Below are 72,089 nucleotides of genomic sequence, written 5' to 3'. Positions count from 1 at the left end.
GTGGTCGGACCATTGTATAATTGCCATATACATTACTCTTACAATTTCCACGTGGGAGAGAAAATATTGGAAATGTAATCAAAGCCCTTAGGATGACAACTTGTTTTTAACCAGGACAGAAGAATTTATAACAGATTTTTTTTACGACATACAGCACATCCCCTTATTGTATGGGACACTTTTTAAATGTGCCTTGCAATTCAATACTCTAAAACAAAAGCAATTTAGGTCAAAGGAGTTTATATTAAGAAAGGAAATAGAGGGACTAACAGTACAGATGGCAATAAACTGTACCATAGATGCACAGAGTAATTTAGAGAAAAACTTTAAAAAAAATGTGTAATTTATTCAAGAAAGATCAAGTGTAATATAAAAATTGTACACAAACTGGATGGAATAAGGGGGAAAATGCACCAAATTATTTTTTAAATCGTCAACATAGAAATGCTACAAAAAATATTTTGTTACAAATGACGAAGTACCCATGACTCACCAAACAATATTTTGAAAGAGTAAGCAAAGTTCTTTAAGTACATGTTTTTGTTTGTCTCCTCCATCTCCCATAACCGAAGTTAATTGTATGGATATTACGTCATCAAAAAGAAAGCACTCTTCATATAATTCATTAAAATGCATTTATTTGTATGGCATGTTCAATGAAAACCAGGATTAAAACCTCATGTGTTTCGGCTGCATGTCCTTCTTAAGGGAGTACAAAGATATATGATAGTACAATGTCCTCTTTTGAACAGCTTTTTCAAATCCACCCTGATTTCAAGAGGGAGTGGTTACATGATTCATTGGACAACACCTAGTATGCAATAGTATACACATTAAAAAGTGAAATGGATGTTATCAAAATGCAAATCAAGTCTAGAAGCATCAGAACCCCTAGAAAAGTAGTTCTAACCTTGAACATGACTGGGCAATGTGGTAAGAATAGGAGAGCCGTCTATTTTATAGTACACTAGATCACAGCAAACATGGACCACAAAAGTCTTAACATCGATAAGGGCAATAGAGAAATATGTCCACTAGATGACAGCAAAGGGACCTCTCCTGACCCTACAGGAAATGTGAGAAATCCATATCTTCATTTAAACCAGGGTACTTAGTGGCCTGTAGTTTGTAAATCCCAAAACGTTCCCTTTTGTTTTGCTGTTTAAGACGGTCCCCTTTTCAAATTAAGGCCAGAACATGATTTAAAAAAAAAAGAGTAGCTGCTGCTTCGGCAACAGTTAATGGGGATCCTAATAAAATACCAATAGCTTGTAAGGTTGTCATGGTGTAAGGACTTGTGTACCTTGGCATGGGGTAGTCTTCGTTGCCTACCCGTATGACGTACTTGTAATTCCACTAAGCGGTCAGGGCGTTTCTTTGTCCGTTCAATGTAGAATACCTTGCACTGTGGACATTTCAATCTGTAGATGATGTGAGTGGTTTTACAGTTAATGAAATGCTTCACTTGATACTCCGTTTTAGAAGCTGTGTCAACAAAATACTACTTCTGTGCAATATTTCTGCAATGGTTGCATTTTTAAAAGACCCCTGGGTTTGTGGTCTAGCTTAGTCTTTAGTGGTCTAGCTTAGTCTTAGTCACCAGGAAGATAGCTGTGGACAAATTTGTAATTTAGGGTAGGACATCTCTTAAAGCTTATGACTGGTGGCTCTGGGAAGACTTTTCGTTAGCGTTTCACTTTCCCCAATTATTTTAATGTTCTCTGCTCCAGTGCTCTATTGTGTAACAAAGTACACTCTCTCTGGTGCATCACAAGGCTCTCCCCTTCGCAACAAGTTCTCTAAAGTCGTCCGGCCCTTATACCTGCATCGTTCAGGACCTACCTGCTGTAACCCCAGTTCAAGAAGTGATTCTCCAAATCAGATGATTTGACACTGTAGTCTGTTTCCTGATCGCAGAATTTGTAGACTCTTTGGGATTGGCCATATGGAATGTTCTCTTTTAGCCTTTTAGGGGGAAGCTGTCTGCCCTCAGAATGTTATTCCCATCTGTAGGCTTCCTAAAGATTGATGTACAAACAAACTTTGTCATTTGTACTGATGTCAAGATCCCAAAAAATGAAGGTTATCCTTGCTGTACTCCATAGTTAGTTGTATGTAAGGGTTAATGCTATTAAGGTATTGGTGGAAGGAAATAAGTTCATCTTCTGAGCCGGACCAGAACAGGCTAACATCATCAATATAGCGTCCCCACCATATAATCAGGTCAAAGAACTGGTTTTTAGAAGGATCCAAAATGAAGTCATTTTCCCATTTTTACCTAAGTACAAACCAGTTTAGGAAGGGCTGTAACAAGCTCCCTTTGCACATCCTTTGACATGTTTAAAGATATGTCCTGGAAGACCTGTCCTGAAAAATGTATTCAGTCAGTGAGACAATGAATTCTGTGGGAGGCGTCTCAGGCCAGGTACTCAAGAAATTAACTCAATTATAGGGATGTGCATGCGTAATCGAGTACAGAATGGAAGTCAAAAATTAATCTTTAACCAGAGATCACGTTTTTAGCCAACACATGCGCACTCCCGCCGATTCGTGCTCATTCATAGTTTTCATGGTGTGAGTTGTTTATGAATTTCCCGCTGTATATCAAAAGTACCACCAGTAGTTAATGTAGGCTACCATTAATCATTGCCGTTTCCCCAGTAACCTAGACTGTTTGGTTATGGTCATTTCTGTATTAATACTGCGTACCGTTCTCATTCTCATAGTGTTTGGAGAACTCACAGTGATAATGTTCTGGTTTATTTAATTACATGTACCAGTTTTGTTTGTCTTCATTGTCTTTCGTTTGGAGCACGTCTGGTTTCTTTCTCGTAGCTATTGCTTGAGTGCGCACAGATGTATTCTACCTCGAACAGAGTATATAAATCCCCATTTTGAAAATGCAGACCATCAAAAAAGCTGTGTTTTTAAAAATCTTTTCACCTGCGTTTTGTATAGAAAATCGACGTTTGTTTTGCTTGACCAGGGGCGTGCAACTATAGTTTTGGTTTACAGAAAATGCATTACTGCAGCGCATTCATCATAAAGTAACTTAATGTTCATCAGATGACAACATAAGTCCAACGCTATTTGGTTAGCAGCCACACCAGAAAAGCAAGCCCTAGAAAACGATGCATGGCCATCATATTTCTGTTTTATCTTAAAAAGCTACATTTCCTAATCTGTTTTATCGGAGAAATGAGACTACACTGGGAAAAGTACCGGAAAAAAAGTAGCTACACATCAGAGCGCTTTCTGCTGATCGAATGAATGCCAGTTCGTGAATTCTCATCGGTGTTGTGAAGTGCAATTACTGCAGACAACATTTGTCTGATGCCGGGTGGAAATTACAACTAGCTACATGATAAATCATATGCTCATCAAGCGCAAATAACAATGTTTGGAGCGGGAGAAGCAGCAGTAGCAACCTCGCGTCACATATTTTGCCTCTTCAAAGCGCAACTGTGACCCCGCAGAGCAGAGCAGGTAACGGTTAGTCATGGTTTCAATTAATGATTCTCAAATGGCACTTGTTTTTTTGACAGACTAATGTATGTATGTGTGTGTCTATGGGGAAATTAGACCACCTTTAAGGGTTGATAAATTAGGCATTGTTGCACGCTGTAGGCGTATAGATAAATGCACATATATTTTTTTCCCAGTGTGGGCCTTGTGTTCTATCTATCTATCTATCTCATTGAAGTATTGAAAAAGATGAGGCAGTCAAACTGTCAAAAAATGTAAAATGCCCATCCCAAACTGAATTGCATAGCTACTGTAAAATATGCTACATTTAAAGGCAGACTCGGCTAAATGATGCCACAAGCAGCACTGCAGATATTGCAATGAGCAAGATGCAAGACTTTGCGCTCACACTGTCACACACAGTATCTGCGCAGGCATGTGCACTGGTATGCTTCACACTGTTCCAGCATGGTAGCCACTGGACCAAAACAGTGGAGAAGTTTAGCCTTGCACGTCAAGGATTTTGGTTATAACAGAAATCGACCCACTATGTTGTTTACTTTGTGCATCTAGCCTACGTCATACCTTTAAACTCAGAATATGCTATTCTGTAATTTGAACGTTTTTCATTCCATAATGTTTCTTAATTCCTGCCTAAAGATATGTTAGACTGTTTAAAATGTAGACACCGTGCGCGTCATTCTTGGATTATTCTAGTATAGGCCTACCTCAATGTATGTACCTAATGTGTGTTAGGCAGTGTGTTAACTTAATTTCAACTATTAAACTCAATAAATAAATCATTTTGAAGACCCTGGTCCTTCCCCCACCAGCAGCCAACTAGCAGTGCAGCCACCAGTCACAGGGGACCCCTCAAGTATGTATAGTGACAGACAGCTGTAGGGTACTTTGCGTTATAAAATAAGCAACAACCGCTCAGACCAATTCCAGCATTTAATTAAAATCTATTATACAGTGCCTTCAGAAAGTATTCATACTCCTTTTCTTATTCCACATTTTGTCACAGCCTAAATGGAGCATTTTTTCTCACCCATACATACACAATGCTCCATAATGACAAAGTGAAAACATGTTTTTAGAAATGTTTAAACATTTATAGAAAATGAAATACAGAAATCTCATTTACATAATTATTCACACCCCTGAGTCAATACATATTATAAATCACCTGTGGCAGCGATTACTGCTCAAAACTGTAACAGGAATATTCACTGACTTCTTGCTAAGAAACTCCAGTGTGGATTTGGCCTTGTGGTTTAGGTTATAGTCCTGCTGAAAGGTGAATTCATCTCCCAGTGTCTGGTGGAAAGCAGACTGAACCAGGTTTTCCTCTAGAAATTTGCCTGTGCTTAGCTCCATTCTGTTTCTTTTTTATCTTGAAAAACTCCCCAGTCCGTAACGACACATAACATGATGCAGCCACCACTATGGTTGAAAATATGGAGAATGGTACTCGGTAATGTGTTATGCTTCGGGCATTTCCAATACAACTCTTTGTTTTCAGGACAAAAAGTGAATTGCATTGCCACATTTTTTGCAGTATTACTTTAGTGCCTTGTTGCAAACATGATACATGTTTTAGAATATTTTTATTCTGTACAGGCTTCCTTTTTTCACTGTGTCAATTGAGTTAGTATTGTGGAGTAACTACAATGTTCATCCATCCTCAGTTTTCTGCTATCAGAGCCATTAAACTATGTAACTGTTTTAGTCACCATTGGCCTAATGGTAAAATCCCTGAGCAGTTTCCTTTCTCTCTGGCAACTGAGTTAGTAAGGACGCCTGTATATTTGTAGTAGACAGAAAGTATGTCCATGCAACGTATTGTTACTTAATCACATTTTTACTCCTGAATTTATGTAGGCTTGTCATAACAAAGGGGTTGAATCCTTATTGACTCCAGACAGTTTCATTTTTAATTCATTTGTAAAAAAATAAATACAAATAAATTAAATGGAAAAACATACCCCATAATGTCAAAGTGGAGTTATTGTGTGTAGGCCAGTGACAAAATCTCAATTGTATAAATTTTAAATTCAGGCTGTAACGCAACAAAATGTGGAAAAAGTCCAGGGGTGTGAATACTTTCTAAAGGCACTGTATATCAATGTTGCTATGTTTTAGTGTTAAATCATGTTTGAAAGTGTTAAAGCTGCAATGTGTTTGTTTTTGGGAGAATTCACATAGCAATGTCAATTGTAGATCTGTCATTCTCATTGAAAGCAAGTCTAAGAATCAGTAAATCTGTTCTGTGTGTGTTATTTCTATGCTTCCCATTTTTATTTTGTTTTTCAGTCTTACTTTCGGTTTTGTGCACCAGCTACAAACATCTGAAAATACAATATTTTGGGTTATGGAAAATATATTTCACAGCGGTGTAGGTGGTACAACAAATCTCTACAGTACACTTCTTAGCAATTTTAGCAACCAGGAAATGGTGGAGCAATTTCTGCATAGGCATTTAAATAATATTTGTAAGTGTTACATGTTTTATTGTGTTACATCATGTTTTTTGGTAGGCTAGATACCATGTTAAAGAATTCCTAATTATCTTTCCTTCCAACGTTGTCACTTGTTCACTTCACTGATTTTGAAAGGAAATGATTTGTATAAAACATATGGTGTGAACTCCCACTAGCCCATGCTTCCACCAATCCAATGCTGTTCGTTTTTAGTTATTTTTTATCACTTTGTTGCATTTGTGATGTATGTGGTACATTTTCACAGTTCTAAACACGTTTCAAAAGGCCATTTACAATTAATTACATAAAAAAATATTTTCCAGTAATTTGTAAATAATACCTTTAACTAGAATTTAATCAAATTGCTCAAAACTTAACTAAACAAATTGTATAGTGTGAAGTTTAAGTACAGTTTGACAACTGTATAAATTGACATTCATTTAATTTATGTTGGAAGGTAAAACCAAATAATTGATGGATATGGCTGTAAATACCACTGTCCTTCTGCCAGTGTACTTCTATACAGTAGGGCAAAGTGGGTCACTGTGCTACCAACTGAAATGATGGTGTAGTGTACAATGTACTGCTGAAATACTTGGGTGTTAAATTACAGTTTATTCCACTCATTATCTGAATGTTGTTGATTTTTAGATGTGGCTGCTGTTACAGTAAAGTCACATAGACAAGTGGATCTTGAGCAATGTTGCATGGGGCAGAAATTGCACCAGGCTACACAATACCTTTTTACTGTAGGTTTCTACTACATGCCACAATACCCCATATCTGATGGTTTCTTCTATTTATGTACTGCAGTAGGATACTGAAACTGTAAGACTGACTTTCTCAACATGCTGCAAAAGTTGGATAACGTGCAGCAGTAGTTCTTGTGTTTAGGTTTTTCGTCACTGGTTATTTGAACAAACCACCATTTAATATTTTTTTTTTTTAAATCATTTATTTCACCTTTATTTAACCAGGTAGGCCAGTTGAGAACAAGTTCTCATTTACAACTGCAACCTGGCCAAGATAAAGCAAAGCAGTGCGACAAAAACAACACAGAGTTACACATGGGATAAACAAACGTACATTCAATAACACAATAGAAAAATCTGTACACATTATGTGCAAATGAAGTAAGGAGGTAAGGCAATAAATAGGCCAATAGTGGCGAAGTAATTACAATTTAGCAATTAACACTGGAGTGATAGATGTGCAGATGAGGATGTGCAAGTAGAAATACTGGGGTACAAAAGAGCAGAAAAATAAAAACAAATATGGGGATGAGGTAGGTAGTTGGTTGGATGGGCTATTTACAGATGGGCTGTGTACAGCTGCAGCAATCAGTAAGCTGCTCTGACAGCTGATGCTTAAAGTTAGTGAAGGAGATGTAAGTCTCCAACTTCAGTGATTTTTGCAATTTGTTCCAGTCATTGGCAGCAGAGAACTGGAAGGAAAGGCAGCCAAAGGAGGTGTTGGCTTTGGGGATGACCAGTGAAATATACCTGCTGGAGCGTGTGCATAGTGATTTAGCAGGTGTTACAATCTTTCACATTTTGGAAGGGGACATTCGGCCTGTATCTTGAGATAGTGGAGCTCCTCTTTCCAGAAACTCTTAAGCTCTCCTAACATGTATGAACTAAATTGAGTGGCTAATTTGTTCAACGCCAATGAATGATCAATCAAAGGTTCTTAACATAAAACATTGTTAAAAATATCACTTCCATTTGAAAAATTTGCCAAAGGGATTAAAAAATATATACTAGACATTTATGGAAAGTAGTGAACAATTACACACTTCAGGAGAAAGTCGTTATTATTAGGATGCACCCAATCAATCAGCGATTTAGACTAAAGTAATCAAATGTTTGGTCTAATGATATTCTATGTACAATACTTTCTGTGGTCACCAGGTGTGGTGGCTAATTTCTGCATTACCAAATGAGGAGTTGCAAACACACCAGTCCGAGTTAAACTACATCTTTAATACTTAAGATACTTTTGCAAAAGTTCTTGACCCCCAATAATGCATTCTCTCGAATGAATCATTTAATGAGGTGCTTACAGAATGGCTCAGGGATCTTTTATAGCAACGATACAGCCCCTTCAACGTACATTGACAAACCACAGATACTTAGTAACAGTTCACAAAGGTTACATTTTGTATGACAGATATCCATAAAACACATCAGACAGTAAATTCTATGTCAACAGGATTAATGGTATAGCCCAGTATCTGGTCTCCTTAGAACCGTCCCTCCCTGGTACGGTATTGAACAGAACTATTTCATCCAATGGCATATATCAATTGTCAACTCTAGATACTCCCATCTCAAACAAACCCCCTCTTGACCCTACTCCTGGACAGGCTCACTGGAGGGAGTGAGCCTCTAGGCCATATATTATCACAGGATAAGTGTGAGATCTAAGAGAGGACATACAAGGGTCCATTTACTGCCATAATCCTCCCCACAATAAAGAAAAGGAGGGAGTGACTTGCTCATTGTGGAGACAAGTCATTGGTTCCCCATTAATCACGCCATCCCTTCACATGGTTTAAGAAATAGGTAAAGACACATTCCCATGACGACAAATCTGACCTCTCCCCTCTCTGGGCCCCAAGTGTCTGAGCCCCAGCTAAGGGAGACGTGCAACTGAAAAGACACCAGAGTCCAATGGACACTTTCTAATGACAAGTATCTCACATAAGCATATTATACTAATAAAACATCTTAATTATCTATGTTACCCAACTAATTCTGATTCGTCCACGACACAGGACAGAGCTATCCCGTCCCCCTCCATCCTGCCGGCGTCCCCTGGTCACAACTCTCCTGGTAGCTCCTTACTGCTGGGTCTGAAGAGGGTGTCTGTGAGGCTGGTCGACTGCAGGAAAACACCAGGGCAGAGTGGAACTGTGAGAGAAGGACACGAGGAGGAAGATTTGATTTCATCAAGTAAGAACAATGGGGGGGTGGATGAGACTACAATCTGCTTAATTGATTTATAAACAGTAAAACGCTCAGTTGCTAGTTAATTGTCGATTGAATTTCGTGAAAGGAGGGTGGTATACCTAATAAACTGGCCCATGAGTGTATTGATGATAAGAGAGGCAGGTATTCTTGGTTTAGAGCATTGGGCCACAAATTGAAAGCTTGCTGGTTTGGATCTCTGAGCTGACTAGGTGGAAAATCTGTCTGCCCTTGAGCAAGGTACATAACCCGAATTGCTCCTGTAAGTCGGTCTGGATAAGAGCGTCTGCTAAATAACATTTTTTTGTTTTACAGGGGACACCCCTAACCGTCGTTCTCTCAGTGGGAGGGGCTTATCATTTGGGGCACTTCAACCACATCATGTTGCTGACAAGACAGAGAAGAGTCTCTCCAGATCAGAACATCTCAAGAAACACCAGCAGAGACGTATAGGAAAGAAACCTCACCACTGCTGCTCTGAGTGTGGGAAGAGTTTCACAAGCCAGAGTGGCTTCATTATTCACACCGCAGAGAAACCGTACTGCTGCTCACAGTGTGGGAAGTGTTTCGCTGCTTCTAACACCTTCAAATCTCATCTGAGAATTCATAAAGGGGAGAGGCCTTACCCCTGCCTTGATTGTGGGAAAAGATTTTCTTATTTGGGAGCCCTAAACATACACCTGCGAACACACACAGGAGAGAAGCCTTATAGCTGTGATCAGTGTGGAAAGAGCTTCAGTCAATCTGGGACCTTAAATTCACACCAGCGAACACATACTGGAGAGAAACCGTATAGCTGTGATCGGTGTGGGAAGAGATTTGCTCAGTCAAGAGAGCTGAATAGACACCAGCGAACGCACACAGGAGAGAAGCCTTATAGCTGTGATCAGTGTGGGAAGAGCTTTGCTCTATCAAAAGCCCTGACTATACACCAGCGTATACACACTGGAGTGAAGCCTTATAGCTGTGGTCAGTGTGGGAAAAGCTTCAATCAGTCAGGCAACCTGACAACACACAAGCTAACACACACTGGAGTGAAGCCTTATAGTTGTGATCAGTGTGGGATGAGCTTTGCTCGAGCTTCCACCCTGAATAGACACCAGCTAACACACACTGGAGAGAAACCTTATAGCTGTGATCAGTGTGGGAAGAGCTTTGCTCTATCAGATAAACGAACTATACACCAGAGAACACACACTGGAGAGAAGCCTTATTGCTGTTATCAGTGTGGAAAGAGCTTTGCTGTAGCTTCCACCCTGATTAGACACTATCGAAAACACACTGGAGAGAAGCCTTATAGCTGTGATCAGTGTGGGAAAAGCTTTGCTGTAGCTTCCACCCTGAATACACACCAGCGAACACACACTGGGGAGAAGCCTTATTGCTGTGATCAGTGTGGGAAAAGCTTTGCTGTAGCTTCCAACCTGATTAGACACCACCGAACACACACTGCAGAGAAACATTAGATAGATATGCAGTACAGGTAAGCCCTGTTGATAGCTGCGAACAAGCTAATTTTGGTGTGTCAAATATCAGTGGTTGGCTACCTAGGGGCTTCTAAAAATGTACGTTAGCTAGAAAGCCACTGACTGTAACGTTAGTTGTGTGCAACGCACTTTACCTTCCTTACAGGTAAAAAGAAAACCAGCATAGGACAGCATAGTGACTGACATTTCATTATTGACAAGTCCTTTGTGAGCTAACCAGCTATATAACGTTAACTCGCCGTTCGTGTAGTCAGACTTGCTAACTTTAGCCCAGCACTAGGGCAAGAGTAGTTAGTTAGCATGTCACCACGTAAAAAGTCTGACTACACAAATGTTGAGCTAATGTTAACTAACATAGCTAGCTAGCTAAACATTAGCTAAATATCCCTGCCCTGGTGGGCTAGCTAACATGTCACCACTTGGAAAAGTGTGATTACACAAACAGTGAGCTAACATTAACTAGTTGGCTAACTAGCTCACAAAGGACTTGTGGACTCAATGTTTTTCCAATACAAACTACAAAAACGGTTTTGTTCCAGAGTGCTTCTGTTGTACATGATTAGTCAAATGACCTGTGAAGTCAGTTAGACACGTCAGCAGGGATGGAAATTAAGCTATCCCAAGGCTAGTACTTTTCAGATTGGGCTAGTAGAAAAGGTGCCAAACTAGCCCGACACAGCAGTGAAATGTTGCCTTTACAAACAACGAATGCCACAGATTTAGGTCCCAAATGTTACCCAGGCTAGTAGAAATTGCGGTCTGCTGGCCAGTGACCAAAATCCTTAAGTTCCATTCCTGCATGTCAGCCCCTTTCAGACGATCCCCCTACAACTGTTGGTCCGTCTCAGTGACCTCGTGGCTGAGGGTTTTAACTTTCCTCTTGAGAATTAGAATCAGAAGTACAGTCATATAGCTCATTGCAAGACTTCACCTCTTCAGGCAAATAGTACTCTAGACTGTCCTGATCATCTGCTCTGAATAAAAATATAAAACGCAACAATTTCAAAGATTTTACTGAGTTACAGTTCATGTAAAGAAATCAGTAATTTAAATAAATGCATTAGGCCCTAATCTATGGATTTCACATGACTGAGAATACAGATATGTGTATGTTGGTCACAGATACCTTAAAAAAAAACCTAGGGGAGTGGATGAGAAAAAGTCAGCATCTGGTGTGACCAGCATTTGCCTCATGCAGCATGACACATCTCCTTTGCATAGAGTTGATCAGGCTGTTCGTTGTGGCCGGTGGAATGTTGTCCCACTTAGGGCTGTGACATTTTGTCAGTCGGTTGTTATTATGCAGACTGCCGGTCTCAGTTATTGACCATTAACATGTGTATGTTTAGCATCTCCAGGCCTCCACACATACAAGCTGCTAATTCACACCTTTAAAACATCTACATTTTAAAAAAAGTCTAAAATCTATTTAATATACACCATCACAAAAAATCCATTATTTATTTTAGTCAGGACTAACAAAATATTATGATATGAAGAAAATGTATTTCAGAAGAACAGAATATGAGTTGGCCTGCTGTATGTTATCTAGTTATGCTCCATGCCATAGTTTATTTAACCCTTATTTTACCAGGTAAGTTGACTGAGAACATATTCTCATTTACAGCAACGATCTGGGGAATAGTTACAGGGCAGAGGGGGGATGAATGAGCCATTTGGAAGCTGGGGATGATTAGGTGACTGTGATGATATGAGGTCCAGATTGGGAATTCAGCCAGGACACCGGGGTTAAAACCTGTTGAGGACAGGTGTTCCCCTAGCCAACATCCAATGGAACAGCAGGGCGCGAAATACAAAACATCAAAAATCTAATAATTTCAATTACTCAAACATACGACTATTTTACACCATTTTAAAGATACACTTCTCCTTAATGTAATCACGTCCGATTTCAAAAAGGCTTTACAGCGAAAGCAAAACATTAGATTATGTTAGGACAGTACATAGACAAACAATAACCACACAGCCATTTTCCAAGCAAGAAGATCTGTCACAAAAACCCAAAATACAGCTAAAATGAAGCACTAACCTTTGACGATCTTCATCAGATGACACTCCTAGGACATCATGTTACACAATACATGTATGTTTTGTTCGATAAAGTTCATATTTATATCCAAAAACAGCATTTTACATTGGCGCGTGATGTTCAGAAAAATTATTCCCACCAAAACTTCCGGTGAATGAGCACATTCATTTACAAAAATACTCATAAACGTTGACAATATATAATAATAATTTAAAGAATTATAGATACACTACTCCTTGATGCAACCGCTGTGTCAGATTTTAAAATGGCTTTACGGAGAAAGCACATTGTTCAATATTCTGAGTACATAGCTCAACCATCAATGCAAGCTATACAGCTACCCGCCAAGTTCTGGCATCAACAAAACTCTGAATTAGTGTTATAAATCATTCCTTACCTTTGCTGATCTTCGGCAGAATGCACTCCAAGGACTCCTACTTCCACAAGAAATGTTATTTTTGTTCGAAATACTCCATATTTATGTCCAAATACCTCAGTTTTGTTTGTGCGTTCAGATCACTATCCAAAGGCATAATGCGCGAGCGTATTTCGAGACACGAAAAGTCAAAATGTTCCATTACTGTTCGTAGAAACATGTCAAACGTTGTTTACAATCAATATTTAGGGTATTTTTAACATAAAAATGCGATAATATTCCAACCGGACAATAGCGTATTCATTCCAGGAGAAAAAGACGGAACGGCGTGCTCGCAGGCTCGCGCATCACCAAGCTCTTTGTCCTCATGCAGTCCACTCATTGACTGAGCTACTATTCTCTGCCCAGTAACAGGAGAAGGATGAAAAAACGTTCTAAAGGCTGTTGACAGCCATTGGAAGCCTTAGAAAGTACAACGTGACCCCACAGACACTGTAGTTTCAATAGGGATTCAAAAGAAGAACTACAATTCTTAGATTTCCCACTTCCTGGTTGGATTTTTCTCAGGTTTTTGCCTGCCATATGAGTTCTGTTATACTCACAGACATCATTCAAATAGTTGTAGAAACTTCTGAGTGTTTTCTATCCAAATCTACTAATAATATGCATATTCTAGTTTCTGGGCCCGAGTATAAGGCAGTTTAATTTGGGTACGTTTTTCATCCGGCCGTGAAAATACTGCCCCCTATACCTTAACAGGTTTTAACACCCCTACTCTTACAATAAGTGCCATGGGATATTTTAGTGACCAGATAGTCAGGACACCCGTTTAACGTCCAGTCCGAAAGACAGCACCCTACACAGGGCAATGTCCCCAATCACTGCCCTGGGGTGTTGGGATATTTTTTTAAACCAGAGGAAAGAGTGCCTCCTAACTGGCCTTCCAACACCACTTTCCAGCAGCATCTGGTCTCCCATCCAGGACCAATCCTGCTTAGCTTCAGAAGCCAGCCAGCAGTGGGATGCAGGCTGGTATGCTTCCTGCAAAGGCTGTAGGCTTGTTCATTTAGCTGATAAAATATGCTTATAAGGCCCATGTCGTTATTTTATATTAAATTATTTTCATAGTAAGAAGAATATAATTGATCTTAGCTGAATAAAATAGGATATTTTTCCCATTCTGGAGCGAATATGAAGTGACTTTGTTGAATGTAAAATTGATCATTTGAAACTGGTCCTATACACTAGTTTTTGAGTTATTTGGCAACTTTAGTTGTAAATGATAAACCTTATGTTATGATTTCAAAGACATTCTATATGGGCTGCATGATGCGATTATAGCCTATTGATGATTTTGGGAAGTTACAAAAAAAAGCTTGTGCTCTGTTCTTTGCCTCAGGCTGCACAGCTGTTCTTACATCAAGTGATCAGATTTTCACCCATCAGACTATTCTCAATTTAATCTGGTCTTTACTAATGTGTAAAATTTGTTCTGATTTAGAATGGCCCTTTATCAAATGAACAGGGGCAGGGGAAAAAAGACATGCTATCCTTATGCACTTGAATAGCAAATGGTGGCAGCACACTGACCAGCTAGGCAACTTTTGTTGTTGCAGAGCATGTGCTTAATATGAGCAGCTGAGAAATAAATATAAAAACACATTTCACTCCACGCATCAACAACTGTTTGAGGAGCATGTGCTCTCTGCGCAACAGGTGATGTTCCACCCAAACTCTGAATGCCATGGGCTCTCCAAACCTATTCCTGCAGCTACCCAGTGCTTAATTTGGGAAACCAAGTGAAATCTGTTGGGGAACATCAAGAAGGAAGAAGGTGCTCAGGAAAGGAGTAAAGGAGAGAGAGGAGGAGATGGAAACACATGGGGCTGAGATATTCTGTGTAGCTAAAGGGAATGTGTCATCCTATTAATTCAATAAAAATATGAATAGAATAAAGTCCCTACTAGGCTATTTAAAAACAAATTCACTATAATTGTAGGCTAACTGTAAGCCACCCTGCACAATCAATGAACCAACAGCATCGCCTAGGGCTGTATGTTTTCTCACAGATGTTGGGGTGTAGCATAAGGTAATCAGTTCTAGTATGCATAATCTAGTATGCATAATAATACAATCCACACTCAAACTCACAAGACATCTTTAAAAAAAATGTTTTATGTATTTTAATGTTTTTCTACTGTGTGTAATATGTGGTAGGCTAAGTATTGTATAATGACACAATCATAATTTTTATTCAGTTTTTTTTGGGGGGGGGGGTTTGGCTTGGGCTCATAACTCTAATATGCATATAGATGTTTTGAAATAATCATCACCTTAAAGGTTGTCCATTTCGTTGTGCTAGGCTTTGAAACAACCTGCTGTTGAATTTCTTTCTTCAAATGTATTTTCACCGTGAAGTGAGTTTTAAAAGCATGATACTGTTTTGATGATAAGTGTTTGACATCAAATGCAATCAAAAATCACATCATAGTGGCAGGTCTCACAGGCTCTAGTTTTGTCACACCTGGACTACTGTTTAGTAGGGACCTCGGAAAATTTAAATTGGCTCAGAACAGGGCAGCATGGCTGGCCCTTAGATGTACACGGAGAGCTAACATTAATAATATGCATGTCAATCTCTCATGGCTCAAAGTGGAGGAGAGATTGACTTCATCACTACTTGTTTTGTAAGAAGTGTTGACATGCTGAATGCACAGAGGTGTCTGTTTAAACTACTTGCACACAGATCTGACACCAATGCATACCCCACTACACATGCCACCAAAGGTCTTTACGCAGTCCCCAAGTCCAGAACAGACTATGGGAGGTGCATAGTACTAGATAGAGCCTTGGCTACATGGAAATATATTCCACATTAGGTAACTGATGCAAGCAGTAGAATCAGATTTTAAAAACAGATACAAATAAACCTTATGGAACAGCAGGGACTGTGAAGAGACACACACAGGCACAGACACACATACACATTAAACATACACTCTACACACACGTACACATTGATTTTGTATTGTAGATATGTGATAGTAGAGTAGTGGCCTGAGGGAACACACTTAATGTGTTGTGAAAAGTCTTATGAAATGTCATGTAATATTCTAAATTGTATATAACTGCCTTAATGTTGCTGGACCCAAGGAAGAGTAGCTGCTGCCTTGGCAGGAACTAATGGGGATCCATAATAAACCCCAGGAAGAGTAGCTGCTGCCTTGGCAGGAACTAATGGGGATCCATAATAAACCCCAGGAAGAGTAGCTGCTGCCTTGGCAGGAACTAATGGGGATCCATAATAAATAATAAATAAACCATAGAAAACCATCTAGCCGTGAGCTAATTTGAAAGACATTAAGGAATTTCTCTAATCTCATATTCAGCCTGTCACCTTTCAGCAAACCACAGCCAGTCAGAGGCTGCAAGCTATTTTAGTTGTTTATATAAATACCTTAGGATTTGTGATTTTTATTGTATTTGTCAATTTTAAAAACAATACAACCACACATGGACAAAAGGCATTTACAATCATTGACAATGTGATGCATCTAATTATTTACAGTTTAAATAGATGAATTACATATTGATTATACCACATTTGTCATTAATTTAACATACTATATATGAGGGAATACAAAGTTATTTTCTAGCAATACATTATACTCCCTAAACCGCCTCACCCACTTGAAGAGAGGTGTTGATGACAATGTACAGTAGGTGGCGGCACCTCTTAAACTCCACAGAAGAAGCCGAAAAGCATCAACAGGAAGTTCTTTGTTACCAGCTTCTATCGAGTTTTCAAACCAAAATAAATTCCACAGGATCTTTCTGATGTAAAATGTGTCTCCATGAGACGTTTGTGTCACAACTTAAATCCAGTTTTGATATTTAAAAGGACGTTTGATTGCGCTGGTCTAGCTTTTCTTTATCTGAACGCTTTGACAAAGAAAGTAACTCTAGCGTACACATTTACTTTCATGTTTTTTTATTTTAAGAAAGAATCGCTTCCGAGATGGATCGGGTAAGTTTGGTAGACTGTTATGAACAGTGTCCTTACTGTATACAATGTCTAAGTCTAGTTTTCTTGGCTCTTCCACACCCGGCGTTCCTTTTGAACAGCTAAACAAAATAAACCAGGGTGGTAATTTCAGCAAAGTAGCCTACTAGCCAATCGCACACAGATTGATGATACAAGCAATGGTTAGCAGGTAAAGTCATAACCATGATGTATATAAACCCTGGATTGCTGATGCTATGTATTGGCCATTGAGAGGCTACACCAATGATGCATGCTACATCTCACCTTTGCAACATTTTTCATATTTTATAGTTCTATTCCATTATGTTGTAGTCGCGCTGAGTATGCATTGGTTGAATCGCAATGCTAAATACAAATTTCCCTACTGTAGTGTGTTAGCTGTTATTACTTATTTATATAATAAAAAAGACTGAATACAATAAATTGAACTGGAGCTTCACATTTACTGAAACGAGTTAGTACCAGAATAACATAGAACAACACTGCGCATGACCAAGGGTGCTCCATTCTTAAAGGGGACATCAGTAATTAACAGAATATAACATTCCTTCTCTTATACAATCAGAGTTACTTTTACCAAACCACAACTGAAACATTTCCCAGAACTTGTTGTAGTTATTTTGCATCTTTTGATTTGAACTTGAACAGTTCGTTTTTGTTTGTTTATAAGTCCAGTCTGTCTGGTGGACGGTGCCTTCGTTCTGGGTAGCGCCTAGGATTGTCTGTAGGCTTGTTCCATTATAGCTTCTGCTATAACAGCACCTTCATCAACATGTTCCCTTCTTTCAGCCTGGGGTCTCTTTACTGCCCCACCATCCTCTACAGTCCCCTGTGTGTCACTCTCAGGAGCTCTCTGTGCCTGTTCTCTCTCGATTGTTGTGCTGTTTTCCGTGGAATGCGTTTAGTTAATGTGACGCCGCCACATTATGTCTGGGCTCACTTGAACCTGGTAAGTTTTGGGTCCCGTTTGTGTATGTACGGTCCCTCTTGTCCATTTCCCTCCCCTTCTGTAGTCTCGCACCATCACTTCCTGTCCTGTTTGGAGATGGCGCTCCCGGCCACCGGAGAGCATCTTGGCTTGTTTGTTCAGCACTTCATTACGCCTGTTTGGCTTCATGATGTCCAGCTGTGTGCGGAGAGGCCTCCCGAACATCAGTGCGGCTGGGCTTTCATTTGTCGTGGCATGTGAGGTGTTTCGGTAGGAGGCCAGGAACTTGGCCAGTTTTGTTTGCAAAGTCCCTTCGTCTCGTTTTGCTGCACGGAGTCCTTGCTTTAGGGTTTGCACAAAGCGTTCTGCCAGCCTATTGGTGGCAGGGTGGTACGGAGCTGAGGTTGAGTGTTTGATTCCATTTACTGACATGAATCTTGTAAACTCGTCACTTACAAATGCTTGCACGTTGTCACTTACCAGCTGCAGCGGCAATCCGAAGCGTGCAAACGTTGTTCTGAGACACTCTATCTTCTGAGCTGAGGTGGAGGAGTCAGTGCAAAACACCTCTGGCCATTTGGAATGGGCATCAACTATAACCAGAAACATGTGCTTTTCAAAGGGACCAGCGTAGTCCACATGAATTCTCTGCCATGGCTCTGTGGGCCATTCCCATGGGTGGACTGGGACAGGAGCAGGCATGTGAAGGGTTTCCAAACATCCGCTACAGTTCTTCGACATGCTTTCTATCTGTTGATCCAGACCGGGCCAACAGAAGTGGCTCCTTGCGAGCAGCTTCATTTTGACAATTCCAACATGACCTTCATGTAGTTGCTGCAAAACCTGATGTTGGCATTTATGGGGTATCATGACTCTCATTCCCCACATCAAACATCCTTGGTACATTGTAATTTCGTTTCTCCACTGGAAATACGGAGTCAGCTCCTTTCTGCCTGTAGCTGGCCATCCTGACATGGTGTAGGTGTACACTTTTGACAAGGTCACATCTTTCTTTGTCTCCTGTTTGATAACTGTGCTTGTGACCGGTAGTGCCTTGTGCTGAGCGGTATGGAAAATGTCCACTGCATCCACACTCCTTTGTCTTTCTCTTGTACACGGCAGTCTGGAAAATCCATCTGCATTTGTGTGGAGGGACGACGGCTTAAAATCAATGTCATACATATGACTAGCAAGGAGCAAGGCGTATCACTGTAACCTGGCTGCTGTCATTGCCGGAATACCTTTCTTTGGACTGAAAATGGAAAGCAACGGCTGGTGATCCGTAACCAGTGTGAAACGCTTGCCATATTGGTATGCGTGGAATTTCTTGACGCCCCACACTAGTGCCAGTGCTTCTTTGTCGATTTGTGAGTAGTTTTTCTCTGCATCATTCAATGTTCGTGACGCAAATGCAACTGGCCTCTCTGACCCATCTTTCAGTGTGTGTGAAAGGACGGCCCCTAAGCCATAAGGGGATGCATCACAAACTAACTTCACTGGCAGTTCAGGGTCATAATGCATCAGGACCTGTTCAGATGTGATGAGCCGTTTTGCCTCATGAAACGCATTTTCACACTGTTCTGTCCACCGCCATATCCTATTCTTTTCCAGGGGCTGATTTAGAGGCTGGAGTACTGCTGAAAGGTTTGGGAGTAATCTTCTGTAGTAATTGATCAGTCTCGTAAAAGATCTCACTTCTGTGATATTTTGTGGTCGTGGTGCCTGTACCACTGCCCCGATTTTGTCCTGTGTTTTGTACAATCCATTGTGGTCGATTTCATGTCCACAGAAGACAATCTTGTCTTTGAAGGACTCACACTTCTGTAAGTTTGCCTGTAGACCATACTCTTTCAGTCTTTTCAGGACCTCTCCCAGGTTAGCCAGGTGCTCTTTGTCGGTGCGTCCTGTTATGATCATGTCATCCAGGATACACTGGGTTCCTGGGATTCCTTGCAAAATCTGGTCAATAGTTCGTTGCCAAATGGCTGGGGTTGATGCAATGCCAAAAACCAGGCGGTTATACCTGTATAGACCTTTGTGTGTGTTTATTGTCAGGTACTGTTTGGAGCTCTCTTCAACCGGTAGCTGCAGGTAAGCCTGTTTCAGATCGATTTTACTGAAGTGTTTCCCACCAGCTAGTGCAGAAAAGATGTCATCCAGACGTGGCAGGGGGTATTGGTCCACATGCAACATTGAATTCACAGTTACCTTGAAGTCCCCACACATTCTAACAGACCTGTCTTTCTTCACAATAGGAACTATGGGTGTGGCCCATTCGCTTCTGTCCACTTTCGTCAGCATCCCTGTATCCTGCAAGCGATCGATTTCCGCTTCCACCTTTGGTCTCAGGGAGTATGGAACAGATCTGGCTTTGTATAATTTTGTGGTTGCGTCATCTCTTAGTACAAGTTTGGCTGTGAAACCTTTTACTGTTCCCATCTGATCACTGAAAACTGTGTTGTATTTCTTCCGCAAGTGTTCCAGTGTTTAGCCTGTGCCTTTCTTTTTGGGCTGGAACGTGTGGAGCATTTTCAAGTCACACCAGTTCAACTTTATTTTTGAAAGCCATTCCCTGCCAAATAATGGGGGGCCAGTTCCAGGCACCACATACAGCTGTAACTGCTGTGTTTGCTCCCCATAACTCACTCTGACCTGCAACGCCCCCATTGGGCTCAATCTCTCTCCTGAGTAGGTCTTCAGCAACACATTTGTGTTCTTCAGCTTGATAGCCTTGAAGTGCTCATTGTAGACAGTAGTGGAAATTATAAACTGCAGATCCTGTGTCCAGCTCCATTTTGAGGGGTTTGCCTTTGATTTCTGGTGTCACCCATATTATGCTACTGCTGGGAGAAGTCACTGTGTTTAACTCCATTGTACAAATTAATCGTTCATCAAAATCACTGCCACTGCATTCACAGACCCTTTTAATTTTCTCAGTTTTCCTGTTGTGACTGAATTTTGCTCTGCATGCTCTTTGAATGTGCCCCCTTCTACTGCATTTGTGACAAATTTCGTCTTTGAAACGCAGTCCTCTGCTCTGTGACCATCAGTCACACCTGTTGCATATTTCGGCCACACGGGGGCACTGTCGGCTGCATGAAAACTTGTGCAGGGAAGTTTGTGATCGGTCAGAATTTCTTTTACTTTGCAACTCAAATGCATCTTTAGTCCCGATTTCCATAGCCACAGCAATTTCAACAGCCTTTGCAAAAGTGAGATCTGATTCTGTGAGCAAACGTTTTTGAATGTGTTCATGTTTCAGTCCACAAACAAATCTATCCCTTGATGTGTAATTTAGGTTCTCTCCAAACTGGCAATGTTCAGATAGTACATATGTAGCAGAGTTGAAGAAACTAACACCCTCCCCCTCATTCTGATCTCTCTTGTGGAAACGAAACGAAAACGTTCCGCGATGAGGAGTGGTTTAGGTGATAGGTGATTTTGCAATATCTCCACAATCTCTGTGAATGTTTTATTGGAGGGCTTCAGAGGGGCAGTCAGATCTCTTAGCAAACTGTACGTTTTTGGGCCAATTAAACTCAACAACGCTGGTACTCTCTTGTTATCAGCAATGAAGTACTGTTCCAGTTGTTCAATGTAAGTTGCCCAGTTTTCTTGTGTGTCATCAAACACATCTATTTTCCCGATGCTAGCCATTCTCTTTACCTCCGGCTCCACGGGTCTTTGATCTGCCTCGTTCTCGTCAGCTCTCCCCTCGTCGTCACTGCTTGCTAGCTGTTGTGCTACAGGGTCAAAATCTTCCTCTCTTCCTACGAGCTCCATCTGCATTCGTGATGCACACTGCAGGTAATCATCCTCGTCGCCATTGTAGTGTCTTAGCTCTTATTACTTATTTATATAATAAGAAAGACTGAATACAATAAATTGTACTGGTGCTTCACATTTACTGAAATGAGTTAGTACCAGAATAACATAGAACAACACTGTGCATGACCAATGGTGCTCCATTCTTAAAGGGGACATCAGTAATAACTTCTTATGGATACGTGGGACGGTAGCGTCCCACCTGGCCAACATCCGGTGAAATGGCAGAGCGCCAAATTCAAATTAAATTACTATAAATATTAAACTTTCATGAAATCACAAGTGCAATACAGCAAAATAAAGCTTAACTTGTTGTTAATCCAGCCAAGGTGTCAGATTTCAAAAAGGCTTTACGGCGAAAGCAAACCATGCGATTATCTGAGGACAGCGTCCAGCACACAAATGCATAACAAATCATTTTCAACCAGGGAGTTGCGACACGAAAGTCAGAAATAGCGATATAATACAGTGGGGCAAAAAAGTATTTAGTCAGCCACCAATTGTGCAAGTTCTCCAACTTAAAAAGATGAGAGGCCTGTAATTTTCATCATAGGTACACGTCAACTATGACAGACAAAATGAGATAAAAAAAAATTCCAGAAAATCACATTGTAGGATTTTTTATGTATTTATTTGCAAATATGGTGGAAAATAAGTATTTGGTCACCTACAAGATTTCTGGCTCTCACAGACCTGTAACTTCTTCTTTAAGAGGCTCCTCTGTCCTCCACTCGTTACCTGTATTAATGGCACCTGTTTGAACTTGTTATCAGTATAAAAGACACCTGTCCACAACCTCAAACAGTCACAGTACAAACTCCACTATGGCCAAGACCAAAGAGCTGTCAAAGGACACCAGAAACAAAATTGTAGACCTGCACCAGGCTGGGAAGACTGAATCTGCAATAGGTAAACAGCTTGGTTTGAAGAAATCAACTGTGGGAGCAATTATTAGGAAATGGAAGACATACAAGACCACTGATAATCTCCCTCGTTCTGGGGCTCCACGCAAGATCTCACCCCGTGGGGTCAAAACGATCACAAGAACGGTGAGCAAAAATCCCAGAACCACACGGGGGGACCAAGTGAATGACCTGCAGAGAGCTGGGACCAAAGTAACAAAGCCTACCATCAGTAACACACTACGCCGCCAGGGACTCAAATCCAAGCAGTGCCAGATGTGTCCCCCTGCTTAAGCCAGTACATGTCCAGGCCCGTCTGAAGTTTGCTAGAGAGCATTTGGATGATCCAGAAGAGGATTGGGAGAATGTCAGATGAAACCAAAATATAACTTTTTGGTAAAAACTCGTCGTGTTTGGAGGACAAAGAATGCTGAGTTGCATCCAAAGAACACCATACCTACTGTGACGCATGGGGGTGGAAACATCATGCTTTGTGGCTGTTTTTCTGCAAAGGGACCAGGACGACTGATCCGTGTAAAGGAAAGAATGAATGGGGCCATGTATCGTGAGATTTTGAGTAAAAACCTCCTTCCATCAGCAAGGGCATTGAAGATGAAACGTGGCTGGGTCTTTCATCATGACAATGATCCCAAACACACCGCCCGGGCAACGAAGAGTGGCTTCGTAAGAAGCATTTCAAGGTCCTGGAGGGGCCTAGCCAGTCTCCAGATCTCAACCCCATAGAAAATCTTTGGAGGGAGTTGAAAGTCCGTGTTGCCCAGCGACAGCCCCAAAACATCACTGCTCTAGAGGAGATCTGCATGGAGGAATGGGCCAAAATACCAGCAACAGTGTGTGAACCTTGTGAAGACTTACAGAAAACGTTTGACCTGTGTCATTGCCAACAAAGGGTATATAACAAAGTATTGAGAAACTTTTGTTATTGACCAAATACTTATTTTCCACCATAATTTGCAAATAAATTCATTAAAAATCCTACAATGTGATTTTCTGGATTTTTTTTTTCTTCTCATTTTGTCTGTCATAGTTGAAGTGTACCTATGATGAAAATTACAGGCCTCTCTCATCTTTATAAGTGGGAGAACTTGCACAATTGGTGGCTGACTAAATACTTTTTTGCTCCACTGTATATGCCTTAACTTTGAAGATCTTCTTCTGTTGGCACTCCAAAATGTCCCAGTTACATTACAAATGGTCATTTTGTTCGATAAAGTCCTTTTATATCCATAAAAACTCAGTTGAGCTGACGCACTTTAGTCAATAATCCACTCAGTTTCCCTCCTTCAAAATGCATACAAAATGAATCCCAAACGTTACCAATAAACGTATCCAAACAAGTCAATCAACGTTTTATAATCAAACATTAGGTACCCTAATACGCAAATAAACAATAACATTTAAGACGGAGAATCGTTATTGTCTTTACCGGAGATAAACAAAAAGAACGCGCTCTCTCTCGGCCATGCGCTTGGTAACACTACAGACAAAATGGGAGCCACTTAGAAAAACTACAACTTCTCCCACATTTTTCCAAAAACCAGCCTGAAACTATTTCTAAAGACTGTTGATATCTAGTGGAAGCCCTAGGAACTGCAATCGGGGACAATTTCGCCCTATTATAAAAGTGCCAGGCATTAAAATCAGTGGTATGCAGATGTTTTGTTGGTGGTTTGTCCTCGGGGTTTCACCTGCCATTTCAGTTCTGTTATACTCACAGACATTATTTTAACAGTTTTTTTAGAAACTTTTGTGTTTTCTATCCAAATCTACCTATCTATATGCATATCCTAGTTTCTGGGCCTGAGTAGCAGGCAGTTTACTTTGGGCACACTTTTCATCCAGACATCACAATACCGCCCCCTATCCCAAAGAAGTTAACAGAACATAACACCTACCATCATATCTAAGCCATTATGACGCCAATGTTGATAATCTCGCAAATCAACTTGATTGGAGATACAACACACTCCCCACCTCATGAGCTGTCCAGCCGTTAGAGTACCATATACTGGATTTCTAACAGGGTCTTTAGCAATTTAGTTTTCAGAGTATTTTCTGCACCCACATGCCTCAAGTCTAGAAGTCAGATTAAAACAAGCATATAGCTACCATAAAGTGACAATGTGATTGAAAAAATGTCCGATTGACTAAATTTGTAGTTGCAACAGATTTTATTACATTTTGTAAGTTATTACTCTCACAAGCATAATTCTGTCCATTAGGAACCAACAATGACCTCCTTTTTTGTAGCATTTGACAATGCTAACATAGAACTCTGAAATTCAGCTAAAGTATCTGAACGGGTCAGAAACTCTGTTGCTCTGCAACAACACAGCTGCTATTAGCTAATGTTTGCTTGCTTGTCCAACAGCTAGCCTCTGTAAATAGTTAACACCAGTCAGCTGAAAGCTAGTTAGCTAGCTAATGAACAGGCAAAGAAATGTAGCTAGCTATATTTGTTTACGGAAGATTTGTTACACAAATAACTTCAGCCATTAGCTTGCTAGAGTCATACAACAACAGCTGACCTCAACACAGAAAATATCTAACGATAGCTAATTCACTTCCAAATGCCAGCCCTAAATATTTCCACAAAACAGATGGCTAACTATATAATTTCAAAACCAACAACAAACTTTGTGAAAATTGTCACGATACTACCTTGCAATGCAATTTGGCTTTTGCAACACTAGCTAGCTACTCTATAGTCCAATCTACGGTAAGATCTTGCCATATATCACTGTCAGACAAGACACAACTCAAACTGTAGCTGAGAAAACAATACAAATGTAAACAGCATGTTGTCCACTGCAGTGAGCAAATGTATGCTTGCTAACATCAGGACAAACTCAGTTTCAAACATCCAGAATAGATTCCAGTGTGCTCTTTCTCCTGTCTTCCTGACATTTTAATCCACATCTGTGTAGATCAACAGTGCCAAATGAACAACTGCCATTTGACGGGCTTGATTATTTTTACAGCTCTGATCTGGATGCTGGACTAGCCCATGTGTTGGATGTTTGCACTGCGTTCTAGTGGTGAGGCGCTAATTAGGGCAAGAAAATATGTTATGAAATATTTGTTTTTCTTCTGAATGACATGTATTGCTAAAACAAAGGTTTAAGGAAATACAGGCAGGTTCCACATTACTACAAGAAAAAAACGCCTGGTCAATTAATCATGATGGTCTTGCAAGTGTAAAAGCAAAGCTTGCTTTCATATACACTGAACAAAAATATAAAGGAAACATGTAAATTGTTGGTCCCATGTTTCATGAGCTGAAACAAAAGATCCCAAAATATGTTCCATACGCACAAAAAGCTTATTTCTCTATTTTTTTGGCAGAAATTTGTTTACATCTCGGTTAGTGAGCATTTCTCCTTTACAAGAGAATCCATCCACTTGACAGGTGGGGCATATCAAGAAGTTGATATAAAAGGCCACTCTAAAATGTGCGGTTTTGTCACACAAAACAATGCCACAGATGTCTCCTAGTTTTGAGTGAGCGTGCAATTGGCATGCTGACTGCAAGAATGTCCACCAGAGCTGTTGGCAGAAAATTGACTGTTAATTTCTACCATATGCCGCCTCCAACGTTCTTTTAGAGAATTTGGCAGTACGTCCAACCAGGCCTGACAATCACAGACCATGTGTATTGTGCGGGAGAGTGGTGTGCTGATGTCAACATTGTGAATAGAGTGCCCCATGGGGGCAGTGAGGTTATGGTATGGGCTATGGTATAAGCTACGGACAACAAACACCATTGCATTTTATTGATTGTTGCAGTATTTGTGTGCATTCAAATTGACAATCTTGAGGCCCATTGTGAAGTCAATTTTTTTTAAGGTAGCTGTAACCAACAGATGCATATCTGTATTCTCAGTCATGTGAAATCCATAGATTAGGGCCTAATGAAGTTATTTCAATTGACTAATTTCCTCATATGTACTAAAATCTTTGAAATGGTTGCGTTTTATGTATTTGTTCAGTATAATTTTTTCAAACATTGGAGAAGTTTAGCCTTGTGCTTCAACGTTCTTGGTTATTGCGGAAATTGACCCAACATGCTGTTTACTTTGTACATAACTTTGTACACGTCATTTTTCTGAGTCTACCTTTAAACTTAGAATATGCTATTCTGTTCTTTTGAATGTTTTTATTTTCTTAATTCCTGCCTAAAGATATGTTAGACTGTTTAAAATGTAGACACCGTGCGCGTCATTGTTGGATTATTCTAGTGTAGGCCTACCTCAAGTCCCGGCAGTGTTAACTTATTTTAACTATTCAACTTAATAAATGACTTACTAATAAATGACTTACTAAATAAATACCCTGGTCCTTCCCCCACCAGCAGCCAACCAGCAGTGCAGCTACCAGTCCCAGGGGACCCCTCAAGGAGGTATACTGACAGACATCTGTAGGGTACATTGCTTTATAAAATAGGCAACAACCACCTAGACCAATTCCAGGATTTAATTCAATCATATCACTTTTGCCATGTTTTATAGTGTAACATAATAATTAGTGTTAAATAAGTCTTTATAGTGTTACATAATATTTTATATGTAACACTAAATATTTTATAGTGTTAAATAATGGTTTCTTTGTATCTGCAGGAACAGTCCTATGTGGCCCTCACGCTAGCTCTGCTTCTGCCAAGATAATCTTAAACCCTAATTATCTTTCTGTCCTCCCTAAGTGTGCACTTGTTCACTTTCCTTCACTGATTTGAAGGGAAATGACTGGTATAAAACATATGGTGGATACTTCCCCTAGCCCATGACTCCACCAATTGTCTTTGGTGCAATTTTCACAAGAATGTGGTACATTTTCACAACTCTAAGCACAAAAATCTGTTTCAAAACTCTTCGGCCATTTTCAATTGATTACTTTTGAAAATATTTTCCTGTCATTTGTTACGACATTTAACAATAATTTATTCAAACTGCTAAAATCTGAGCTACGAAACCAAAATTATATAGTGTCTAGTTTACTTTCAGTTAAAAAAATCTAAAAAACATTTGAAATTATGTAGTGTACAATGCACTGCTGAAATATTTTGGTGGTAAATTAGTTTAATCCACTCATTATCTGAATGTTGTTGATACGCTGTAAACCAACAATTTTAGATGAGGATGCTGTTACAGTAACAAGTCACATAGACAAGTGGATCTGAGCAATGTTGCATGGGGCAGAAATTGCACCAGGCTACACATACCTTTTTACTGTAGGTTTCTGCTACATGCCACAATACCCCTATATCTAATGGTTTCTTCTATGTGTGTACTGTATAAGGATACTGAAATTATGAGACTGACATTTTTCTCAACATGCTCCAAGTGGGATAACTAGCAGCAATAGTTCTGGTGTTTTAGGTTTTTCATCACAGGTTATTTGAACAAATCATGATTTAGCAGGTGTTACCATCTTTCACATTTTGGAAAGGGAGAGGACATTTGGCCAGTATCAAGAGAGGGAGGAGGTCCTCATTCAGGTTCTGCTCCTCGTTCTAGCATCTCCTATATCTCTCCTAACGTGTACGAACCCAGAACTGAATCGAGCCGCTGACCATTTACGTGAGACTTTAGTTCTTGGTTAACCAAGATTAACTTGGGGGTGAAAGATATGTTCAACTCCAATGAAAGCTCAATCAAGGTTCTGAACATAAAATGGGGCATTACAAGTGTTATCAGTTTTGGCATTTGTACTAAGAGTAAAACAAGATATAAACCACTTCCGTTTTAAAAAATATGTACATTTTGTGGAAAGTAGTGAGCAATTACACACTAAAAGAGAAAGGAGATATAAGGATGCACCAATCAGAGATTTAGACTAAAGTAATCAATGTTAGAATATAATTAATCAATGTACAATACTTCCTGTGGTCACCAGGACAGAGCCAGCCCGTCCCCCTCCAGCCTGCCGGAGTCCCCTGGTCGCAACTCTCCTGATATCGGCTTATTGCTGGGTCTGAAGAGGCTGTCTGTGCGGCTGGTCGACTGCAGGAAAACACTAGGGCAGAGTGGAACTGTGAGAGGGGGGCACGAGGAGGCAGACTTGATTTCATCAAGTAAGAACATTGGTGTGTGTGGATTAGACTGCAATCTGCTTCTGCAACTTCTGTTGATTGATTGATAAACAATATATACTCATTGGCCAGTTTATTAGGTACACCCATCTAGTACCCGGATCGGACCCCCCTTTGCCTCCAGAACATCCTGAATTCTTCAGGGCATGGATTCTACAAGGCGTCGGAAACATTCCCCGGTGATGTTGGTCCATGCTGACGCATTGGAATCACACAGCTGCTGCAGATTGGACGGTGGCACATTCATGCTGCCAACAGCCCGTTCCATCTCATCCCAAAGATACTCGATTGGGTTTGGTCAGCAACAATGTTCAGATACACTGTGGCGTTAAATTGTTGCTGAATTGGTATCAAGGGACCTACCATGTGCCAGGAAAAACATTCCCCACACCAGTACACCATCACCAACATCCTGTACCGTTGACACCAGGCTGTGCAATGAACTCATCCTGCTTACACCAAGTCCTGACTCTTATCAGCATGACGCAACAGGAACTGGGATTCGTCGAACCAGGTAATGTTTTTCCACTCCTTAATTGTCCAGTGTTGGTTATTGCGTTCCTACTGGAGCAGCTTCTTCTTGTTTTTAGCTGATAGGAGTGGAACAGTGTAGTCGTCTGCTGCATTAGCTCATGAGTGACAAGGATCGACGAGTTGTGCATTCCAAGATGCACACCACGGTTGTACTGTGCCGTTATTTGTCTGTATGCGCAATTCTTGCCATTCTCCTTCGACCTCTCGTCAACAAGCTGTTTTCACCAACAGGACTACCGCTGACTGGATGTTTTTTGTTTGATGCACCATTCTTGGTAAACCCTAGACACTGTCGTGTGAAAGTCCAGGAGAGCGGCTGTTTCTGAGGTACTGGATCCGGCTCACCTGGCACCGACGATCATACCACACACTCAGTCGCTTAGGTCACTTATTTAGCCAATTCTAATGTTCAATCAAACAGTAACTGAATGCCTGTCTGCCTGCTTTATATAGCAAGCCACAGCCGCGTGACACTGTCTGTATGAGTGATCTATTTTCATGAACGGGGTAGTGTACCTAATAAACTGGCTACTGAGTGTATCTTGATGGTGATATTTGTTTATGGACCCATATTTCCAAAAACTATTCATTCAATGTCTTTGTTTCGCAGGGGACACTCTTAACTGTTGCTCTCTCAATGGGAGGGACTTATCTGGGGAGCCTCAACATCATGTTTGTGACAAGGTAGAGAAGAGTCTCTCCCGATCAGAACACCTCAAGAAGCACAGACGTACAGGGAAGAAACCTCACCACTGCTGCTCTGACTGTGGGAAGAGTTTCACTAGCAGGAGTGGTTTCATAATGCACCAACGGATTCACACCGGAGAGAAACCGTACTGTTGCTCTCAGTGTGGGAAGAGTTTTGCTGCTTCTAACACCTTCAAATCTCATCTGAGAATTCATACAGGAGAGAAACCTTACAGATGCTCTCAGTGTGGGAAGAGTTTTGCTGCTTCTAACACCTTCAAATCTCATCTGAGAATTCATACAGGGGAGAAGCCTTACCCCTGCCTTAATTGTGGTAAAAGCTTTGCTAACTCGGGAATTTTAACCATACACCAGCGTGTACACACTGGAGAGAAGCCTTACAGCTGTAATCATTGTGGGAAGAGCTTTGCTCGATCAGGAGAGCTGACTACACACCTGGTAACCCACACTGGAGAGAAGCCTTATGTATGTCTGTGTGGGAAGAGCTTTGCTCTATCAGGACACCTGAATAGACACCAGCGAACACACACTGGAGAGAAGCCTTACAGCTGTGATCAGTGTGGGAAGAGCTTTGCTCTATCAGAACACCTGAATAGACACCAGCGAACACACACTGGAGAGAAACCTTATAGCTGTGATCAGTGTGGGAAGAGTTTCAGTCTATCAGGGACCTTAAATACACACCAGCGAACACACACTGGAGAGAAACCTTATGTCTGTCTATGTGGAAAGAGCTTTGCTCATTTAGGGCCAATGAGAAAACACCAGAATGCACAAACGTGCTGTATTTCATCTTCTTCCTATCCGACACCGGTTCCAGATCCCTAAATAAATGTTCAATAGAAAACATCTAGTGAACCCTAACCCTAAATAAAGGATAAATACATTTAAAAAAACTATGGAACAGTCATATCCATCTCCCATTCTTAAACAGTTTCCTTAGTCTGAACACCATGGTAACCTCTGGAGCATAATATGCAGCTCTGATCTAGGATCAGATCTCCCCTGTGTCTATGTAATATTACACTTTGGGATTTAAATGGATACATTTTATCATAGAATATGTCATAGTCAACGTGTGTGTTTACTAATCAATGACGCATTGAATAATAATATTCATGAGGTCAAGGAAAGAACTATGTATGCTGTGTCTTGTAACAGCTGTTAATGTGTAAACATTTAGATTTATAATGTAATAAAACCGGTAAATGTAATATTTTGTTGGTTAATATGATAAAATGTTGAATTGCAGTAATATCTAACAATACACAAAATACACCCATCTAAAAGTAAAATAAAGGAAATATTGAAATGTACACACCTGCACAATCACACACACACAATGATAAAATGAATTAGTCAATGAGCCAGGGGGCTCGGTCGGGGTGAAAATGTCTCAGAGTGATTAATGTTCTTTTAAGATCTATGTCCCTAGAGTTGAATGTGTTCTATCACTGCAGCAATGGTAGCTTTCTGTGTTTTATCACTATTTCTATTCATCCCTCCATCCCATTCAGTTTTCCCATAGAGGTTTTACCCTATGACAACGTCAGCATACAGTACATCAGGTTATTACTCATGTTTACCCTTTAATCATATATCATTGGAAATATTAGATTCATAGCTATCCATCAGACACATCTTCAGAATGTTCAGATCGACAGAAATGTGATCTTTGAAATCTAGGATGCATATCAGTTTTACCTGTCATTGCTTTAAAAAGAAAATTATACATTTTTAACTTGGTTTGACAAGTGGTTCTGAAACGTCATAAAAATTACCTTTAAAAAGTGGACAGGCCTCGGGCGGGGAGAACCCCAAACCGCATCCCCACCCCATCATGGGCTACCACCTTCATCCTGACCTCCACTCTTCAGAGGTCACTACATGCCTCAGGACTTTGTCAATGTAAGAGCAAGGGGAAAAAATAGACAAACATACTTTGATAATGTAATGTATTTATCAGATGGACGAAACAGGACGAAAATACACATTAGGAAAAGATGAAGATCATAGAAGCAAATGAAAAAGAGTAACGGACCAAGTATGGACAGATGCCAGAAGGTGAAGAGTGAAGAACATTTTGACTCTGACTCCAATATTATAGGCCCATAATTGTATCAATGAATCTAGCCAAGGTAAGGAGCCTTGAGTCACCACTCAGAATACTATAGGATGCAAGTGTCTAGGTTTACCATTATGCATATATTAAAAGACTAAGGGACAACAGCTAATATCTTGCAATCAATGACCTAGCATTGAGGTTAAGAATCTCTGGATTAACTATCTAATGTTAGCTAAATGTAGTATTGAATAAATTGGCTACATTTCTTTAAATTGACAATTCTGTGACCTGTCATGGGCAAGTTTTAAAATTACACAATACATGTTAGTAAAGGTGTCAGCTGGAGATGACATGCAGGAGCTTTTAAGGGTTTGTAGTCTTGCATGATGTCTACTTTCATGCTAGTTAGCATTTGATGGTAAATGGGGGGGTACTTCCTGTATAAACACAAACTCTCTTTCTTGACTACTTCCTTCCAGCAGTGTGTATCAGGGAGATTCCTAGATGTGAGACGTGTGCAGGAGGACCTGAGAGAAAGGAATGTGTAGTATTGATGGAACAAGTTGTGTGTGTAAACTGTAGGGGTACACATGGTGCTGGAGATCAGACGTATCTGGTGAGAGAAAGACAGGTTGAGGTTACCAGGATCACAAAAGGTGTCATATGCTGAGGCAGTGAAGAGAGTACTAGAGGAAGATGGGTCCAGGGTGAAGGATCCTGAGAGGATACCTGTGATTAGGCTGAGGTCAATAGAGAGTGATAGGAATAACATGCTTCAGTAAGATTTTTTTTGGAGTTCATGGCCATGGTTGTCAACCGTACTACAGGAATAGAATGTAAAACACAGTGGATAGATGTGGTGGCAGCTGCAGAGAAGTACTTGGGTGTACAATATTTTACTGCAGAGTTACAAGGTGTTTTGAACGATAATATCCCGTCCTCCCAGGCTGCTGGCCTGGTGTAGAATCAGAGGGACAAAGTAGTGGAATAATGAGGTTTTAAGGAGTGTAGGGTTAGTTGGTTGGGCAATTTTTGTCACGAAGTGTAATGAATTAGTACTACAGAATAGTACTACAAAATGCTAAACTGATGAACAGACAAATCAGTAGGTGGCGGCATGCACCAATAATAATTGTATGTAAACCGCCATAATACCGAAGAAGAAGACCGTTTCCTTGCTTTTCAACAGCCCTTCTCGCAGGAAGTATGAATGCCCTACCACGGTTGCATTGCTGTAAAAGTCCACCGCAGACGTCGGATTGAACATACATCAGGTTTTACTGGTCCGCAGCACGTATAGCTCTGCTGTAATCAGTCTGGTATTTTATAGGCTTCCCTTACTGGGCATCAGACAATTAAAACTATCTGTACTCTCGAAGAGGACGTTGTTTCAACAGACTCTCTGGTAGAAGTAGACGATAACAGACAACATGATTCTTGGTGAATAGGGCGTTAAAAGTTTTTACTTTAATAGATCAGGTAAAATCTAGGTGAGATTAGCCTACATCAGACATTTATTTGTCGCCACTGAAGTTTTAATATTGAAAAGGACGTGTGATTGCTCTGCTCTAGCTGTTTTGTTTTGTAATTTGAACGCTGTAACAAAGAAAGTAGCTGTAGTGTAGGCTAGCTACAGATTTACTGTCACATTTTTATTTGAAGAAAGAATATCTTCGACGATGGATCGGGTAAGTTTGATTTACTTTTATTAACAGTATGCCTACTGTGGTGTATAACATGTCTAGGCCTAGTTTTAACAATGGTTGATCTTCCATATCCATTCGTTTCATTTGAACAGCTGGACAAAATAAACAATGATGGTAATAAAAACCAGGGATGTTTTGTCCTTCAGCAAAGTAGCCTACTAGCCTAAAGCACACAGATTGATACAAGGCAATGAGCAGGTTACGTCAGAACCATGGAGAAATAATGAGGCTAAAGCTACACCTTCCAGTACCGGTACGTGGGTAAAATCACCGGGAAGCCAAGGCAGAAAAATAGCCATATTACAACCTATGTGTTGTGATAATTGCGTTGTTTGCTCTATAACCTGTTAGTTTATATGACTTGACACAGCCGAGACAAGAAGGTGGCAGAATAAATTCAACAACTACCTTTGTTCAATCATAAAACCGGTGAAATCCACAAAACATGTATGTAACAAACAGTTACATGACCTACAGCATGGTCAAGCCAGTTAATGTTTGCGACATTTTCGAACTACTAAATAACTATTGATTTAGTTACCCCAAGTCGCAATGAAAACAGGGGCTGCCTCCACTACCTCAGGTGCACATTTCCGTCCATTAAGAACCAATGATGTGTTACCTTTTTGTAGCATTTCTGATACTAATTTATTTTCAGCTTCATCTCATCTATCAAACCTGGTCAGCAACTCTGTTGCTTGGCTACAATACAGCTGCTATTAGCTAAAGTTAGCTTGCCTGTCCACAGTCCAGCAGCTAGCCTCTGTAGCTCGCTAACGAGCAAGCAATGGAAGGTTGATAGCTGTAATTGATAATGAAAGGTTTTTTACACAAATAACTTACAAGAACTGCTGACAACAATAGCTAGTTCATGTCTAAATGGCAGGCCTCCATTTTCCCACAAAACATGGTTAGCTAGTTACATCAGTTAAAAACAAAATTGTCACGCTGCTACCTTACAATGCATGCAATGGATTTATGCAACTTGTCGTGGTAATTATTCTAATCAAAGGAGAGACTTACAGATTTCTACAAAACCATCAAACTTGATTAATAATTACTGCAGTAATGGAGCGTTAACGGTCACCCAATGGTGTAGAGCTAAAAGCCCAAATAAGCAGTGTTGGGTTACAACTTTTTATAGTCTTCCTGAGTCCTCAAATAACAGATTTGTGAAATTATACAAGGGTACAGACAGCAAGATTTACATGGCGCCAAATGTCTGTCTCTAGTAGAGGTCGACCGATTAATCGGAATGGCCGATTAATTGGGGCCGATTTCAAGTTTTCATAACAATCGGAAATCGGTATTTTTGGACGCCGATTTGGCCGTATTTTTTATTATTATTTATTTGTTTTATTTATTTAGACCTTTATTTAACTAGGTAAGTCAGTTAAGAACACATTCTTATTTTCAATGACGGCCTAGGAACGGTGGGTTAACTGCCTTGTTCAGGGACAGAACGACAGATTTTTACCTTGTCAGCTCGGGGATTCAATCTTGCAACCTTACGGTTAACTAGTCCAACGCTCTAACCACCTGCTTTACATTGCACTCCACGAGGAGCCTGCCTGTTACACGAATGCAGTAAGAAGCCAAGGTAAGTTGCTAGCTAGCATTAAACTTATCTTATAAAAAACAATCAATCAATCATAATCACTAGTTAACTACACATGGTTGATGATATTACTAGTTTATCTAGCCTGTCCTGCGTTGCATATAATCGCTTAGGTACACATTGCTCTAACCATAAACATCAATGCCTTTCTTAAAATCAATACACAAGTATATATTTTTAAACCTGCATATTTAGTTATTATTGCCTGCTAACTTGAATTTATTTTAACTAGGGAAAATGTGTCACTTCTCTTGCAAACAGAGTCAGGGTATATGCAGCAGTTTGGGCCGCCTAGCTCGTTGCGAACTGTGAAGACTATTTCTTCCTAACAAAGACAGCCGACTTCGCCAAATGGGGGATGATTTCACAAAAGCGCATTTGCAAAAAAAGCACAATCGTTGCACGACTGTACCTAACCATAAACATCAATGCCTTTCTTAAAATCAATACACAGAAGTATATATTTTTAAAGCTGCATATTTAGCTAAAAGAAATCCAGGTTAGCAGGCAATATTAACCCGGTGAAATTGTGTCATTTTGCGTTCATTGCAAACAGAGTCAGGGTATATGCAACAGTTTGGGCCACCTGGCTCATTGCGAAGTAATTTGCCAGAATTTTACGTAATTATGAAGTAACATTGAAGGTTGTGCAATGTAACAGGAATATTTAGACTTAGGGATGCCACCCGTTAGATAAAATACGGAACGGTTCCATATTTCACTGACAGGAAAAACGTTTTGTTTTCGAGATGATAGTTTCCGGATTCGACCATATTAATGACCTAAGGCTTGTGTTTCTGTGTGTTATTATGTTATAATTAAGTCTATGATTTGATAGAGCAGTCTGACTGAGTGATGGTAGGCACCAGCAGGCTCGTAAGCATTCATTCATACAGCATTTTCGTGCATTTTGCCAGTAGCCCTTCACAATGCATTGCGCTGTTTATGACTTCAAGCCTGTCAACTCCCAAGATTAGGCTGGTGTAACCGATGTGAAATGGCTAGCTAGTTAGCGGGTGCGCGCTAATAGCATTTCAAATGTCACTCGCTCTGAGACTTGGAGTAGTTGTTCCCCTTCCTCTACATGGGTAACGCTGCTTCGAGGGTGGCTGTTGTCGATGTGTTCCTGGTTCGAGCCCAGGTAGGAGCGAGGAGAGGGACGGAAGCTATACTGTTACACTGGCAATACTAAAGCGCCTATAAGAACATCCAATAGTCAAAGGTATATGAAATACAAATTGTATAGAGAAATAGTCCTATAATAACTACAACCTAAAACTTCTTACCTGGGAATATTGAAGACTCATGATAAAAGTAACCACCAGCTTTCATATGTTCTCATGTTTTGAGCAAGGAACTTAAACGTTAAACGCTTTTTTACATGGCACATATTGCACTTTTTCTTTCTTCTCCAACACTTTGTTTTTGCATTATTTAAACCAAATTGAACATGTTTCATTATTTATTTGAGGCTAAATTGATTTTATTGATGTATTATATTAAGTTAAAATAAGTGCTCATTCAGTATTGTTGTAATTTTCATTATTACAAATAAATAAATAAAACAAATCGGCTGATTAATCGGTATCTGTTTTTTTTGGCCCTCCAATAATCGGTATCGGCGTTGAAAAATCATAATCGGTCAACCTCTAGTCTCTAGGTCATGTACTGCTTGTTTATACAATATTGGACACTTAGATCCTTCCCTCAACAGATGAAATCCAGTGTCCATTTGTGATGTGGGAGAGAGAAACTGGAGGGAGAGTTTGCCTGGCCCTGGCAGACAGAACAGCATTTCACACAGACACTAATCATGCAGTGGAATGTAGTCTTTAGGTCTTATCATCAAGGCATTGTAAAAAAAAAAACTGCCAGCATTAAGCCTCAGAGGCTCCTCTCAGGCCAACAGACTGTGTGAAAGTACTAATTGAAGAATATTCTATAAAAGGTCATTTGAATAACAATGTTGTAATTTCTACCACAAACGCTAGCTACGCCATAGTCCAAGCTACGGTAAGAGCTAGCCATATTTCACTGTCAGACAGGACAGAACTCAAACTGTAGCTGAGAAAACAAATCAAATCAGATTTTATTGGTCGCATGCACATACTTAGCATATCTTATTGCAGGTGTAGCGAAATGCTTGTGTTCCTAGTTCCAACAGTGCAGTAATATCTAACTATTCACAACAATAACGTTACACAAATCTAAAAGTTAAAGAATGGAATTCAGAAATATGTTCATATTAGTCCAGAGTATAAATACAGTGCATTCATAAGTATGTGGACCACCCTTCAAATTATCAGATTTGGCTATTTCAGCCACACGTGTTGCTGACAGGTGTATACAATTGAGCACACAGCCATGCAATCTCCATAGACAAATATTGGCAGTAGAGTGGCCTTACTGAAGAGCTCAGTGACGTTCAATGTGGCGCCATCATAGGATGCCACCTTTCCAACAAGTCAGTATGTCAAATTTCTGCCCTGTTAGAGCTTCCCCGGTTAACTGTAAGTGCTGTTACTGTGAAGTACAAACATCGAGGATTAACAATGGCTCAATCGAGAAGTGGTACGCCACACAATATCTCAGAGTGGGACCGCCAAGTACCAAAGCGCGTAGCGAGTAATAATCATCTCTTTTGCAACCCTCCCTACCGAGTTTCAAACTGCCTCTGGACGCAAAGTCAGCACAATAAATGTTCAACAGGAGTTTCATGAAATGGGTTTCAATAGCTGAGCAGCTGCACTCAAGCTGAAGATCACCATGCACAATGCCAAGCGTCAGCTGGAGTGGTGTAAGGCTCGCCGCTGACGGACAAATCTGGGTTTGGCAGGGGGGAGAACGCTACCTGCCGCAATGCATATTGCCAACTGGGAAGTTTGGTGGAAGAGGAATAATTGGCAGGAACCAAGTATTATTTATGACACTAAGACAAGATGAACATTTTCAAGGCTGCTCTTCACATGATAAAATGTCCCATCACAGGATGTAGAGACATTATGGACAGTATGGATATACTAAATATTCTACCTGTAGGATAGAATAGTGTGTGTGTGTGTGTGTGTGTGTGTGTGTGTGTATACAGCAATAGTTGAATAGGATGGACTTGACTAGAATACAGTATATACATATGAAGTGGTTAAAACAGTATGTACACATTATTAAAGTGACAGTGTTCCATTTCTATGTCTATAGGGCAGCAGCCTCTAAGTTACATGGTAGCACAACCGGGTGGTAGTCAGCTAGTGACAAGTTCAGGGCAGGGTACTGGGTGGAGGCCAGCTAGTGACAAGTTCAGGGCAGGGTACTGGGTGGAGGCCAGCTAGTGACAAGTTCAGGGCAGGGTACTGGGTGGAGGCCAGCTAGTGACAAGTTCAGGACAGGGTACTGGGTGGAGGCCAGCTAGTGATGGCTATATAACAGTCTGATGGCCTTGAGATAAAAGCTGTACTGACCTCGTCTTCTGGATGATAGCGGGGTGAACAGGCCGTGGCTCGAGCGGTTGATGATCTTTTTGGCCTTCCTGTGACATTGGGTGCTGTTTTTGTCTTGGAGGGCAGGCATTGTGCCGCCAGTGATGCGTTGGGCAGACCGCACCACCCTCTGGAGAGCCCTGAAGTTGTGAACGGTGCTGCTGCCGTTCCAGGCGGTGAATCAGCCCGACAGGATGCTCTTAATGGTGGATCTGTAAAAGTTTGTGAGGATCTTAGGGGCCAAGCTGAATTTGTTCAGCCTCCTGAGGTTGAAGAGGCGCTGTTCAGCCTTCACCACACTGCCTGTGTGGGTGGACCATTTCAGATTGTCAGTGATGTGTACACAAAGGAACTTGACCGTCCCCGTCGATGTTACATTTACGTCATTTAGCAGACGCTCTTATCCAGAGCGACTTACAGTAGTAAATGCATACATTTCATACAATTTCATACATATCATACTTTTTTTTTTTTCTGTGCTGGCCCCCCGTGGGAATCGAACCCACAACCCTGGTGTTGCAAACACCATGCTCTACCAACTGAGCTACAGGGAAGGCTAATGTGGATGGGCAGAGAGTAGCAGAGAGTAGCAGATTGGAGTTGTGATCTGATTTGCAAAGGTAGGACAGAGGAGGGCAAATACACATGTAAACAGCACATTGTCCACTGCATTGTGCAAATGCATGCTGGGTAGCATCAGAAACTCACCAGTTTGGAACATTCAGAATAGATTCTAGTATGCTCCTTCACCTGTCTTGACATTTTTTATCCAAATCTGTGCTGGTCAACGGTGCCAAACTAACAACTCTGCCATTAGACAGCCTTGATTGTATTCACAGCTCTGATCTGGATGGTGGACAAGCCCATGTGTTGGATATTTGTCAACGGCCATTCCAGTGGTTTGATGCTTTGGGTAGAGAGGGGGCTAATGGCCCCCAAACCCTGATTATATAAATGCACAAGGTGCATAACTCTGCAATGCTTTAGACTAGAAACAAGCTGTAAAAGGCACCAGAAAGACGTGGCTCTATTGTTCATGGGGATAACTGTATAAATTGACATTAATTTAATTTAGGGTGGAAGGTAAAACCAAATAATTAATGAATTTGGCTCCAAATACTACATCATAATGAGCAGCAGTAGTTCATGTTTTAGTTTTTCATCTGATTATTTTGACAAATCACAATTTTGCAGGTGTTGGCGTCCTCCTCGTTCCATCATCTCTTAAGCTCACCTCCTAACACGTATGAACCCAGCACTAAATCGTGTGGCTGACCAATTACGTGAGACATTAGTTCTTAACTCGGGTATTTGATCCCCTGCTGATTTTGTATGTTTGCCCACTGGCAAAGAAATGATCAGTCTATAATTTTAATGGTAGGTTTATTTGAACAGTGAGAGACAGAATAACAACAAAAAAATCCAGAAAAACGCATGTCAAAAATGTAAGAAAATGATTTGCATTTTAATGAGGGAAATAAGTATTTGACCCCTCTGCAAAATATGACTTAGTACTTGGTGGCAAAACCCTTGTTGGCAATCACAGAGGTCAGACGTTTCTTGTAGTTGGCCACCAGGTTTGCACACATCTCAGGAGGGATTTTGTCCCACTCCTCTTTGCAGATCTTTTCCAAGTCATTAAGGTTTCAAGGCTGACGTTTGGCAACTCGAACCTTCAGCTCCCTCCACAGATTTTCTATGGGATTAAGGTCTGGAGACTGGCTAGGCCACTCCAGGACATTAATGTGCTTCTTCTTGAGCCACTCCTTTGTTGCCTTGGCCGTGTGTTTTGGGTCATTCTCATGCTGGAATACCCATCCACGACCCATTTTCAATGCCCTGGCTGAGGGAAGGAGGTTCTCACCCAAGATTTGACGGTACATGGCCCCGTCCATCGTCCCTTTGATGCGGTGAAGTTGTCCTGTCCCCTTAGTAGAAAACACCCCCAAAGCATAATGTTTCCACCACCATGTTTGACGGTGGGGATGGTATTCTTGGGGTGATGGGCAGCATTCCTCCTCCTCCAAACACGGCGAGTTGAGTTGATGCCAAAGAGCTCCATTTTCGTCTCATCTGACCACAACACTTTCACCCAGTTGTTCTCTGAATCATTCAGATGTTACATTTTTACATTTACATTTAAGTCATTTAGCAGACGCTCTTATCCAGAGCGACTTACAAATTGGTGCATTCACCTTATGATATCCAGTGGAACAACCACTTTACAATAGTGCATCTAAATCTTTTAGAGGGGGGGGGGTTAGAAGGATTACTTTATCCTATCCCAGGTATTCCTTAAAGAGGTGGGGTTTCAGGTGTCTCCGGAAGGTGGTGATTGACTCCGCTGTCCTGGCGTCGTGAGGGAGCTTGTTCCACCATTGGGGTGCCAGAGCAGCGAACAGTTTTGACTGGGCTGTGCGGGAACTGTGCTTCCTCAGAGGTAGGGAGGCGAGCAGGCCAGAGCTGGATGAACGCAGTGCCCTTGTTTGGGTGTAGGGCCTGATCAGAGCCTGAAGGTACGGAGGTGCCGTTCCCCTCACAGCTCCGTAGGCAAGCACCATGGACTTGTAGCGGATGCGAGCTTCAACTGGAAGCCAGTGGAGAGAGCGGAGGAGCGGGGTGACGTGAGAGAACTTGGAAAGGTTGAACACCAGACGGGCTGCGGCGTTCTGGATGAGTTGTAGGGGTTTAATGGCACAGGCAGGGAGCCCAGCCAACAGCGAGTTGCAGTAATCCAGACGGGAGATGACAAGTGCCTGGACTAGGACCTGCGCCGCTTCCTGTGTGAGGCAGGGTCGTACTCTGCGAATGTTGTAGAGCATGAACCTACAGGATCGGGTCACCGCCAATGTTCATTGGCAAACTTCAGACGGGAATGTATATGTGCTTTCTTGAGCAGGGGGACCTTGCGGGCGCTGCAGGATTTCAGTCCTTCACGGCGTAGTGTGTTACCAATTGTTTTCTTGGTGACTATGGTCCCAGCTGCCTTGAGATCATTGACAAGATCCTCCCGTGTAGTTCTGCGCTCATTCCTCACCGTTCTCATGATCATTGCAACTCCACGAGGTGAGATCTTGTATGAAGCCCCAGGCCGAGGGAGATTGACAGTTCTTTTGTGTTTCTTCCATTTGTGAATAATTACACCAACTGTTGTCACCTTCTCACCAAGCTGCTTGGCGATGGTCTTGTAGCCCATTCCAGCCTTGTGTAGGTCTACAATCTTGTCCCTGACATTCTTGGAGAGCTCTTTGGTCTTGGCCATGGTGGAGAGTTTGGAATCTGATTGATTGATTGCTTCTGTGGACAGGTGTCTTTTATACAGGTAACAAACTGAGATTAGGAGCACTCCCTTTAGGAGTGTGCTCCTAATCTCAGCTTGTTACCTGTATAAAAGATACCTGGGAGCCAGAAATCTTTCTGATTGAGAGGGGGTCAAATACTTATTTCCCTCATTAAAATGCAAATCAATTTATAACATTTTTGACATGCGTTTTTCTGGATTTTTGTTGTTGTTATTCTGTTTCTCACTGTTCAAATAAACCTACCATTAAAATTATAGACTGATAATTTCTTTGTCAGTGGGCAAACGTACAAAATCAGCAGGGGATCAAATACATTTTTCCCTCATTGTAAGACAGGAGGCATTACAAGTGTTATCAGTTTTGACATTTGTAAAAAATATACCACTTCCATATTAAAAATTTGCCAGAGTGATTGATAATGTGTAAAGTAGTGAACGATTGCACACTTCAGGAGAATGGAGGTATTATAAGGATGCACCAATCTGAGATTTAGACTAAAGTAATCAAATGTTTGGTCTAATGATATTCTATGTACAATACTTTCTGTGGTCACCAGGACAGAGCTAGCCCATCCCCCTCCACTCTGCCGGAGTCCCCTGGTCACAACTCTCCTGGTAGCACCTTACTGCTGGATCTGAAGAGGGTGTCTGTGAGGCTGGTCGACTGCAGGAAAACACCAGGGCAGAGTGGAACTGTGAGAGAAGGACACGAAGAGGAAGATTTGATTTCATCAAGTAAGAACAATGGGGGGGTGGATGAGACTACAATCTGTTTCTGTAACTTCTGTTAATTGATTGATAAACAGTATACACTCAGTAGACAGTAAATTGTTGATCCAGTTTCATGAATGGAGGGGGGTATACTTAATAAACTGGCCAATGAGTGTATATTGATGATAAGGACAGCAGGTAGTCTAGTAGTTAAAAGCGTTGGGCCACTAATTGAAAAGTTGCATTTTCGAATCTCTGAGCCGAATAAGTTAAAAATCTGTCGGTGTGCCCTTGAGAAAGGTACAAAACCCTAATTGCTCCTGTAAGTCGCTCTAGAGAAGAGTGTCTGCTAAATAAAAAAAAATAAAGTGTTTAAGGACCCATATTTCCAAAACCTAGTTATTCAGTGTCTTTGTTTCACAGGTGCCACCCCTAACCGTCATTCTCCCAGTGGGAGGAGCTTATCATCTGGGGAGCCTCAACATGTTACTGACGTGACAGAGAAGAGTCTCTCCAGATCAGAACATCTCAAGAAACACCAGCAGATATGTAGAGGGAAGAAACCTCACCACTGCTGCTCTGACTGTGGGAAGAGTTTCACTAGCCTGAGTGGCTTCATTAATCACCAGCGGATTCACACCCGAGAGAAACCGTACTGCTGCTCTCAGTGTGGGAAGAGTTTCACCTGTGCAGGAGGTCTTAAAGTACACCAAAGAATCCATACTGGAGAGAAGCCTTACAGATGCTCAGAATGTGGGAAGTGTTTTACTGCTTCTAACGCCTTCAAATATCATCTGCGAATTCATACAGGGGAGCGGCCTTACCCCTGCCTTGATTGTGGAAAGAGCTTCAACCAGTCATGCAACCTGACTACACACAAGCTAACACACACTGGAGTGAAGCCTTATAGCTGTGATCAGTGTGGGAAGAGCTTCAATCAGGCAGTCCACCTGACCACACACAAGCTAGCACACACTGGAGTGAAGCCTTATAGCTGTGATCAGTGTGGAAAGAGCTTTGCTGTATCTTCCACCCTGAATCGACACCAAGTAACACACACAGGAGTTAAGCCTTATAGCTGTGATAAGTGTGGGAAGAGCTTTGCTGTAGTTTCCTCCCTGATTAGACACCAGGCAACACACACTGGAGAGAGAACTTATGTCTGTCTATGTGGGAAGAGCTTTGCTCTAGCTTCCACCCTGATTACACACCAGCGAACACACACTGGAGAAAAGCCTTATAGCTGTGATCAGTGTGGAAAGAGCTTTGCTGTATCAGAAAAACTAACTATACACAAGCGAACACACACAGGAGAAAAGCCTTATAGCTGTGATCAGTGTGGGAAGAGCTTCAGTCAATCTGTACACCTGAATACACACCAGCGAACACACACAGGAGAGAATCCTTATAGCTGTGATCAGTGTGGGAAGAGCTTCAGTCAATCAGTACACCTGATTTCACACCAGCGAACACACACAGGAGAGAAACCTTACAGCTGTGATCAGTGTGGGAAGAGTTTCAGTCAATCAGGGAGCCTAAATTCACACAAGCGAACACACACTGGAGAGAAACCCTATGTCTGTTTTTGTGGGAAGAGCTTTGCTCATTTAGGGCCAATGAGAAAACACCAGAAAGCAAAAATGTGCCGAATTTCATCTTCTGAAACGGCACCGGTTCCAGATCCCTAAATAAAGGATCAATAGAAAACATCTATTGAACAGTCATATCCATCTCCCATTCTTGCTCTGCTTTCTTAACAATATCAACAAGGCAGGTCCTACAGGCCCTAGTTTTGTCGCACCTTGACTACTGTTCAGTCGTGTGGTGAGGTGCCACAAAAAAGGACTTATGAAAATTGCAATTGGCTCAGAACAGGACAGCACGGCTGGCCCTTGGATGTACACAGAGAGCTAATATTAATAATATGCATGTCAATCTCTCCTGGCTGAAAGTGGAGGAGAGATTGACTTCATCACTACTTTTATTTATTTGAACTACTGGCACACAGCTCGGACACCGATGCATACCCTACAAGACATGCCACAGGAGGTCTCTTCACAGTCCGCAAGTCCAGATCAGACCATGGGAAGCGCACAGTACTACATAGAGCCATGACTACATGGAACTCTATTCCACATCAAATAACTGATGCAAGCAGTAAAGTTAGATTTAAAAAGCAGATTAAAAAACACCTTATGGAACAGCGGGGACTGTGAAGCAACACAAACATTGGCACAGACACATGCATACATGCACACATGATAACATACACACATACATATGGATTTAGTACTGTAGATATGTGGTAGTGGTGGAGTAGGGGCCTGATGACACACAGTGTGTTGTGAAATCTGTTAATATATTGTCATGTTTTTAAAATTGTATAAAGTGCCTTAATTTTGCTGGACCCCAGGAAGAGTAGCTGCTGCCTTGGCAGGAGCTAATGTGGAGCCATAATAAATACAAATACTTGGGGTGACAATGTCTCATAGATTTGTTTTAAGGTCTATGTCCCTAGAGTTGAAAATGTGTTCTGTCATTGCAGCAATGGTAGCTTTCTGTGTTTTATCACTATTTCTATTAATCCCTCCATCCCATTCAGTTTTCCCATAGAGGTTTTACCCTATGACAACGTCAGCATACAGTACATCAGGTTATTACTCATGTTTACCCTTTAATCATTTATCATTGGAAATATTAGATTCATAGCTATCCATCAGACACATCTTCAGAATGTTCAGGTCAACAGAACTTTGATCTTCGACCTCTAGAATACAGACTTACCTGTATACACAGTGTACAAAATATTAAGAACACCTTCTTAATATTGAGTTGCACCCCCCCACATTTCCCTCATAACACCCTCAATTTCTTGGTGCATGGACTCTACAAAGTGTCAAGTGTTCCACAGGGATGCTGGCCCATGTTGACTCAATGCTTCCCACACTTTTGTCAAGTTGGCTGGGTGTCGTGTTAGGGTACAGTTCTTGAGACAAACTGGAGCTCCTGGCACCTACTACCATACTCCGTTCAAAGGCACTTCAATGTGTTTTCTTGCCCATTCAACGGCACACATACACAATCCATGTCTCAAGCCTTAAAAATCCCTTTTTAACCTGTCCTCCCCTTCATCTACACACTGATTGGAGTGGATTTAACAAGTGACATCAATAAGAGATCACAGCTTTCACTTGGATTCACCTAGTCAGGCTATGTAATGGAAAGAGCAGGTGATCATAATGTTTTGTCCACTCGGTGTATTTCCATTAATATGTTATTAATATATCAAGTCATAAAAATGTTAATTCCTCACTACATGTAAATATGAACGGGCCAGCTACATTTTTTGGTTGTAAGCAAATCACAATATCCAGAATTCATAGCGATTTCAGGACTTGGAGGACCGCCCCGTGGAGGTGTATCCAGTTGATGTGAGAAATATAAAAATGTCTGTTGTAGCCATCACTTTCAACTAGAGGATTTTGAAACAGAACTGAATTCTCAACTCTTGGGGTTGCCATGTCGTTGAATGTTGAAAAGTGATGCTGTTCTATCAAATAATTGTTTTCCTCTCTTTCATTTCAAAGATGAAGGCATCAGCTAACATCAGCACAGCAGAAAAAAGGACAATCTGAGGTAGCTAACGAACTAAATTTGTTTATCTAAACTAAAGTCTTGCTTGCTTTCCTGATACGCTGGCTAGACATTCCAAAGCATATCAATGTAATTCGCCAGCTGTTATCTGGCTTTGTGATTTGTAACTTTGCAAGCTCGTTAGGTATTAGTAAGGAGAGGATTATGTGGGTGACTGACTGGTGTCTTGGGGAGGGGGGGGGGGGAAATCAGGGGAGGCTCCTTAGAAGAGGAAGAGGAGAACCATCCTCTGATTTTTCAGGGGGGGGAAAAAACATTTTAAGTTATCCTTTTTAGATAAAACTATACTAAATATAAATCATGTCACCAAGTAATTGATTAAAACATACTGTTTTGCAATGAAGGTCTACAGTAGCCTCATCAGCACTCTGTAGGGTAGCACCATGGTGTAGGTGGAAGACAGCTAGCTTCCATCCTCGTCTGGGTACAATGACTTCAATACAAAACCTAAGAGGCTCATGGTTCTCAACCCCTTCCATACACTTACATAGTAATTATGACAACTTCCGGAGGACATCCTCCAACCTATCAGAGATCTTGCAGCATGAACTGACATGGGGTAGTGGGTTTTTAATGAGTGTAGGGGCAGCTGCTGAGAAGTACCTGGGTGTACAATATTTTACTGCAGAAGAGTTATAAGATGTTTTGAGATTTAATATATATATATATTCTGAAATAGTGGTATATAGGTGTAGGGTTGGTTGGTGGTGCAATTAAATGTGTGTCACATGTTACATGATTGAAAACACTCACTACTGCAGAGTAGGTGGAAGCATCCACAAACAAAATGTGCAAATGCCATAAGACCGAAGAAGACAATTTCCATCACCACAGCTCTGCTCCGTGAAGCTCAAGAAGTATGAATGCCCTGACTTCTGCAGAGGCTGCATCGCCATGAATGCTGTATGGCCAGTGGCGACCTGTAATTCAGGGCTGGTGGGGAAGTGTTATAAGATGTTTTGAGGTAAATGAATAAAATATATAGTACCAGTCAAAAGTTTGGACACCTACTCATTCAAGGTAGGTTTTGTATTTTATTTTTACTATTTCCTACATTGTATAATAATAGTGAAGACATTATAACTATGAAATAACACATATGGAATCATGTAGTAACCATAAAAGTATTATATAAAATACATTGTGATTTGTTTTAGAGATTATTCAAAGTAGCCACCCTTTGCCTTTCTGACAGCTTTACACACTCTTAGCATTCTCTCAACCAGCTTCACCTGGAATGCTTTTCCAACAGTCTTGAAGGAGTTCCCACATATGCTGAGCACTTGTTGGCTGCTTTTCCCTCACTCAGCAGTCCAACTCATCCCAAACCATCTCAATTGGTTTGAGGTTGGGTGATAGTGGAGGCCAGATCATCTGATGCAGCACTCCAACACTCTCGTTCTTGGTTAAATAGCCCTTACACAGCCTAGAGGTGTGTTGGGTCATTGTCCTGTTGAAAATCAAATGATAGTGGGACTAAGTGCAAACCAGATGGTATGGCGTATCGCTGCAGAAAGCTGTGGTAGCCATGCTGGTTAAGTGTGCCTTGAATTCTAAATAAATCACAGACAGTGTCACCAGCAAAGCACCTCCGCACCATCACACATCCTCCTCCATGCTTCACGGTGGGAACCACACATGCGGAGATCATCCGTTCACCTACTCTGCATCTCACAAAGACACGGTGGTTGTAACCAAAAATCTCTCATTTGGACTCAGACGAAAGGACATAATTCCACCGGTCTAATGTTCATTGCTTGTGTTTCTTTGCCCAAGCAAGTCTCTTCTTCTTATTTGTGTCCTTTAGTAGTGATTTCTTTGCAGCAATTTGACCATGAAGGCCTGATTCAAGTCTCCTCTGAACAGTTGATATTGAGATGTGTCTCTTACTTGAACTCTGAAGGATTTTTTTTTTGACGCTGGTAATTAATGAGGTGACACTGGGTCTTCCTTTCCTGTGGTGGACCTCATGAGAGCCAGTTTCTTCATCAGCGCTCGATGGTTTTTGTATCTGCACTTGAAGAAACTTTCAAAGTTCTTGAAATTTTCCAGATTGACTGACCATGTCTTAAAGCAATGATCGACTGTAGTTTCTCTCTGCTTATTTGAGCCGTTCTTTCCATAATGTGAACTTGGTCTTTTACCAAATAGGGCTATCTTCTGTATACCACCCCTACCTGTATACCACCCTAACTGATTGGCTCAAACGCATTAAGAAGTAAAGAAATTCCACAAATAAACTTTCAACAAGGCACACCTGTTAATTGAAATGAATTCCAGATTTGCTTAACACTTTTCATTTTCTTTTTTTTACACTACATGAGTCTTATTTAATAGTTTACATGTCTTCACTATTATTCTACAATGTAGAAAATAGCGAAAATAAATAAAAACCCTGGAATGAGTAGGTGTTTCCAAACAATTGACTAGTGCTGTATATATTATGAAATAGTGTAATATAGGTTTAGGGTTGGTGGTGCAATTTTATTTTGTGTGTGTGTCACATGTAACGTGATTGATTACTACTGCAGAGTAGGTGGCAGCACGCACAAACAAAATGTGCAAACGCAATGACACCGAAGAAGAAGACAATTTCCGTCACAACAACTCTACTCGGTAAAGCGCAAGAGGTATGGATGCCCTGACTTCTGCGGAGACAGCATCGCTGTTGTCACGTGTGCTCCCTCTCCGGCCTCTAGGTCACCAGGCTGCTCATTATGGCACACACCTGTCACCATCGTCACGCGTACCTGCGCGTCATTAGACTCACCTGGACTTCATCACTTCCCTGATTACCTTCCCTATATATGTCACTCCCTTCGCTTCCTTCCCGAAGCGTTATTGTTTCTGTTTTTTTGTCTATGCGGTGTTCGTGCTTCGTATTATGTTGCGTTTATTTATTAAAATACTCACTCCCTGAACTTGCTTCCCGACTATCAGCGAACATTGTTACAGCTGTATGGCCATTTGTGACCCGTAATTCAGGACGGGTCGCCCTTTTTGTTTTGCATTAATCATATGACCTACTGGACTCAAACAAGGTTCAGAATGTCCACGTACTACCCTTCTATATTGCACACCCTTTAGTTTGTCCGTTTTCATCTCACGTTTTTATAGGATTTTTTCAAAAATTCACATTTCAATAGCTCCTTGGCCATGTGACCTAGTTACTTCAAACAAGGTTCAAAATGTCCAGTCAATGGGCTTACACATTGCACACCCTTTAGTTTGTCCATTTTCATCTCACATGATTTTACATAAATTTTTCAAAATTTAAGTGTTAGCTTGCAGGCCTTCATTTTACATGGGTGTTACATATTTTTTTTAAAGTTAGTTATTGTTAGGCTGGAACATTTTGCTATCTTTCACATGGACACTGAAAAGATCTGCAAACGGCTGTATGTGGCATGGAACAAGGACAGGAGAGCTGTTCGAACAGAGATGCTTAAAGGAAGGCGCACAAATAGGCCTCATGAAAAACAATATTTCATATGCTCTTTTTATTCACAGTAATAGGCAGTGATTTGTCAGTCAGAGTGAGCTTGATAACATGAATGAATCCTTTCCATAGCATCACTTTCTGTACATTAAGACAAATCCTTCTACGTTGAGTATTACAACGCAGTTTACAGAACCTGATAATGACTTGATATTTGAGTGCATTCACAACAAGCCACCTGCAGACAACTTACAAAATGCAATATTGCATTTGAGGGTTCGTTTTTCTGATGAAAATAGTTATTTGATGCATGGCCTACGATTTCTAACTGGAAAAATAAATTCCTACATCTTTTGTGAGTAAAATCCTTTTTCCAAAATTGATTTAGGTACATTTTTGTGAAGAGGTATGAGGGTTGTGATATGGGTCACTTAATAGTGAAATAATTTAAGGGATCAATACGTTTCTATATTGCTTCCCCAGTATCTGCATGAACCATCAGGCCAAGTGTTTTTGGTTGACCCTGCTGGACAGAAAGAGAAGGAGGAATCGGAACATGCTACATTCTAATTCAGGTCTTAGTTATTCCATTGTACTGGATCTAATACATATTAGCATTTTACATACATTCATAAGTGTAATACTTTTTTATGACATACTGTGAAAAATTCTCTTGGCTGCTGGCTCTGTCACTTTCAGACGTGCACAGAGCAGACTGAAATGGGAAGGGTAGCTCTTGACTTGAACCACAGGGGTTCTCTGTAAAGAGAGTAATCCAAAAGGCACAGACACAGCCCTTGACTTTCAATTGGCACCCTTGACCTGTATGTATTCTCTCCTGATTGGCTCTGTGGTGCAAAGTCTGGCAGTCTGACTAAAGTGCCAGAGGTATGAGGAGAGACATCCTCCTTTGTATTTATGGGAACAAATATTTCCTAACACTTTGGATCCTATTCTTGGACAGTTAGAAGACACAATATATCAATGCAAAAATATATATATATATATTAATTACTGCCCATGAATAACCTCAACCTTGTGGGTGTTTGGGCCAATAAAGTGCCAACTCAATTCTACCACTGACTAGTCTCTCATGCCCCTATGAACGGGGACACAGGGCAATAGTTTTTAATCTAAACCAACCTATTTTTACTGGAGTACACTAACCCCTAATTGGGGCTCTTTTCCTGACACACAGTAGCAGTTTACCAGATAAGAAGTCAAGAAGATCAAAAAGCAGATTGTTGTAAGGGTTATTACGTCCTGTACTGGTCCCATTGTCATATCCATTCTGGATTCTGAGTGGTAAAATCATAGCTGAAAAATGCCTCTATGTATGTGTATACATTTTCCCCCAAGACAGAACTGCCAAATGGGGTGGAGTTTCAATCTACTGCAGAGACAGCCTGCAGAGTTCTGTCATGCTATCCAGATTTGTGCCCAAACAGTTAGAGCTTCTACTTTTAAAAATCCACCTTTCCAGAAATAAGTCTCTCACTGTTGCCGCTTGTTACAGACCCCCCTCAGCCCCCAGCTGCGCCCTGGACACCATATGTGAATTAATTGCCCCCCATTTATCTTAAGAGTTTGTACTGTTAGGTGACCTAAACTGGGATATGCTTAACACCCTGGCCGTCCTTCAATCTAAGCTAGATGCCCTCAATCTCACCCAAATTATCATGGAACCTGCCAGGTACAACCCCAAATCCGTAAACTCAGGCACCTTCATAGATATCATCCTGACCAACCTGCCCTCTAAATACACCTCTGCCATCTTCAACCAGGATCTCAGCGATCACTGCCTCATTGCCTGCATCCGTAATGGGTCCGCGGTCAAACTACCACCCCTCATCACAGTCAAACGCTCCCTAAAACACTTCAGCGAGCAGGCCTTTCTAATCGACCTGGCTCGGGTATCCTGGAAAGATATTGGCCTCATTCTGTCAGTAGAGGATGCCTGGTTATTCTTTAAAAGTGCTTTCCTCACCATCATGAATAAGCATGCCCCATTCAGAAAATGTAGAACCAGGAACAGATATAGCCCTTGGTTCACTCCAGACCTGACTGCCCTTGACCAGCATAAAAACATCATGTGGCGTACTGCATTAGCATCGATTATAGCCCTCGCGATATGCAACTTTTCAGGGAAGTTAGGAACCAATATACACAGGCAGTTAGGAAAGCAAAGGCTAGTTTTTTCAAACAGAAATTTGCATCCTGTAGCACAAACTCCAAAAAGTTCTGGGACACTGTAAAGAGAATAAGAGCACCTCCTCCCAGCTGCCCACTGCACTGATGCTAGGAAACACTGTCACCACCGATAAATCTATGATTATCGAGAATTTCAATAAGCATTTTTCTATGGCTGGCCTTGCTTTCCACCTGGCTACCCCTGCCCCGGTCAACAGCTCTGCACCCCCCACAGCAACTTGCCCAAGCCTCCCCCATTTCTCTTTCACCCAAATCCAGATACCTGATGCTCTGAAAGAGCTGCAAAATCTGGACCCCTACAAATCAGCTGGGCTAGACAATCTAGACCCTCTCTTTCTAAAATTATCTGCCGCAATTGTTGCAACCCCTATTACTAGCCTGTTCAACCTCTCTTTCGTATCATCTGTGATCCCCAAAGATTGGAAAGCTACCGCGGTCACTAGACCCAAACTGTTACAGCCCTATATCTATCCTACCCTGCCTTTCTAACGTCTTCGAAAGCCAAGTTAACAAACAGATCACCGACCATTTCGAATCCCACCGTACCTTCTCCGCTAAGCAATCTGGTTTCCGAGCTGGTCATGGGTGCACCTCAGCCACGCTCAAGGTCCTAAACGATATCATAATCGCCATTGACAAAAGACAATACTGTGCAGCTGTCGACCTGGCCAAGGCTTTCGACTCTGTCAATCACCGTATTCTTATCAGCAGACTCAACAGCCTTGGTTTCTCAAATGACTGCCTCGCCTGGTTAACCAACTACTTCTCAGATAGAGATTAGTGTGTCAAATCGGAGGGCCTGTTGTCCGGACCTCTGGCAGTCTCTATTGGGGTGCCACAGGGTTCAATTCTCGGGCCAACTCTTCTCTGTATATATCAATAATGTCTCTCTTGCGGCTGGTGATTCTCTGATCTACCTCTACGCAGACGACACTATTCTGTATACTTCTGGCCCTTCTTTGGACACTGTGTTAACTAACCTCCAGACGAGATTCAATGCCATACAACTCTTCTTCCGAGGCCTCCAACTGCTCTTAAATGCAAGTTAACTAAATGCATGCTCTTCAACCGATTGATGCTCGCACCTGCCCGCCCGCCTAGCATCACTACTCTGGACGGTTCTGACTTAGAATATGTGGACAACTACAAATACCTATGTGTCAGGTTAGACTGTAAACTCTCCTTCCAGACTCACATTAAGCATCTCCAATCCAAAATAAATCTAGAATCGGCTTCCTATTTCGCAACAAAGCATCCTTCACTCATGCTGCCAAACATACCCTTGTAAAACTGACTATCCTACCGTTCCTTGACTTCGGCGATGTCATTTACAAAATAGCCTCCAACACTCTACTCAGCAAATTGGATGCTGTCTATCACAGTGCCATCCGTTTCATCACCAAAGCCCCATATACTACCCACCACTGTGACCTGTATGCTCTCGTTGGCTGGCCCTCGCTTCATATTCGTCGCCAAACCCACTGGCTCCAGGTCATCTATAAGTCCTTGCTAGGTAAAGCCCCGCCTTATCTCAGCTCACTGGTCACCATAGCAGCACCCACCCGTAGCACGTGCTCCAGCAGGTATATCTCACTGGTCACCCCCAAAGCCAATTCCTCCTTTGGCCGCCTTTCTTTCCAGTTCTCTGCTGCCAATGACTGGAACGAATTGCAAAAATCACTGAAGCTGGAGACTCATCTCCCTCACTATCTTTAAGCATCAGCTACCAGAGCAGCTTACAGATCATTGCACCTGTACATAGCCCATCTGTAAATAGCCCATCCAACTACCTCATCCCCATATTGTTATTTATATATTTTTTATTTTCTTTGCACCCCAGTATCTCTACTTGCACACTCATCTTCTGCACATCTATCACTCCAGTGTTTATTTGCAAAATTGTAATTATTTCCCCACTACGGCCTATTTATTGCCTTACCTCCTAATCTTACTTAATTTGCACACACTGTATATAGATTTTTCTATTGTGTTATTGACTGTACGTTTGTTTATTCCATGTGTAACTGTTGTTTTTGTGTCACACTGCTTTGCTTTATCTTGGCCAGGCCGCAGTTGTAAATGAGAACTTGCTCTCAACTGGCCTACCTGGTTAAATGAAGGTGAAATATAAAATAAAATAAATAAAGGAATACTGTATTTTGGAATGTCCGTCCTATATGTAGTGTTGGTACATGGAATATTCCTCAACTGCATATGTCATGAATTGCTATTGCAAATATAAGTATTATGTTCAACAACTGACATTTTCAGATATCATTTTGACAAACACACTTTGGTGCTTATAATTCATTCTCTATTGTCATCGATTTGGTGGGCACTGTCATCTGTGATCTTTGTGATATCACTTTCTTTAAACATGATTATACACTAATGGTTCTTGTGTTATTTTAATGTAATAGATGTATCAATAGATAACACAGAGACCTCCGGCTCTGAGCAAGACCGTGAGTCAGGGCTGCCAGGAGATGTCATCGAGCCCCTCCCAACTGCATCAAGCACCAGATATAATCTTCCAAGAGGACCCAATGGTAGGCCAGGCCTATACTTTAAACTACACATTTTAGTTAGCAGCTGTTAGTATCTAATTAATTAATTATACATTTCCATAGAGATATGACACATTATTTAATGTGTATTTCAGACATTTCAAGATCCAGAGAAGAGGGTCCTGTACAGCCGTGTTTGAAGACATTTCCTGAACTCAGCATGGTACTAGGAAAAGGGCTTTCAACAGCTCCTGGTATAAGGACAATTCATGGCCTGAACATTCTGTAAGTCAAGATTCTTCTTAATGTTTCGCCTGTAGGCGTTTTTCTCTGCCCAATACACCTGAATCTGCCTTCACGTCACTGTCAGGTTTTTGTAATTGGAAAAACGCGCTGATTAAAGATTCTGGGTTTAAGCTCCATTTGAAGGCAGAGCGTCATATCAGTGCTATGTATGCTTGGATTCAGCATCAAAGGGCTGTTGACAGCAACTCATCAATGTTAGATGTCATAAATGAGGACCGGAAAAAGAAAGTGGAGGAAAACTATACTTACAATATAAACAATTTGAGATGTGCTCCTATTAACTGCCACTCAAAAAATAGCGCAGAGAGGTCATCAAAAGTCTGACTCCCACAACAACGGTAATTTTTTGACAATCTTAGAAGAAATAGCAAAGCATGACCCTCTCATAGAGAAAAGGATGAATGCATGTGGCAATGCTAAGTACACAAGCCGCCAAATCCAGAACAAAGTTCTGGAGGGTTGAGATGAAATGGTACAAAGTTAAATAAGAGAAGTAAAAGAAAATGAAGTTTTTAGTGTAATTTCAGATGAAACCAAAGATTTAAAGAAAAAATAACACATTTCTTTAGTTTTGAGGTACTATTACAGGTACTATTACAACGGGACCATCCACGAAAGCTTTTTACACTTTCAGTCAGCCGAAAGCTTAGATGCAAGTCTCACAAAAATGATAATTGATTGTCTTGAAAAACATGGTCTGGACTACAGAAATAATCTTGTGGGGCAAGGCTATGACGGTGCATCCGTCGTGAGCGGAAAGCATTCTGGTGTGTCTGCACGGATTAAAAACAGTGCAAGACTTGCATTTTATGTGCACTGTATTGCACATTGTTTGAATTTGGTTCTTGTCGATCAGTGCGTGAGGCAGTTAACTTTTTTGCTCTCCTGCAGAAGCTTTATAACTTTGTATCTGGCTCGTACCAAGTATCTGGCATCATCTCAAGTGACTTGCAGTTCAGAAAGAGTTGTATCCACAGCAGCAGACCAGGGAGCTACAGAGACTTACAGATGTAAGGTGGGCATGCAGATACATAGCATGCCGTAATCTGAGGGACAGGCTTCCAACAGTTCTGAGAGTGCTACAGGATATCACACTTGAAAATAGTGGTGATAGATCAGTGGAGGCAAGGGGCCTTCTTTCTCAGATAGATTTACATTTCAGAGGGCTTTTGGTTAGCTTTTGTAAAGTGCTTGATGCCAAATGTCTTTCTGACATGCTCCAATCAAGCTCTCTTGACCTAGCAAGGGCTGTGGATCTAGTAGGTGCCCTTACAGACACATTACAGGACTACAGAAGTGAGGGTTATTTTGGAGAACTATGGAAAGAGGTTGAAGAGATTTCAGAGCACTGCAAAATAAGTGTACAAACAGTGTGTAAAAGACAGCCTAAAACAAGCTTAAGATTTCACAACTCATTGATGATGAGCACTGTAGGACAGAAAAATAGTGACCAAAGTGATGGTGAGAGCTTCCAAAGAACTATCTTTTATCAGGTGCTTGACAGTCTCACAGCTGAGCTGCAGAGGAGTTTTTCAAAGAAGAATTGCGACATAATGCAAGGGGTCCAGTCTCTCAACCCAAAGAGTACAACATTCTTGAATGATGAGCCTCTGTTTGCCTTTGCTCAGACCTCTGAGTCAGATTTAGACCAAACGGCTTCTTGATAGGAGAGAGAAAAGTGGAAGGGACAGACCGTCTGCTCTCCTTGACTTTGTTGTGTTTCTAGAACCTTATAAAGATGTCTTCCATGAGCTATTTCGACTTTGTACGTTTTCTTTTGTTACACCAGTCAGCAGTGCTTCTTGCGAGAGAAGCTTCTCAGCTTTAAAACGGATTAAAACCCACCTTAGGACAACAATGGTTGATGACAGGTAAAGTCACCTCAGAATTCTCAGTGTTGAGTCAAGGAGGGCACGCTCCCTCAACATGGATGAGTCTGTGAAACATTTTTCCAGTTCTCACCAGAACCGCAGATTTACTCTGTTTTAAATCTACCAGGGGTAATTTGGCACTTAGGCGGTCCCTCTGGTCATGATTAAAACCTGCACTGTGTACAATGATACATCCAAAGGGTATCATGTCACACAGATTTCATTTGGTCTTGATTAGGCCAATTCCAAAACTGTTCTTTGCTATTATTTAACATAAAGCAGAAATTCACTTGAAAAATAAAAATCATTTTGGTGCCCCCATCAATGTTACAAACTTACAGTATCATATTTATGCTCATATATATATATATGAGCATATATACCTGGTATGCTGGTATGCTTTATACCTGGTATCTCAAATTGCAGTATGTTTCTTTTGTAAATGTACTTTTTTTGTAACACGCAAATGCTATCAAGAATTTATGTCTGTCTATGTGGGAAGAGCTTTGCTCTAGCTTCCGCCCTGATTAGACACCAGCGAACACACACACAGGACAGAAGCCTTAGATATATGTGGGAAGAGCTTTGTTAATTTAGGACCAATGAGACAACACCAAAAAGCACAAACATGGCATGTTTCATCTCCCATCTATCCAACACCAGTTCCAGATCCCTAAATAAAGGATCAGTAGAAAACATCTAGTGAACAGTCATATCCATCTCCCATTGTTAAACAGTTGACTTAGTCTTATCACCATGGTAACCTCTGTGGAGCATAATATGCAGCTCTGATCTAGGATCAGGTCTCCCCTGTGTCTATGTAATATCACACATTGGGATCTAAGTGGATAAATATTATAGAAAATGGCATAGTGAACCTGTGTGTGTGTGTGTGTGTGTTGATAATTGTATCTTTCATATACTCATGATACTATTATTATTAAATGTCATTATGTAGAATAATGTTTCAACAATAGGTGCATATTCATGTATTCAATTGATCAATGAATTAAATCCGTTATCTTCTGAACAAGAAGTTATCACTTTATTTTTATAATAATATCTAAATTGATTAAAATGCTCCTTGAACTGATCAATATTACTTTGAATAATAATATCCATGAGGTCAAGGTAAGAACTATGCATTCTGTGTCTTGTAACAACGGTTAATGTAATAACTTAGATTTATAATGTAATAAAACTGGTAAATGTAATATCTTGTTGGTTAATATGATAAAATGTTGGATTGTCGTAATAACTTTCTACATTTAATGTAATAAGTTACATTATGTGAGTAAAACTTTTTTTTAATGAGTAATGTAATCATTTCAACCGATCATGTAGTAACACCTGAACCAATGTTTTATGTTTTACTTCACTAATGTTAATGCTCATACCACGCTCCACCAATTGCAAACCCACACAAACCTATGTACCTGTACTCACACACAAACACACACTCTAATCCTCAAATTTTATTTGTCACATACACCTGTTTAGCTGATGTTATTGCGGCTGTAGAAATGCTTTGTTCCTAGCTCCAACAGTCCAGTAATATCTAACAAAATACAACAATACACACAAATACAAAAGTAAAATAATGGAATTCTTGAAATGTACACACATGTACATTCATACACATACATTGATCAGAAATAAACTGAATGAATCTGTAGGCCTTATATTCAATGAGCCAGGGGGCTCGGTGGGGCTCACCTGGGGTGAAAATGTCTCATAGTGATTTTTTTGAAGGTCTATGTCCCTGGAGTTGAAAATGTGTTCTATCATTGCAGCAATGGTAGCTTTCTGTGTTTTATCACTATTTCTATTCATCCCTCCATCCCATTCAGTTTTCCCATAGAGGTTTTACCCTATGACAACGTCAGATACAGTACATCAGGTTATTACTCATGTTTACCCTTTAATCATTTATCATTGGAAATATTAGATTCATAGCTATCCATCAGACACATTTTCAGAATGTTCAGATTGACAGAAATGTGATATTTGACCTCTAGTATGCATATCAAAATTAGCTGTCATAGCTTTTAAAAGAAAATTATACATTTAAACTTTGTTTGACAAGTGGTTCTGAAACGTCATAAATTAAAAGTGTCCAGGCCTCGGGCGGGTAGAACCCCCGACCGGACCCCCACCCCACGCCTCAGAGGACTCTGATGTTTCCAGATAGAAACATAAAATAGACAAACAGACTTTGATAATGTAATGTGTTGTCAGTTGGACAAAACAGGACCAAAATACACATTAGGAAAAGGGTAAGATCATTGAAGTAAGTTGAAAAGAGCAAGGGACCAAGTATGGACAGATGCCAGAAGAAGGTGAAGAGTGAAGAACATTTTGACTCTGACTCCAATATTATGTGAATGCTAAAGACCCATAATTGTATCAATGAATCTTGCCAAGGTAGCGAGCATTGAGTCACTACTCAGAATACTATAGGATGCAAGTGTCTAGGTTTACCGTTATGCATTCATTAAAAGACTAAGGGACAACAGCTAATATCTTGCAATCAATGACCTAGCATTAAAGGTAAGAATCTCTGGATTAACTATCTAATGTAAGCTAAATGTAGTAATAAATAAATTGGCAAACTTTTTTTAAATTGACAATTCTGTGACCTGTCATGGGCAAGATTTGAAATGACACAATACCTGTTAGCAAAGGTGTCAGCTGGAGATGTGCAGGAGCTTCCAGGGATTTGTAGTCTTGCATGATGTCTACTTTTATCCTAATTTGCATTTGCGACATTTGAGTGTAAATAGAGATGATTATATTGATACAAGTCACCTTGTCCAAGAGAGATTGAAATGGTTCTCAAAACGTCTCGCCAGGGTAAGCCTATGGAAAATCCCCTATGGGAAAAGTGAATGGTGGAAAACAATTGGAACCATTTCCCTGTTTGGCCACTAGGTTTTATGGGTATTATGACTCGTCCACTGTGGGGCTCTATAGCGAGAAATAGTAATGGCATCTTTCTATAGGCACTAATTTTGCCATGGTTCGTTGGACCATGGCAAAATGGGGGAAATGAATGGCGGTTTTGTATGCTGTTTGGATAAATGCCAAAAATAAGGACTGTTGTAAACACAGGTTTAGGAGATCTTATTTGTTTTGTTCATCAATCTTTATCAGCTATCCTTTATGCAATAAAAAAGCATTTCAATCACATAAAGGCTTCATAATTAATAAAGGTCATATTAACTGACTGCTATTATCTCAAAGAACAATCGTATAAGATCTCCTTAGCCTGTCCTGACCCTATTTTTGGCGTTTAATCCAAAACCCACATTTTTCCCCTTAATTTTTTTCCCTCAAGGATGGCTGAACGAGCCAAAAGTAAAACAAATTCGAGTATTAAAATAACAAGCTGGCGAGATCTAAAGCTCTGTATAGATCGACATTGACATGATTGGTTGGTGGTAGGTGGGGGGCGTTACATCCGGTATAAACACAAACTCCCTTCCTTGACTACTTCCTTCCAGCAGTGTGTATCAGGGAGATTCCTAGATGTGAGACGTGTGCAGGAAGACCTGAGCGAAATGAATGTGTAGTATTGATGTAAAAAGTTGTGTGTGTAAAGTAGAGGTACACATGGTGCTGGAGATCCTGAGAGGATTCCTGTGATTACGCCGATGTCAATAGAGAGTGATAGGAATAACATGCTTCAGTAAGTTTTTTTGTTTTGTTGGGTCGTTCATAGCCATGGTTGTCAACTGTACCGCAGGAATAGAATGTAAAACACAGTGGATAGATGATGTGGTGGCAGCTGCAGAGAAGTACTTGGGTGTACAATATTTTACTGCAGAATTACAAGGTGTTGCTAGCCTGGTGTAGGATCAGAGGGACAAAGTAGTGGAATAATGAGGTTGTAATGGGTGTAGGGTTAGTTGGTTTTTCACAAAGTGCAATGAATTAATACTACAGAATAGTAGACTGATACACAGCAAATACACTTGATGGATGTATGAACCTATAACAATTGTTTATGGCGGACCGCCATAATACCAAAGAAGAAGAAGACTACTTCCTTCTCAACTGATTTGAGGCTGCTCCGTGAAACGGAAGTATAAATGCACTGACTACTGCGGAGGTTGCATTGCTGTAAGGGCTGCATGACAACTGCAGACGTCGGATTGAACATACTTTGGGTTTTACTGGTTCGGTACACGGATAGCGCTGCTGTAATCAGTTAGCTATTTTATAGGCTTCCCTTACTGGGCCTCAGACAATTAAAACTACCTGGACTCTCGAAGAGGACGTTGTTCCAAGTGACGCTCGGGTAGAGTTAGACGATAACAGACAACAGGATTCTTGGTGAATAGGGTGTTGAACGTTTTCCTGACTTTAATAGATCAGGTAAGATCTTATCCAGGATCTTATTAGCTTACATCAGACATTTATTTGTCACAATTTTAAATCTAGTTTTGATATTTAAAAGGACGTGTGATTGCTCTGGTCTAGCTGTTCTTTATCTGAACGCTGTAGCAAAGAAAGTAACTAGTGTAGGCTAGCTACAGATTTACTGTCACTTTTTTTTATTTTAAGAAATGTTGAAGAAAAAATAGCTTCAACATGGATCGGGTAAGTTGGGTTTTATTTTATTAACAGTATTCCTAATGTGGTGTATAACATGTCTAGGCCTGCTTTTCGTCATCTTTGATCTTCCTTTTCCATTTGAACAGCTGGACAAAATAAACAATCATGGTAATTAAAAACTTGGGATATTTTATTGTTTGCTCTAACCTGTTCGTTCATATGCTTTGGCACAGACGTGACAAGAAGACAGTGGCAGAATAAATTCAACCACACCTTTTTGTTTAATCATAAAACCGGAGAGCAACATCTTTCTGGTTAAGTTAACAAAACATGTTGCATGTAACAAACAGTTACATGACCTACAGAATGGTCAAGCAAGTGAATGTTTTGCATGTTTTCAGACTAATAAATAACTATTGAATTATTGTTAATGCAAAGAAAACAGGCGCTGCCTCCACTATTCAAGCACCATTTCAACATCATCTAATCATTCAATCAAATGTATTTATAAAGCCCTTTTTACATCAGCCGATGTTACAAAGTGCTGTACAGAAACCCAGCCTAAAGCCCCAAACAGCAAGCAATGCAGATGTAGAAGCACGGTGGCTAGGAAAAACTCCCTAGAAAGGCTGGAACCTAGGAAGAAACCTAGAGGAACCAGGCTATGAGTGGTGGCCAGTCCTCTTCTGGCTGTGCTGGGTGGAGATTGTAACAGTACATGGCCAAGATGTTAAAATGTTTATAGATGACCAGCAGGGTCAAATAATAATAATCACAGTGGTTGTAGAGGGTGCAACAGGTCAGCACCTCAGGAGTAAATGTCAGTTGGCTTTTGAGATAAAGAGAACTTAAATTCACATTGGTTAAGACAGCCCCCCGACACATATACTGTTGCAGCATAAATACTGGAGGCTGAGACAGGAGGGGTCGGGAGACACTGGCCCCATCTGACGATACCTGTGGACAGGGCCAAACAGGCAGGATATAACCCCACCCACTTTGCCAAAGCACAGCCCCCACACCACTAGAGGGATATCTTCAAACCACCAACTTACTACCCTGAGACAAGGCCGAGTATAGCCCATGAAGATCTCCCCCACGGCATAAACCCGAGGGGGGCGCCAACCCGGACAGGAAGATCACGTCAGTGACTCAACCCACTCAAGTGACGCACAGCTCCTAGGGAAGGCATGGAAGAGCACCAGTGACTCAGCCCCCATAATAGGGTTAGAAGCAGAGAATCCCAGTGGAGAGAGAGGAACCGGCTAGGCAGAGACAGCAAGGGCGATTCGTCGCTCCAGTGCCTTTCTGTTCACCTTCACACCCCTGGGCCAGACTACACTCAATCATAGGACCTACTGAAGAGATGAGTCTTCAATAAAGACTTAAAAGGTCACGACCGAGTGTTACGGGAATTAAGTTATCAATGTTCTTAAACCGAACTTCAATTTAACTACTCAGTTTGTACCAGAAGGTGTAAGGTTCCGGTTGAAAGAAACAGACTGAGACCCAGCTAACAATGGTCAGAACGTTTATTTACGAGAGCTCTAAAATCCATACAATGCACAAAGCCTTTTATATTACCACACACACACACCCAAATGAACTCGCATCAGTAGAGAACTCCACCCCGTTTTAGGCGGTTGTATTTTTCCACAGTACACACACATTCATTATCAAACCTTGCAACCTGTCTTCTAATCTCCTGCCAGCTAAGCCGTTCTCAGGCCGTTGTTTCTCTCCCTAACTTAGGGAGGCCTCTTCTCCTGTTCCTTTCCCAAGGTCGTCGTATCAACTCTGCCCTGCTTTTGAAGTAGTAACAGTGTCCTAGTCTTAAAAAGTCTACTCACACACATCATTGGATTATAGTCTTTAACACATTATTATAGCCTTATTATTTCTAATACATTTCAACAGGTTATATGATTTCTGAGTGAAATCAGTTAGTCAAACCTTTAATCATATAATTTCCATTACACCGAGTCTGCGTCTCTCACATGGATAGGCAGACCGTTCCATAAAAATGGAGTTCTATAGGAGAAAGCCCTGCCTCCAGCTGTTTACTTTGAAATTCTCGGGACAGTAAGGAGGCCTGCGTCTTGTGACCGGAGCGTACATGTGGGTATGTACGGCAGGACCAAATCGGAAAGATGGATAGGAGCAAGCCCGTGTAATGCTTTGTAGGTTAGCAGTAAAACCTTGAAATCAGTCCAAGCCTTAACAGGAAGCCAGTGTAGAGAGGCTAGCACTGGAGTAATATGATACAATTTTGGAGTTCTAGATTATAGCAGCCGCGTTTAGCACTAACTGAAGTTTATTTAGTGCTTTATCCGGGTAGCCGGAAAGTAGAGCATTGCAGTAGTCTAATCTAGAAGTGACAAAAGCATGGATACATTTTTCTGCATCATTTTTGGACAGAAAGTTTCAGATTTTGTGTGATGTTACGTAGATGGAAAAAAGCTGTCCTTGAAACATTCTTGATATGTTTTTAATCACCTATGTTTAGTCTACTACAGTGACAACTAAAATATACAAACAATCAGACTTGCAACTTTCACTGGGGGCGGGGTGACATGTCCCCCCACATTCTGAAATAGCTTTTTTGTCCCCCCCAATGTTATAAATGGAATGTGATACAAAATGAGGCAACGGTGTGCTTTACGACCTTGATAGAGGTCGGGTAGGCTGTTTGGAGGGTTTATCCAACTGGATAAAATGTTTTAAATATATGTCCCCCCACTTATAAAACCAAAGATGCTCCCCTGCCAAAAATGATTTAGTTCGATCAACCTAAGCTGAATAGGATGCGTCTATCCATTGTACTGATTTCTGTGTGTGCTTGCAAGTATAAAAAAACATGTTGACTCACCCAACTTGTAGAGAAACGCTAATGCCATCCTCATCTTTCATGTTCCCTGAACGGTCTATTAGTCAGTCATACAGTACACACTTTTTTAGATAAAAATGTCTGTCACCACAATTATTATTTTCTATTTTATTGTCATTTATTTCATTATATTCTAGTAGTCTGTTCAGAATTTTTGCTCCTACTTAGCTAAAAAAAATTGCCGGATTAAAATGACACTAGCTTCCATAAAGTGACCATTGGACTGAAATGTTTGACTAACCTTGTAGGTGCAACAGTTTTTATTACATTTATAATTTATCAATATCACGTGCACATTTCTGTCCATTAAGAACCAACAACGTGCTACCTTTTTTTGTAGTATTTCTGACAATGCTAACTTCGTTTCAGCCAAATTTCAGAGTTCTATCTAACCTGGTCAGCAACTTGGATGCTTGGCAGCAATACAGCTACTATTAGCTAACGTTAGCTTGCTTAAGCAGCTAGCCTCTGCAGCTAGGTAGCTAACACAAGTCAGCTGGAAGCTAGCTAGCTAGCTAACGAAAAGGCAAAGAAAGGTAGCTAACTAATTGTGAACCATTTAAGATCTAGAGTTATTACACAGTCTCATAGCAGTGGGTGGAGTGGCGTTTCGCAGGCGATTCGTACGGCAGTTATGCAGGACAGTTGGTTGCTGTTTCTCAGGAGCATGGTGGTGCAGTTACTGCTTTTTGGAGGGAGCAGGTCATTCAGTGGATGGTCATCACCAGATGCACTGCAGCCTGCTCTGCAGTGAGGGGAGCTGTGGTTGGACTGCTCCACCTCTGGAGATGATCAAGGCCCTCCTCTGCACCCAGTCTAGTTGGGCCTGCTGCTTTTTACTGCATCCAACTAACAGCACTCCACTGTATTCCAGACAAAGACCAGTGTATTATAGACTGTGACCAGATCTTCAGTGGCTATGCCATTTCTGGAAAGAACAGTCAAAAAGTGCAGGCCTTTTGAGGCCTTCCTCACTGACTGCTCCACGTGTCGCCACTGAGTTTCGAGTCTAACAGAAAACCAAGATACTTAGGTGTTGTTACCACTGTTACTTCCTGTCCTCCTAGGATTAGTGGTGCAGGTTGTGGATGGTCTCTAGAAAACATATTCCAATTTCCACAGATGTTTTCCCATTCAGGAGCATGTTGAATGTGGCCCACTCTTCCAGCTGCTTTGCCTCCAAGCCCATGGAAATATCCTCTTTTGATGCTGGTTAATGGTATGACTCGGGACAGCCCTACACTGTCTGCATACCCAGTGTCCAGAGTGTCACTGAAGACAACTTTTTGGGTGGACATGTGAAGGAGAAACAGATATGGTGAGGCCATGCCCCCTTGTGGCACAACAGAGATCACCTCTGACCAAGGGCTAAAAGTGCCATTTGCCATCACCCTCTGCCTTCTTCCTGTGGTGTAGCTGTTGAGCCAGGCTAGTAACCTTGGACACAGTTCAATGTCAGACAGATGTTGCAGGAGCTTTGCGTGATCTACTCGACCAACGGCTTTGGACATATCAGCAAGTAACACCCTCACCTTGTTGGTTTTTTGGAGTCTAGCTGTCAGCCAGGAGTGTGTGTTTTTCACAAGGGGGGTAGTAGTGCTGGACTTTGGTAGGTAGGCAGGCATACTGATTTGTGCACTCAGATAACTCTTGCCAACAGTTTTTTCTTTTAAAGAAAGTTCTCCTGGATTTTTCCAAGGCATGACGTTAGAGAGATGGACCTTCAGTCACTCGTTGTACATGGGTTTGACACTTTAGGTATAGGACATTCTCATCACATCGACAGTGTTGATGAGATAATCCACGGTGTTCTACCGAAGTGTTTTCTCATTTGCCCGTGGTGGATGGTAGAGTATTCTCACGAACAGAGTTGAAACTGAGCTCGGGAGTAGTTTAGGACAGAGCCGAAGCCACATACACTCAAATTCCTCTTTCTCTGGGTCAGTTCTTCTCTTTGCCTGCTTACTGTGGTTCACATACATAGCCACATCCACTCTCTGGACCTGTCATTTAGGAACAGCTGATCGTTATATATGAAAATAGATTCATCTGGGATATTTTCGTGGGCCCAAGTTTCAGTGACACATCCAATGTCTGCATTTACTGATTTGAAGAAGCAGTTCAAATTCATCCACTTTGTTTATCAATGATCTTGGATTACAAACAAGCACATTCGGGGTCTCTGGGGCATTCTGGGACGTCTTTGTGACGTCACGTAATTCAGTTAGAATTCTGCATTCACGTGAGCGATTGTGTTTTTGATGTGTTTTAGGTTTGTTACCTTCGATTGTCAGTATTTTCCTCCGTCTGCCCTTACCAGCTGTAGTCCATCTCACCCGGCTTCTTACGCGCATTATCCCGACGCACTAAAGTTTGTCTCGGATATGCGGTGCCAGTGGAGGTTCATGTTTTCGTCAAACCATAGGAAATGTGATGAGTATTCCACAACGTTTGTACAGTTCATCGTTGTCAAAGTCATGCTTAATCCGTTAAAAGAGCAAGGAACAGTATTCAGTGCGTCACAAAAAAAATGAAAAAACAACACAAACATTGTAATACGTGTTACTCTCGAGCGGCTGCCTGGAAGCGCCACAGCATTGAACTACATCTAACTACATCAGTTCAAAACAAAATTGTCACACTGCTACCTTAGAGTGCATGCAACGCAATGGACTTCTGCAACGGTAGCTAGCTACTCCATAGTCCAAGCTACAGTAAGAGCTAGCCATATTTCACTGTCAGACAGGACACAACTCAAACTGTAGCTGAGGAAACAAATCAGATTGTATTGGTCCATACACATACATAGCTAATCTTATTACAGGTGTAGCGAAATGCTTGTGTTCCTAGTTCCAACAGTGCAGTAATATCTAACAATTCACAACAATAACGTTGCACAAATGTAAAATAATGGAATTAGGAAATATATCAATATTAGGACGAGCAATGTCGGAGTCCACAGTATAAATACAGTAGATTCATAAGTGTGTGGACACCCCTTCAAATGATTGGATTTGGCTATTTCAGCCACACCTGTTGCTGACAGGTGTATAAAATTGAGCACACAGCCATGCAACCTCCATAGACCCACATTGGCAGTAGAATGGCCTTACTGAAGAGATCAGTGACTTTCAATGTGGTGCCGTCATAAGATGCCATCTTTCCAACAAGTCAGTTTGTCAAATTTCTGCCCTGCTAGAGCTTCCCGGGTCAACTGTAAGTGCTGTTATTGTGAAGTAGAAATGTCTAGGAGCAATAACGGCTCAATCGAGAAGTGGTATACCACACAAGATCGCAGAATGGGACCACCGAGGACTGAAGCGCGTAGCGCATAACAATCGTCTGTGCTCAGTTGCAACACTCCCAACCGAGTTCCAAACTGCCTCTGGATGCAATGTCGGCACAATAACTGTTCGTCGGGAGTTTCATGAAATGGGTTTCCATAGCTGAGCAGCCGCACACAAGCCTATGCGCAATGCCAAGCGTCGGCTGGAGTGGTGTAAGGCTCACCGCCGAACGACAAATCTGGGTTTGGCGGATGCCAGGAAGAGCTACCTGCCCCAATGCATAGTGTCAACTGTAAAGTTTGGTGGAGGAGGAATAATTGTCTGGGGCTGTTTGTCATGGTTCTGTCCCTTAGTTCCAGTGAAGGGAATTCTTTACGCTACAGCATACAATGACATTCTAGACGTTTCTGTGCTTCCAACTTTGTGGTAAGTTTGGGGAACGCCCTTTCCTGTTTCAGCATGACAATGCCCCCGTGCACAAAGCAAGGTCCATACAGAAATAGTTTGTTGAGATTGGTGTGGAAGAACTTGACTGGCCTGCACAGAGCCCTGACCTCAACCCCATCGAACACCTTTGGGATGAATTAGAACACAGACCGCAAGCCAGGCCTAATTGCCCAACATCAGTGCCCGACCTCACTAATGCTCTTGTGGCTGAATTGAAGCAAGTCCCTGTAGCAATGTTACAACATCTGGTGGAAAGACTTCCCAGAAGTGGAGGCTGTTATAGCAGCAAATGGGGGACCAACTCCACATTAATGCCCATGATTTTGGAATGAGATGTTCAACGAGCACGTGTCCACATACTTTTTGTATAGGATTCATAACTCTGCAACGCTTTAGGCTAGAACAAGCTGTAAAAGGCACCAGAAAGACGTGGAAGGTAAAACCAAATAATTGATGGATTTGGCTCTAAATACTACATCATAATGAGCAGCAGTAGTTCAGGTGTTTGTTTTTCCTCTCTGGTTATTATGACAAATCACGATTTCGCATCCTCCGAATTTTGGAAAGGGGAGGGGACATTCGGCCCGTATCTTGAAAGAGAGGGTGGAGCTCTTCATTCCTACATCTGTTAAGCTCTCCTCCTAACACGTATGAACTCAGAACTAAATCGTGCGGCTGACCAATTACATGAGACATTAGTTCTGGGTTAACCAAGATTAACTCAGGGGTGAAAGATATGTTAAACTCCAATGACTGCTCAATCAAAGGTTCTGAACATAAGACGGGGCATTACAAATGTTACACGTTTTTACATTAGTAAAAAAATATACCACTTCCATTTGAAAAATGGCCCAAAGTGATTTGAAAACTGTACATTTGTGTAAAGTAGTGAACGACTGCACACTTCAGGAGAAAGCAGGTATTATAAGGATGCACCAATCAATCTGAGATTTAGACTAAAGTAGTCAAATGTTTGGTCTAATGATATTCTAAGTACAATACTTCCTGTGGTCTCCAGGACAGAGCTAGTCCATCCCCCTCCACTCTGCTGGAGTCCCCTGGTCACAACTCTCCTGGTAGCTCCTTACTGCTGGGTCTGAAGAGGGTGTCTGTGAGGCTGGTCGACTGCAGGAAAACACCAGGGCAGAGTGGAACTGTGAGAGAAGGACACGAGGAGGAAGATTTGATTTCATCAAGTAAGAACAATGGGGGGGTGGATGAGACTACAATCTGTTTCTGTAACTTCTGTTAATTGATTTATAAACAGTAAAACACTCGGGCTAGTTAATTGTCAATCGAATTTTGTGAACAGAGGGTGGTGTACCTAATAAACTGGCCACTTAGTGTATATTGATGAAAAGAGAGACAGGTAGTCTTGTGTTTAAGAGCGTTGGGCCACAAATTGAAAGGTTGCTGGTTTGGATCTCTGAGCCGACTTGGTGGAAAATCTGTCTGTGCCCTTGAGCAAGATACTTAACCCTAATTGCTCCTGTAAATCACTCTGGATAAGATCGTCTGCTAAATAACACTTTAACATTTTTTTGTTATAGTATTTGTTTATGGACCCATATTTCCAAAACCTAGTTATTCAATGTCTTTGTTTCACAGGGGACACTCCTAACCGTCGTTCTCTCAGTGGCAGGTGCTTATCATCTGGGGATTCTCAACCACATGTTGCTGACGAGACAGAGAAGAGTCTTTCCAGATCAGAACATCTCAAGAAACATCAGCAGAGACGTACAGGGAAGAAACCTCACCACTGCTGTTCTGACTGTGGGAAGAGTTTCACAAGCCGGAGTGACTTCATTATTCACCAGCGGATTCACACCGGAGAGAAACCATACTGCTGCTCACAGTGTGGGAAGAGTTTCGCTGCTTCTAACACCTTAAAATCTCATCTGAGAATTCATACAGGAGAGAAACCTTACCCCTGCCTTGATTGTGGGAAAAGCTTTTCGTATTTGGGAGCCCTAAACATACACAAGCTAACACACACTGGAGTGAAGCCTTATAGCTGTGATCAGTGTGGGAAAAGCTATGCTGTATCAGAAGCCCTAACTATACACCAGTGCATACACACAGGAGAGAAGTCTTATAGCTGTGATCAGTGTGGGAAGGGCTTCAGTCAATCAGCACCCCTAAATTCACACCAGCGAACACACACTGGAGAGAAACCTTATAGCTGTGATCAGTGTGGGAAGAACTTTGCTCTTGCTTCCTCCCTGACTAGACACCATCGAACACACACTGGAGAGAGACCTTATGTCTGTCTATGTGGGAAGAGCTTTGCTCTAGCTTCCACCCTGACTACACACCAGCTAACACACACTGGAGAGAAGCCTTTTAGCTGTGATCAGTGTGGGAAGAGCTTTGCTATAGCTTCCTCCCTGACTAGACACCATCGAACACACACTAGAGAGAAACCTTTTACCTGTGTTAAGTGTGGGAAGAGCTTCAGTCAATCAGGGACCCTAAATTCACACCAGCGAACACACACTGGAGAGAAGCCTTATAGATGTGTTCAGTGTGGCAAGAGCTTTGCTCAATCAGTACACCTGAATATACACCAGAGAAAACACACAGGAGAGAAACCTTATAGCTGTGATCAGTGTGGGAAGAGCTTTGTGGTGTCAGAAAAACTTACTATACACCAGCGCATACACACAGGAGAGAAGCCTTATAGCTGTGGTCAGTGTGGGAAGAGCTTCAGTCAATCAGGGACCCTAAATTCACACCAGCGAACACACACTGGAGTGAAACCCTATGTTTGTCTATGTGGGAAGAGCTTTGCTTATTTAGGGCAAATGAAAAAACACCAGAAAACAAAAACGTGCTGTATTTCCTCTCCCTCATACCTGTCACCGGTTCCAGATCCCTAAATAAAGGATCAGTATAAAAAATCTAGTCAACAGTCATATCCATCTCCTATTGTTAAACAGTTGACTTAGTCTGATCACCATGGTAACCTCTGGAGCATAATATGCAGCTCTGATCTAGGATCAGGTCTCCCCTGTGTCTATGTAGTATCACACATTGATCTAAATGGACAAATGTTATAGAAAATGTCATAGTGAACCTGTGTGGGGGGGATGTTGATAATTGTATCGTCTTTCATACAGTGCCTTGCAAAATTATTCATCCCCCTTGGCATTTTTCCTATTTTGTTGCATTACAACCTGTAATTTAAATTGATTTTTATTTGGATTTCATGTAATGGGCATACACAAAATAGTTAAAATTGGTGAAGTGAAATGAAAAACATTACTTGTTTAAAAAAATCGAATAAATAAAAAATATAAGTGGTGGGTGCAGATGTATTCACCCCCTTTGCTATGAAGCCCCTAAATAAGATCTGGTGCAACCAATTACCTTCAGAAGTCACATAATTAGTTAAAGTCCACCTGTGTGCAATCTAAGTGTCACATGATCTCAGTATATATATATATATATATACACACACACACCTGTTCTGAAAGGCCCCAGAGTCTGCAACACCATTAAGCAAGCGGCACCATGAAGACCAAGGTCAGGGACAAAGTTGTGGAGAAGTACAGATCAGGGTTGGGTTAAAAAAAAAAATACCTGAAACTTTGAACATCCCACGGAGCACCATTAAATCCATAAAAAATGGAAAGAATATGGCACCACAACAAACCTGCCTTGAGAGGACTGCCACCAAAACTCACGTGCCAGGCAAGGGGGGCATTAATCAGAGAGGTCAACAAAGACACCAAAGATAACCCTGAAGGAGCTGCAAAGCTCCACAGCGGAGATTGGAGTATCTGTCCATAGGACCACTTTAAGCCGTACACTCCACAGAACTGGGCTTTACGGAAGAGTGGCCAGATAAAAAGCCATTGCTTAAAGAAAAAAATAAGCAAACACATTTGGTATTCACCAAAAGGCATGTGGGAGACTCCCCAAACATATGGAAGAAAGTACTCTGGTCAGATGAGACTAAAATTGAGCTTTTTGGCCAGCAAGGAAAACGCTATGTCTGGCGCAAACCCAACGCCTCCCATCACCCAGAGAACACCATCTCCATGTTTTTCATCGGCAGGGACTGGGAAACTGGTCAGAATTGAAAGAATGATGGATGGCTCTAAATACAGAGAAATTCTTGAAGGAAACTTGTTTCAGTCTTTCAGAGAGTTGAGACTGGGAC

At 41.2% G+C, this 72,089-nt stretch overlaps 4 protein-coding genes and 2 long non-coding RNA genes across 10 annotated transcripts in view; all 6 read left to right on the top strand.

Annotated features, from left to right (window-relative positions):
* LOC115207941 (zinc finger protein OZF) overlaps nt 1-11,411 on the top strand; it is a 14,498-nt gene extending 3,087 nt beyond the window's left edge. The window contains exons 2-3 of the mRNA XM_029775554.1: nt 8,725-8,902; nt 9,233-11,411. Of these exons, the coding sequence (XP_029631414.1) occupies nt 8,725-8,902; nt 9,233-10,383 (1,329 nt within the window). The 3' untranslated portion in view covers nt 10,384-11,411. The remainder of the gene's footprint in view (nt 1-8,724; nt 8,903-9,232) is intronic.
* Nucleotides 11,412-16,480: 5,069 nt separating this feature from the next.
* On the top strand, nt 16,481-31,165 carry LOC115207955 (zinc finger protein 239). 3 transcript variants are annotated; one of them, XM_029775611.1, is made up of 4 exons: nt 16,481-16,857; nt 26,906-26,950; nt 28,444-28,621; nt 29,784-31,165. In XM_029775611.1, exons 1-4 carry the CDS (start codon nt 16,849-16,851, stop codon nt 30,707-30,709), a joined length of 1,158 nt encoding a protein of 385 aa, XP_029631471.1. In that variant the 5' UTR covers nt 16,481-16,848; the 3' UTR covers nt 30,710-31,165. The 3 variants fall into 3 exon arrangements, with proteins under 3 accessions (XP_029631471.1, XP_029631480.1, XP_029631463.1); XM_029775620.1 differs by lacking the exon at nt 26,906-26,950 and having other exon boundaries at nt 28,444-28,633; XM_029775603.1 differs by lacking the exons at nt 16,481-16,857; nt 26,906-26,950 and adding an exon at nt 17,752-17,824 and having other exon boundaries at nt 28,444-28,633.
* Nucleotides 28,651-29,725, top strand: LOC115208001 (uncharacterized). The gene is made up of 2 exons (XR_003881086.1): nt 28,651-29,153; nt 29,405-29,725. It is a non-coding gene; the product is annotated as an uncharacterized LOC115208001 (long non-coding RNA).
* Nucleotides 31,166-33,139: 1,974 nt separating the features above from the next.
* LOC115207900 (zinc finger protein 883-like) lies at nt 33,140-44,482 on the top strand. 2 transcript variants are annotated; one of them, XM_029775460.1, is made up of 3 exons: nt 33,140-33,634; nt 42,605-42,782; nt 43,182-44,482. In XM_029775460.1, the coding sequence occupies exons 1-3, from the start codon at nt 33,626-33,628 to the stop codon at nt 44,444-44,446; spliced, it is 1,452 nt and encodes a 483-aa protein (XP_029631320.1). In that variant the 5' UTR covers nt 33,140-33,625; the 3' UTR covers nt 44,447-44,482. The 2 variants fall into 2 exon arrangements, with proteins under 2 accessions (XP_029631320.1, XP_029631310.1); XM_029775450.1 differs by lacking the exon at nt 33,140-33,634 and having other exon boundaries at nt 42,327-42,782.
* Nucleotides 44,483-45,993: 1,511 nt separating this feature from the next.
* Nucleotides 45,994-54,842, top strand: LOC115207997 (uncharacterized). Its single transcript, XR_003881085.1, has 3 exons — nt 45,994-46,394; nt 54,483-54,611; nt 54,725-54,842. It is a non-coding gene; the product is annotated as an uncharacterized LOC115207997 (long non-coding RNA).
* Nucleotides 54,843-60,219: 5,377 nt separating this feature from the next.
* On the top strand, nt 60,220-71,056 carry LOC115207908 (zinc finger protein 664). 2 transcript variants are annotated; one of them, XM_029775482.1, is made up of 4 exons: nt 60,220-61,123; nt 61,313-61,348; nt 68,943-69,120; nt 69,533-71,056. In XM_029775482.1, the coding sequence occupies exons 2-4, from the start codon at nt 61,340-61,342 to the stop codon at nt 70,801-70,803; spliced, it is 1,458 nt and encodes a 485-aa protein (XP_029631342.1). In that variant the 5' UTR covers nt 60,220-61,123; nt 61,313-61,339; the 3' UTR covers nt 70,804-71,056. The 2 variants fall into 2 exon arrangements, with proteins under 2 accessions (XP_029631342.1, XP_029631333.1); XM_029775473.1 differs by having other exon boundaries at nt 60,220-61,348.
* Nucleotides 71,057-72,089: the final 1,033 nt, after the last annotated feature.

Source organism: Salmo trutta, chromosome 1 (genome assembly GCF_901001165.1).
Source record: "Salmo trutta chromosome 1, fSalTru1.1, whole genome shotgun sequence".
NCBI lineage: Eukaryota > Metazoa > Chordata > Actinopteri > Salmoniformes > Salmonidae > Salmo > Salmo trutta.
This window is presented reverse-complemented; position numbering and strand designations above follow the sequence as displayed.

Excerpts from the sequence above, each read along its gene's own strand:
- LOC115207955 (XM_029775603.1), top strand. The coding sequence starts at position 17,771 with ATGCGTTTAGTTAATGTGACGCCGCCACATTATGTCTGGGCTCACTTG. Across the intron at positions 17,825-28,443 it reads TCTGGGCTCACTTGAACCTG|GACAGAGCCAGCCCGTCCCC; the intron begins GTAAGTTTTGGG and ends TGTGGTCACCAG. Across the intron at positions 28,634-29,783 it reads TTCATCAAGTAAGAACATTG|GGGACACTCTTAACTGTTGC; the intron begins GTGTGTGTGGAT and ends TTTGTTTCGCAG.
- LOC115207900 (XM_029775450.1), top strand. The coding sequence starts at position 42,578 with ATGTACAATACTTTCTGTGGTCACCAGGACAGAGCTAGCCCATCCCCC. Across the intron at positions 42,783-43,181 it reads GGAAGATTTGATTTCATCAA|GTGCCACCCCTAACCGTCAT; the intron begins GTAAGAACAATG and ends TTTGTTTCACAG.
- LOC115207908 (XM_029775482.1), top strand. Across the intron at positions 69,121-69,532 it reads GGAAGATTTGATTTCATCAA|GGGACACTCCTAACCGTCGT; the intron begins GTAAGAACAATG and ends TTTGTTTCACAG.